This window comes from Amphibalanus amphitrite, unplaced genomic scaffold (assembly GCF_019059575.1).
Source record: "Amphibalanus amphitrite isolate SeventyFive unplaced genomic scaffold, NRLGWU_Aamphi_draft 001278F_arrow, whole genome shotgun sequence".
Taxonomy (NCBI): Eukaryota; Metazoa; Arthropoda; class Thecostraca; order Balanomorpha; family Balanidae; genus Amphibalanus; species Amphibalanus amphitrite.
The window spans coordinates 148713-202957 of NW_024882771.1; the positions used below are offsets into that span (position 1 = coordinate 148713).

At 50.4% G+C, this 54245-nt stretch overlaps 2 protein-coding genes, 1 long non-coding RNA gene and 1 other non-coding gene across 6 annotated transcripts; all 4 read left to right on the top strand.

Annotated features, from left to right (window-relative positions):
• The first annotated feature begins 4392 nt into the window (after positions 1-4392).
• Positions 4393-22470, top strand: LOC122371773 (symplekin-like). The gene is given in 16 exon segments (XM_043348446.1): positions 4393-4414; positions 7218-7284; positions 8806-8958; positions 8960-10165; positions 10514-10660; positions 15850-16036; positions 16350-16545; positions 16876-17071; positions 17717-17862; positions 18149-18253; positions 18882-19060; positions 19748-19908; positions 20359-20488; positions 20865-21052; positions 21318-21557; positions 21901-22470. Coding segments are annotated over 15 exon segments (3417 nt in total). The 5' UTR covers positions 4393-4414; positions 7218-7245; the 3' UTR covers positions 22045-22470.
• On the top strand, positions 17410-17493 carry Trnal-cag. The gene has a single exon. It is a non-coding gene; the product is annotated as a tRNA-Leu (tRNA).
• Positions 22471-22834: 364 nt separating the features above from the next.
• On the top strand, positions 22835-27062 carry LOC122371774 (gephyrin-like). 3 transcript variants are annotated; one of them, XM_043348448.1, is made up of 5 exons: positions 22835-23036; positions 23339-23408; positions 23587-23723; positions 24051-25899; positions 26295-27062. In XM_043348448.1, coding segments are annotated over exons 2-5 (2019 nt in total). In that variant the 5' UTR covers positions 22835-23036; positions 23339-23377; the 3' UTR covers positions 26297-27062. The 3 variants fall into 3 exon arrangements, with proteins under 3 accessions (XP_043204383.1, XP_043204382.1, XP_043204385.1); XM_043348447.1 differs by having other exon boundaries at positions 22836-23036; positions 23317-23408; XM_043348450.1 differs by lacking the exon at positions 22835-23036 and having other exon boundaries at positions 23301-23408.
• Positions 27063-30949: 3887 nt separating this feature from the next.
• Positions 30950-34580, top strand: LOC122371776. Its single transcript, XR_006254781.1, has 3 exons — positions 30950-31174; positions 32886-33007; positions 33737-34580. It is a non-coding gene; the product is annotated as an uncharacterized LOC122371776 (long non-coding RNA).
• The last annotated feature ends 19665 nt before the right edge of the window (positions 34581-54245 follow it).

Consider the following 54245-nt stretch of genomic DNA (forward strand, 5'->3'; position numbering starts at 1 on the left):
CCACCACACAAAATTCGCCCAATCAATGGTCAGTTATTACTGCTGGGCTGAACCGTCATACGCTATATAGCCTATTATATAGCCTAGTCAATATTTTCAGAACGATACTGACTGACGAAACACAACGTATTCGCGGATTCGCACATACGTTGGCACCCAGGTGGCCTGTCAGCAGCCGCACAAATCCGCACAGCGCAGCCGGGATTTGACATTGAGATGGTACACCGTAAAGCATGCCTTTCCACACAGGCACAAGCACAGGGACACAAATTCTCAAAATCCAAACTTATTCCAATACTGGTCAATTACGAATAGGCATAAAGTTTTGAGGTTTTCTCATGTTCATTCTTCTTTCAACACACGCGGCAGACTGCAGCAGCTGCAGAACATCTCACAGAGCTGCGCTGGATGCAGTCATGAGCTGGGACACGGTTTGTGACCAATGACCGATCGGGGGTGCCAGCCTCCTCCCGGCACGCGATGCACTGGCCGCCGCGCAGTCGATGTCGGGGCACCGCCGGCATTCGCCGACAGGGTTCCATCCGATTCGGTGTATTGGTGGCAGCCCGAACAGTGACCCACGCGAAGCTGGCGGACGTCGATGGCCGATGAGCGATGCCCTTCCGCGACCGGCGGTGGCAGTCGGTCCCACATCAAGAACAGATACCAGTCATGCGGTCAGTCGGCGACGGCGCTGTCGCGAGCCGATCTGATGGTCGCGCGGTGGGCGTTGCCGACGTCCACCGGGACCGTCGACTGGGGGAGCGCGGCCGCCTCTTGGCCGCCGCCTCTGGTCGGCGAGCTCGTTGCGCTGTGGGACGGCATCCACTGCAAGTCGTTCACTGTGAAGCGGTCGTTTGACCGGACCTGGCAGGCGGGGAAAGGGGGCCTCAGATGAAGTAAAACCATCCCTCAGGCCAGCTTGAACTGGCTCTCCACCTCACCATGTTAGATAAGCGGACACCCTCGTGATCATCGCAGCGATGATTGCCAATTGGTGTGTCATTATGGGAGAGGATGCCAGCCTCCTTTGCAAGATAGTCTGCCTTTAACATAGTGCAGCCCGACCCATTGCCTGTGGCGCAGACTGGGCTTGATAATGCAGTGCAGGACACACCAAACGTAAGCGGCCATCTGTACCCCCTGTGCAGTAGGGCTGACTCAAGAGCCCAGAGTTGCCCTCCCCCCCACCATTCTGTGCACGTGATAACTGGATGGGACATGCCATGGTCAGCATCTGTTCAAAAGCTGCCCTAAGCATGTAAAGCTCCACTGGCATGCTCAAGCATGGTCACAGTCAGTTCTCACTTCTCAGTTGAACCTCCAATGGAAACCCATCACAAAGTAGAGATCAGGGCGCCTCTCACACTGCAGCACACTCAACGACTGAGGCACCATCTCATCACTTGCAGGTGGTTCTTGCCAGGAGCAATGCCAGCCACGCACATCAGGTGATAACAGCAGTGTACAACTGCAATCTACAAGCATCCATGTTCTTTCTGGTTTTCTCCTGTTGAGATCCACTGCCATGCATGAACTTGATGGGCTTTTGTTGCGCTCCTCCCATGTGCAGACAGGTTTCTGCTGAAACAAAGCAAAGCAAATGTGATTAATAATGGCCCTGTTTCACCATCCAGACACTGTGTGCACTGGTAGCTACGGCATACCATAGCATCACTCAAATGACGTTGCATGTGACCTCTTAGTTTATGATCAATCGCGTTTGGAACAGAGTGAGAGGTTCTGAAAAACCGTACCAAGAACAGAGGTTTGAGTTCAAATACTGCTAGCATGCTGCTGGTGCTGGTACCGCAGCGTGCTAGCGTTCTGGGATGCTGTCATAGCTTAGCGTCACAGTGAAGTTTGTTGACACTGCCATGGAAACCCAATGCTCTGACACACGCAGCGCACTGCAGTGCTGAGCACTGCAGTGCGTGCTCTGCCGTGAAACACCACCCATGAACGTTGGTTGCATGACCAGGATGGAGCAGTGTGGCAGACAGTGATTTCAATTTTAATTGCACTTCCTAGAGATTAAAATGTTGTTGGTGAAATTGCTATTCATTATTCCTATTACCATTGTCTAAATTTCACATTTTGATTTCAAGACAGCATCAGCATTGACATGTTATATAAAATAAGGTTTAGACTTCAGGTGGTCCCGGGTTCAGCTATTAAGTAAAACAAGGGCAAAAAATTGTCAAAAAAATATTTTTAAAAAATACCTGCCTTCATCAACACCTCATCTAATCTAACCTCATCCTCATCTAACAAGGCCCTAATAGCAAAAACCGTTTGAATAACAATGTAATATTTTGCAACCGCTGCACCATTACTGTCACGTACGCTATCCCTAGATTGGTTGCTGGTAAGTAGTGGTTGTCGTCATCAACTCGTCATGCAGCAGCTGATTGGGATGGGCGGGGCCTATTTTTATCCAGGCGATAGAGAGAGCCTCGTCCCCTATCTCCCTGTGTGTCCGACCCCCACCGGACACGATTTGGTAGCCGAGGTCTGTGACGTCAGCCGGGCGTGAAGTTTTCCCTTCACCATAGGCTTCACACACAAACCGGCCGAAGTTCATGCCAGGATAGCCCGGCTTGAAAGTGCAAAAATGATTAAATTTTGCCCTCAATAGATTCATTGCTTCATTTTATAACTAAAAACGTCCGTAATTAGGACTCAATGAAGGTAAAAAGTACTCAAAATCGAAGTTCAAGAAGATGCTGTCCGAGCACAATCTGGTAACATCACGTGACCTCTTTTAAGCAGAATGTATATAATTCAAGGATGTTATTACACGATTGCTGCCTAAAACATCATAAATAATACGCTTGTAACATTTATTGCTTCTGTTTAAGTCATAACATTGCAAAACGCAAAGTTTGTCATGGAAGTCACGTGACCAAAGGTATAGCAGGGGTTGGGACAAGCACTCAAAGGATTTCAAGTTTTTTAATTAAATTATATAAGTTTCATGATGAAATTGATAGAATGTATTTTTTCCGAATGAAATACAAATTTTCGTATGTAAAATATTTTTCTTATGGGCGAAATTCTCCATATAAGAAATGTCAGTGACGTCACCAGGGCTTTACGTGGGCTTTACTCAAAACATCGGACCTACCTGTTTCTTATAGGTATCTTGTGTGTGTCCAAGTGCACAGATGACGTCACACGGAGGGGCGGAGTCGGGGGCGGAGCCTGGCGCAACGGCCGCCATATTTGAATTTGTTTTATTAGAATGTATTGTATATTTTGGGTTTCAGTCAATTGTTATCGATAGTTTTATGAACGGTTAGCTGTAATATAAGTGATTTATCAAGAAAAAACACATATTCTGCTTGCAATTTCGATTTAAGTACGACCCGCGCCTAGATTCGAACACACGATCTTTGGATTACGGCGCAAGCATCCTAACCACTACACTACCGCGGCGGCGTGGCGGCCGGCGGAAGGGAGGCTGCGGAGGCATGGGGGCTTTTTTACGCATTTTTGGAAAAACTAATGGGTTTAGTGAAAAACGCTTCCTAGATAATTCGAAGAAAAATGTCTCGGCTTTCCGATGATGCACTTAGTTTTGTGCTACCTTTAGCAGAGTTTGTTCTACAGCGCTTCAAAAATCGCCCATTTGCATAGGACTTAAACGGGACTTCAAGACTTGCCCCCAGATGACGTCACGAGCTGACGTCACGATCAGGTAGAATCGCCGGACGACCCTACCTGGTATATAGGGCCTTGCAAGCGATCCCAGGCATTACGCTACACGCTGTTATTTCATTCATTTTTGTCATTTCTCATCATAAAACGCCTCCAGTCGAATTTCGAAACTTTCTTGCCACTTCTAATTTTTCCATTTTACGATGCAGTTTGCAATAAATTATCACATCATTCCTTCCATTATTTCAATGACGTCATATGATTCTCAGTAGCGGTTGGCCGGTTGGCGGTTAGCCACTTCTCATAAATTAACTGGAAATATATTTTTAAGTGTTATTTATTCTTAACGTTTAGTAAGGTTCGATAATATTTGTGTCAAAATGAACAATTAATTTAATGCTTTTTTGTCCTTTTTTTCTCTAATATGTCCTGTTCGCGTAACTTTTCACCTAAGGAGACCAATGACGTATTTTTCTATTGCAAAATATTGGTCATCAGAAAAACTGCATGCTATCTACGGATTTTTGGCAGTCTTGGCAGTAGTTTTTGGAATTATTAGGTTAGGAATGAGAATGATTGAGGAAGATAAATAGTTCAAGACTCTTTGGTATTTATTTTTCTTAATTTAGCTGGATGATGTACGTCATTTACAATCTGTTATCTATCGATCTGGGATAGCTGTACATATAGGCTATAGCCGATAGGAAACAACAGCATCAGTATTTCAGTTGATAGGCATCAATGTAACTATACTGTAGGTATTCATCTCAATCTGAGATTCTTGGCTGCTTTCGTAGTTTCTCTATTGGGTCAGCCTGAGCCAATCTAACCTGAACTGTAATGCTTTTGCATCTTTCGTTTTGCATGTATTTACGATCATGGGCAGTAATCGCCACGCCATGTGTGGATCGCCCATGATCGTAAACACAATACAACACAATACAATATACAATACATCAGAGCAGAGAGTGAACACTCACAAGAAGCAACAATTTTCATGAATCATGTTAGATGACAAAATTGTATTGGTTCCTGAAAATGCAACTTCAAAGCACATTGATCATGATGTGCATGCCCGAAGTATGCCTGCCGCTGAGTTTGATGGGAATGCATGTCTGGCAAGTTCAATCAGTCCAGACGTATTGATCTGAATGGATGAGAAAATGGATCTGGGATTTGATCCCATGGATCCCAATCTTGGATCTGAAGGGATCATGGATCCATCTCTTTCATGTATCAAGGGGTCCATTAGGATCATACATCTGAGCCTTTTTCACTTGAGATCAAGTTAGATGATAGATTCTCATTTGTTTTCTTCACACAGAAATTCCAAAGATCCATATGTTGCAGCTGACAAAACTTCCATTTCAGTAATTCTATGTGACTGCACACCACAATTCATAGTTTTGTGACACTTATTGGCATAGAAACCCTTGGAAACAAGGTTTTTAATGCTGTTCATGTTGGGATCCACTTGTTTAATAGATCCATGTTCTTAGTTTATTGGCAGATCCTATGAGCTCATAGATCCCAATTCCCATGTACTTTTTCATGTGGTACCTGGTGGGATCATAGATCCTAATTGGCAGTTTTATTTGAGATCCACTGAGATCATAGAATAGATACATCACTTAGATCCATGCACATCTGCCTGAAAGCTGGCACAGTGTATTAAATTGAAGTTTACAGGCTCTGCACAAACAAAAGTGCTATTTGTCAGCCCAACCAGTTAAGGTGTCATGCTGGGTATTCGTGGTAGGTGTCAATCACCGCTTAGAGGTTTGTGACATGTTACAAGGTACCAAAACTACTTTGTGAATGCTCAAATGGAGTTGGTCCCGTAGCTCAGTCTTTAGAGCGTTGGTCTACACGTGGTGAGAGCACTCTTTCCCGGTGACAACTGTCCAGAGGGCAGTTCACAGGCCCTGTGTGCGGTCGGACCGTACACAGCCTCCAAGCTCCGCCCACTGCGTCCCTACGTCAGCCTTCCGTCACTGCAGACAGCGGCCGCTGTGGCCGGTCGGGACCGGCCACAGCGGACCGTCCACCGCACGCAGCCGTGACGTCAGAACTGCCTACCCATCCCCTACCCCCACGCCTGCTGCACACAGCGCACACACCGCACTCAGCAGTTTGCGGTGCCCGTGAACACCCCTCAGGTTCAAAGCGCGACAGGCGCTCGATGCTAATGAGCCTGCTGAGAGGTATGGTTGCGGTTGGTGGCAGGCCACAGCCAGTCAAAGTGAAGGGGACCGGCCATGCGTGGCTTTGTGCTATGTTAAGCTTCGGACTATAAATTCTGCCATAGACAAGGAATTGCGCGAGCAGAAGGTAGAGGGCAGGGCCAACACAACAAGCTCCACTTAGCGGGGGCTCTGTGCTTGAATTCTTCCATTCAAAAGGTTTGGACCAAATTTATATGAAAAAAGGTTGCTAAATTCGAAATCATCTCCAAAAACTACCACAGAGACATGTAAAACTCGAAAAAGTGAACCAAGGTCTTCAATGGTCAATGACCTTGACCTGACCTTCACGTGACCGTGACACCCACCTTACTGCATGGGATCAACATCATTTCACATGTTTGAACTTAAAAACCACAAAAAGACTGGAAACGCAGGGATAATGTGAGCCGACATACGCCGAATCGCGATTCAGGCCGAACATGGCCTCGAGAAATAGGTCACAGGTCAAAGGTCATTTGGGTCAGGATCATTACATTTTCAAGGTATGTGTAGATATGTACTTTGTAGAATTGATAAACTCGAGGGTACTGAAAGTTCGCGATCGGCCGCGTTTTGCGAAAATAATTTGCGAAAAACCAGAGGGCGCGTTCGACCCTCCCCCCTATAAGTGCAAGGGTTAAAAGAGTAGGTATGGTATTGGGGTCAGTAAGCAATGACAATTCTGCATGTTTTGCTCTCGTGGCATTAGCACCCTTTGAATGGGAGCTCTCTGAGGGTGAGCGTCCCGATTGGAATTGATGCCTGGACTGGGCTATGGATGAAGTATTCCTAATATAACTATTCTATTTTCCATACCTAATCTAATGGCTGGGCCTCGCATGCCTGAGACTTGTGAATGGAGGACTGAGTTAGGCTAGTGGGGCCCCGTGCACGCCCAAGATCTCGTCGAACTGTGCCATGTTCGACGAATTGTCTGGTGAAAGTGAACCTCGAACAAATATTTTTGGGATTTTTAACAGTATATTGTTTCAAGTGGTTCCCTCAGAAATCGAAAATTGCCTGTTCACAGGTTTACATCATTAACCTTCAGTGGAGTAACATGTCACAGATATTCTAATAACCATATCCTGTATGAGAGGGGATCAGTCTGGTCTATTGAGGTCGGTACCTGGCTGCTAGGCCCAGCTATCCATTGACCAGGGCAGGGTGCACTGCTCAGTCTCATGTGGTTCAAAGAGATGTACCAGCTAGCATTTAACAAATGTTGAATTACTGAAATGTGCTGAACAAATCTGCTGTTATGCATTTAACGTAAGGTATAGTCTGTAGCCTTCTAATTTTTAGGTATTTAACTTCAATCCTCCTTTCCAGCTTGCTGTTCTGAAGTGGTGAGGGCGAAATGGCTGCAATGGAAGTCGGCAATGATGTCCAGGAGCAGGTAAGGACACTTCAGGGAGATTGGCTAGCTGGCTAAGTAAATTGAAAGTGGCTGATTGTTTACCTAGTGCTGTCACGGTTCTGCGACGCTTATATCTCAGCAACCACTTGACCGATTTCCATGCGGTAATTTTTGTAGGGTAGCTTCATTCCTTCTACCAAGTATTGGACTATTCCCGATGCATGTGGGTGACCCCTTATGCACGTGCCACGTGCAAAACGAAGAGGTGTCACTTTTGTAATTGTTGCAATATCTCGGTAACTATTTGGCCGATTGCGCTGAAAGTTGGCATGAAGGTAGGCACCCACTAGGCACTGCATATCCATGTGCCAGAGTTGGGGTGCTGCTGCACGTGCGCACGTGCAGGGGTCGATTCCAAATCTCGAGAACGGCTGGACCGATAGCGCTCAAATTTGGTACATGGCTAAGGACCGGTTAGCAGGGTGCCGTGCAAAAGTCAATTGGGACCCATTTTGCACGTGCGCACGTGCAGGGTGCCGCTTCCAGATCTCGAGAACGTGCTCAAATTTGGCACATCGCTAGAGACCGGTTAGTAGGGTGCCGTGCACAAGTCAGCTGGAGGTACCCCGTCGAAATTTCGCACGTGCAAGGCTCACGGTCCTCTCGCTCGCTCCGTTACTCGCCCCAAAAGGCGTTATACTGGTTATTACGGAGCGAGCAAAGCGAGCGTAGTCTTTCCTTAGATTAACGGAAATTTTTGAGTATGAGCGTCCGGCTGTGGTCACGCTTTTGCGAGGCTTATATCTCAGCAACCACTTGACCGATTTACATACGGTAATTTTTGTAGCGTAGCTTCTTTCCTTCTACCAAGTATTGGACTATTCCCGATGCATGTGAGTGACCCCTTATGCACGTGCCACGTGCAAAACGGAGAGGTGTCACTTTTGTAATAGTTGCAATATCTCGCTAACTACTGGGCCGATTGCGCTGAAAGTTGGCATGTAGGTAGGCATCCACTAGGCAATGCATATCCATGTGCCAGAGTTGGGGTGCTGCTGCACGTGCGCACGTGCAGGGGTCGTTTCCAGATCTCGAGAACGGCTGGACCGATTGCGCTCAAATTTGGTACACGGTTACGGAGCAGTTAGTAGGGTGCCGTGCAAAAGTCAGTTGGGACCCATTTTGCACGTGCGCACGTGCAGGGTGCCGCTTCCAGATCTCGAGAACGGCTGGGCTGATTGTGCTCAAATTTGGCACATCGCTAGAGACCGGTTAGTAGGGTGCCGTGCACAAATCAGTTGGAGGTACCCCCTCGCAATTTCGCACGTGCAAGGCCCACCCTCTCGCTCGCTCCGTTAGTCGCCCCAAAAGGCGTTATACTGGTAATATGCTAGCCCTTCATTTTTTTCATGGAGCATACATTGTCAGTTGTCACAGTGTCATGGACGCATGATGTTTGTCAGTTCAACAACGATTTTTGTCTCCAGCATTTCTAGTACCGCTGTTAGGTATCTGTAAATGCTCAAGGCGAGGTTGACATTGTGTTCGCCTCGTTCTCAGTGTGTGGAGCTGCTCAACGAAGCCGCCCTGCTCACGGACGACGTCAAAAAGGTGGCCAACCTGAAGAAGGTGCAGGAGCTCATCATCCACCAGGACCCGGCGCTGCTGGACAACTTCCTGGACGAGGTGGTGGCCTTCCAGTCGGACACCAACTGCCGAGGTGCGCCGCGCAGTGCTCGGCTTTATCGAGGAGGCGTGCCGCAAAGACCACGAGATGGTGCCCAAGGTGGTGGCCAACCTGAGCCTGCTGCTGCAGGACAGCTTCTCGGTGGCCGTGGTGAAGCGGACCATCCAGGCGATCGGCAACATCTACAAGATCACGCTGCAGTGGCTGAGCCAGGCGCGCTCCGTCACCGACCTCATGGACTCGGCCTGGAGCATGCTCGGACAGATGAAGCGACAGATCATCAGCTACGTGGACCACGACAACGACGGCGTGCGCACGATGGCCGTCAAGTTCATGGAGATGGTGGTTCTTCTCCAGACCTACTCGGAGCCAGGCAGCCTGAAGCGCCAGGAGTTCTGTCTGGACGGGGTGCCGATGACGCTGAAGATCGCCCGGCCGAGGAAGCTGGAGGAGGAGGCCCGCACCGTGTTCGCCGAGATGATCAAGTTCCATGGCTCGCCGCACATCAGCAGCGTCAACCTGATGGCGTGTATGGGCTCTCTGACGCTGATCGCTCGCTGTCGGCCGTCGTTTATCGGCCAGGTGATCTCAGCCCTCGAATCGCTTCACGCCAATCTTCCTCCGACGCTGTCAAAGTCACAGGTCAACTCGGTACGCAAGCACATGAAGATGCAGCTGCTGAACCTGCTGAAGCACCCGGCCTCGTACGACAGCCACCGCAACATCTGCACGCTGCTGACGGACCTTGGCGCCTCTCAGAGCGAGGTGGCCCGCGCCATGCCGCCCGCCGAGGAGCTCCGAAAGCGGCAGCGGCGCACCGAGGAGCCGCCCGGCGCCGCGGACGACGACACTCCCGGCACCAAGCGGCAGAAGTTCGTCCCAGAGGACGACGACGATGACGACGAAGAGGTTCCCGCCGGCCGCGTCGCGTCGGGAGCCCGTCTGGCGCCCGTGGATAAGATGAAGCACAAGCTGAACGCGATCGACATCACAGAGACGTGGGCGGCGGAGCGTCTGACGCCGCAGCTGGCCGCCGACCTGGTGCTGGTCTCCATGCAGCACCTGCCGGACGCGCCGCCGGCCCTCTTCAGTAACACGTTCACGCCCATCTCTGCGGCTGGCACCCGGTCCCAGATCCAGCACGTGGCGCGCCTGCTGGCCGCCCAGCTGACCAAGGCCGGCCTGGGACCGGGCGTGGAGGCGACGCGTAACCAGGGCATCCAGATGACCGACGTGAGTACACAGCTGCACGGTGACGTGCCTGGGTCTGTCTGGACCGGTGGTGTTGTCAGAAAACTGGCTCGTTTCTTCATATAGGAGACAATGGAGACTAATTTATCAATCGATAGATTATATTTTATTTGTTAACATTATTGTTATTTTTTTTGTAATAAGTCCAGACACCCCTTTGAAGCATGCTTGTTTTGCGATTATGAATAATATAGGTACCTAGATTTTCCGTGTCCTACGCCTGACACTAATGCTGTTTCCGCGTATGTTCTGATGCAAGTTTCTGACGCGCTCAGAACCAAAATCATCATCACCGCCGCCAACATGACCATCATCACCATTGCTCGGCAGCACGACTGGGAGATGGAGGACGAGGAGGAGGCTCCGGCCGGCTCCCGGCGGCCCATCGCCACCGTCCTCTCCGGCACCGTCACCGGACGAGAGGCCAAGAAAAAGGTGGCACTACTCCCCTCCGGACAGATGCACAAAAAACACATGGTGAGTCGTGAGGTTTTGTGGCTAACGCCGTCGATGTGTCTCGAAAGCCCGCATGATTGACAAAATTTGCCTTAGCTCACACACCCGAATGGCATGCGACGAAAAACGCAGTTTCGTTTTTCGTCGATAACTGTTTCGACATTGATGGATTCACCCAGACTGGTTTTTGATTCACCTTTTTTGGATCGATTCAATCATTGATTCATTTGATTTTTGTTTGATTCAATCACCGTTTGATTCCTTCAAAAAATTTGGTGAATCGATTCCTTTTGATTCAGAGAATCAAAAAACAATAAAAGGAATGATTCACGTTTGATTCAGCCAATTTTTTTAATGATTCTTTTTTGATTCAATTAAAAAATAAAATATACAAAATATCAGGGATAGTATTGTATTTGTTGTGTTCTTTTTGTTGTCATGTAATGGCAGTAGTTTAAAGGTAGTGTGCCAGCTTTCTTGGACCGTATGGAGTTAATGGCCCAGATAAGGAGAACCGGATTTTTAGAACTTATCCATACCTTCAAAACTCATGGAAACGTCTTAAATTCTTCAAATTTTGAGTACCCCAGTGCGAAATTCGCCCCGACGGGTTGTCGGTCGTACCCCAACCACATTTCACACCACTATGAGCAATAAATGCACACACTGAAATCGCTATTACCGATATGCTCATCCAATCAAGTTTCGATAAACCCGTTCATCATCATCTCCTGCGGTTTCGAACACGCCTGTTAGGTGGCTTTCGATGCTCGTCGAGGTCGGAATTTCCAAATACGCGTGGTGCGTCGGGCCGCGCGCTCTGACTTCGGCCAAGAAAAATGCGTCAGCTGATCATTGTCATTTCAGTGCCACTTGCGTGTGGTGAAATGGGGTCATAACTTATAAGACGGCTTTTTCATATCAATTATTTTACATAAAATCATATTTCAAACCATAAATAATGTTCGACAGCCAAATAAAAGAAACAATACCAATACGGGCTTACAGTTTAAGGCTCGACATTGTGTTGTCTACGATTAGACAGCTGATAACTCATTCCCGTACGTCGTATGGTCGTAACACTATAATGACCTTTGCTTATTGTCACAAGTGCGCCGCATTCGCGATTGTTGCCCGACGCCTGTTTGCAGGTGAGCCCACTACAGTTGTTATACATATCTAAAAACCGATAAACTTTTAGGCGAAAAAGGCACTATTCCAGGCCCATTTTTGATTTTTTTTTGCGATATTAGGTAAAAACAGAAGCTTCTTATCCTAGGAAAAATAAAATGGGAAATCTTTCAAAGGTGGCACACTACCTTTAAGTTCATGAATCATTAATTTTTTTTTGATTCAATCAACCCTGATTCCCAATGCGTTTGATTCAATCATGGCTTGTGAATCAAACAATTCTGACGGTGAATCAAACCTTTTTGATTCAACAAATTTTGTTTGATTCAATCCAATCGATTCAATCACAGATGAATTAAACCAAGGCTATAGAACTCCAGGTAAGGACACCAGCCGTTTGACCTTGAACGCCGCCGGCCGGCCGATGACGTCATTGGAGGCAAGCCGGCTCGGCGGACGCATCGAGCGAGCGTATAACGGAGGAGCGTTGGACGTTGCGGGAGCCGGGGAGAGATTTTAAAGCGTTTGCATACCACTATTGTTATGTTGATTGATCTAGACTGCATTCTTATAAAGCTCGACGCATCTTAGGCCTGGATGGTGCGTACATTCGTAGAACGGTCCGACGTCCGTGGTCGAAGCTGTCTACTCTACATGTACAAAAGACGCTAAGACCGGTGCAATAACGGCGACCCGATCCCGTCCCTGGCGATTCTAGGACTCGACGACTCGTTAGGACCCAGGCCGAGTCTGACCCGTCTATTTTTAGGGAAACGGGGTGGGTGAATTGACAACCGAGTACCGATGGTTAGAATTGATCCCGTCGTCGAGCGATGGTTGATTGACAGACAACACATGTTGTAGTGGGCGGATAAGCATCAGGGATAATGCCTGAACGTAGGCAAGCAATAAGCATAATTGGTCAGCCAAATTGTTTAGGAATATAAAATCGTAACGGAGGTCCTTGAGGATATTATCTTTACATTACGAGGATTCACCACCAGTGACATTACTTACTACTGTTAAACCCTCGGTCCCGGGCAACTCCGGGGAGCTGCAGTATCCGGCGGCCACCTTGTCGACTTGCAGGTCCTGTGGGCTTCCGTGGTGCTTCAGTGCTTCACCCAGAGGCACGGGTAGAGCAGTAGGATGTGGGGTGAGGTGTCTGTACGCCTCTTCATTGTAGGTACAGTCTGTCTTAAAAGTACCGCGCAAAGTGACGGTGGATCCATCAAGCCTGACCGAGGAAGGGCCTGCTATAATTTGTAAGTCACCGAACCAATGGAGCTGGGGAATGGACGAGGATGTCCATTGCTTCGGTGACTCAAATTTGGCAGTCCTTCATCGGTCAGGCTTGATGGATCCACCGTCACTTTGCGCGGTACTTTTAAGACAGACTGTACGACGCATACAGCGCCCAGTCCCGCCGAAGCTCGATAATCGACCGTGACATATTCTTAATTGGCGGATCCAGGAAACGGTCTTGAACACATCGGGGGGCATATACCTACCCTAAAAAAGGTTTCTGTGAATTAAAAAAAAAAAAACATCGGATTTCGATTCCTTGCGCACTACTGTGCACTTCGATCAATACACTTTTCCTCATAAAAGTTGTAAAGTTTTCGTTTTATTCTCGAAAACGATTTCGGACGCTGCCCCGGATGTGGGCCTGTGGTGGATAACATTTGTCCCAAATGCCTTCCCTTGCATCCGCCAGCGGGTTGCCGCGCCTTGAGCTGAACTAAAAACGTCTTAAAGGAAAAGGGCCACCTTCGTGAAATATGAAGATATCGTTATTTTTCATTTTGACATTATTATTTTTCATTTTCTTTTTAAAACTGGTGCCAGAAGTGCACAATTCGCGAAAAAGTATTTAAAACTATTTAACATATTGGTACTATGTTGATACTCTCTACGGCACCTACTGTATGATGGCATAGCGATGACGTCACACTCAAGCCAATCAGCGTTCAGAAGACAGACTCGTCGGATTGTGTCAGATAAGCTGATTGGTTAAAGCTGAGCTGGTTGGAGCTGATTGGTAAAAAACCAAAGCCTCGCCGCGGGTGGCTGTATTGTGGGATAAGAACGCATTCCTTGGATAAGGACGCATTCCTGGCGTATTTTCTTTTAAAATTGCCGATAACTACGAATGGAGGCCGAAATCGGCCGTAAGGAGGTACACAGATAGGTTTTCGGACACGGGCTACAAGATGGCTATCTCAGTTTCAATCCCCATGTTAAAGGTGGCCCTTTTCCTTTAACCTTCCAGGCGGTGGGGGGGGGGGCATTTTTTTGCCCCCCTCCTTTAGTTTTTGCGATATATCTCGAGAACTGCTGCGCCGATCGTCACCAAACTTTCAGTACCCTCCCGGGAGCAGCTAGCGCACATGGTGACCAAAAATTTTCCCAAAGGCTATGATAGGTTGGCCGCTAATGACGTCAGAGTGACGTCATTTTTGCCATTTTCGACCCAAAAAAATGTTTCGCGGGAAGAGCTGTCAGGCCTACAGCTTTAGAGATACAGAAAAATGTATCAATATAAAAGGTGTGGAATTAAAAGGGCTACAAAACTGCTATTTCGGTTTTTCGAATTTTTGGGATTTTGACCCCAAAAAATCAAAAAAATATATTTTTTGAATATAATAGCCAAAAAATCCAAAAAGTTTTTTTGAATTTCGAAAAAAACCGGAATATATGTGATGGCCCCTACCGTCTTCTATCTACATACCAAATTTGAGATCGATACCTCTTTTTTTGGCCAAGTTATAGCGAAAAAAGTTCAAAATTGATGACGTCAAATTTTCAAACTCAATTTTTAGCCATTCTAGACCTCATAGCGCAAAACAAAGACCACCATTAGACTCCCCGTGACGAGCTGCATCGAATCGATACCCATTTTATGCAAAAATATCAACTTTGAAATTTGACCGTTTTGACCTGACCTTGACCTGACCTCCGCCAGAAAGTGACCTAAACCCTACCTGATGGTCTTATAACCAACACCATTGAGTTGGAAATGAAAAACTGGCCATAAAACATGCATCGCATAACCCTAGTAAAGTTGGGCTCATGTGGTGACCCTTGGTGACCTTTGGTGACCTGACCTGTGACCTGACCTGGTATGACCAGTGACCTCTAATAGCAACATATGTACTAGACAACTGACGCCTTATCCGCTGATTTTCGACAAAATGCGTTTTACTCGGTGTTATAGCCCTTTCCCTAGAAGCCCCGTGAACGGTGAAACATTTTATCTTTGACCTGACCTGTGACGTCATCGGTGACCCCGAGGTCAATGAAATTTGGTTTCCCTCCGACAAATTTGACAGGGCTATCGAACGCCGTTTGAATTCTCCGGATCCGTCCAGTAGTTTCGGAGATACGGGGGGGGGGCAAAAAAGTGCCCCCCCCCCCCCACCGCGCGGAAGGTGGCTGGTAGGCCCACCGCCTGCCGGGTTAAGATCCCACCAGAGGCTGCCGAATCCGATAACTCATCTCTGTCTGCCCGTCTAAATTACTACGCACCGTACGGCGCCCAGCCCCGTCGGAGCACTGAACCGACCGTGATATTTTTGGTTTTCCCCCATCCCCAGCTCCATTAGAAACGTTCTCTCTCCCCATCCAATTGCTCATGATGTCACTTCAAATTCAATACCTACCTCATCTCTGTCTGCCCGCCCATTCATTGCAGACCTTACGGCGCCCGGCCCCGCCAGAAGGATCCTAGCGCGCTGAGTGGTTGCCTCCAGCCGCGTCATCGCGAGGCCCCGCGGGGCCCGCAAATGAATACATTGCGTGAATAGCCGTGTCGCCCCCCTGAATTAAACACCAGTCTGGATTCACCAGCTGGTTGCCGGGAGTTGTGATGACGTTCGTGTGCTCGCTCACCAGAGTACGTTAGTCAACGATTATATTAGATATAAGAGAACCGAAAACCGAAAAAAAAATAATGGCAGAACGCTGCGAGCCTCTTCACTCAATCACCCTACCTTCATCTGCCAAAAGCTGCTACCGTCACCGCTTTCTCACATTACTACCAAATCCACCCCTTCTCATACATCCCTCGCCGTCCCCAGGCGAAGCCGCTGCGTCTGACGGAGATCACCAGGCCGCTGCCCAAGGACGAGCTCGAGAAGTCCATGACGGCGGCGCTCGACCGGCTGCTGGCCGCCGAGAAGCCGGCCCGCGTCGGGGGACTGTTCTCCGTCCGAGCCAAACTGCTGGCCATGATGTCGGCCCACTTCACACCGCAGCTGTTGGACAGTGAGTCGGTGGGCGAAGGGAAGGGTTGATTATTTGTTTGAAGAGATGTTGTCAGATTAGGCAGCGAGATGGAGCGCTGTCGTAGGGCTCTGAGGGTCCGGGATGAAGAGGAAGAGAATGATGGGTTTGCTAGGGCTACAGGGTGTGTTTTGTTAGACCTCAAGATTATAGTCAAGTGATTAATTGGTGAGCTCTACGGTATGACTATTAGCTAGCTGCTTGGTCTCACTTGATGCTTTATCCTTACCCTAGACCTTACCTTCCCCAGATATTCCATTTCGCTGCGTCTTTTCTAACCCCCTCATCTCCACAGAGATGCTGGTTCACATTCTGGAGGACATGCGCGGCCGGGCCGACCTGGTGTTCAGCTGGCTGTACGAGGAGTACTGCAACTCGGTGGGCTTCAGCAACTTTGGCCAGGTGATGCGCAGCACAGCCAACTACGAGCAGATCTTCTGCATGCTCATCTCGGCGCTGATGGTGCGGCCAGACTTCAAGGACGGAGAAATGTGAGTGTCGGGGCGGGAGGATGGGTGGCGGTGGCGGCGAGGGTCTGGTCTGGATTCAGGGAGGGATTATGTGAGAAGGGAAGGCTGGACTTTGGAAGTGAGAGGGAATTCGTAAGAAAAGGAATTGCAAGAAATTATGCAGGGCACCGCTGGAGGACCGTAACTTTGCCGTTGGCGTTTGCGATTCCTGTTATTTTCCCGTTATCTTCCCGTAATAATTTCCGTTGGCGATTCTAGTCTGTGCCCGCATTCAGGCATTCTAAAGATACTAGGCTGCTGACTTTCCCCCGCTCTCTGTACAGTCTGCTGACTCTCCCCTGCTCCCTGCAGCCTGCTGACTCGTCTGTTCCTGGAGGCGCCGGTGGTTCCCGCCTCGGCCGTGGACATCCTGAAGGGGTTCAGCTCGGACCCGGCCACCTACCAGCTGGGCCTGCAGCTGTTTGGGCAGCTGCTGAGCGGCCGGCCCGGCCGGCAGGCCAGCTACGTGCCGGCGCTGCTGCAGCTGGCCACGGGAGCCGCCCAGGAGGTGAGCGGCCCCGCCGGGCGTCGTGGCAGGCGGGTGGGCTTGATGGAGCTCGGGATTAAATTAGCTGCGGGAGGGGGGTAATGACGGTTGCTAATGTTTGCTATGTTTGAAGAATTGAGGGATGCTAACTGTGCCATCGATTTAACTTTTTATCTTTCTCAGTACCTAGTTAGGAGAAATGGCTCTTGTGAGTTGGGACGTTTTTACTGAATTGGTAAAACAGTTGAGGCTACTACCCTTACCCCTTAGCTTATTCTTGTTCGTGAGACTTGCAGATTCTCTCATGAACATGGGATGCCTACGCCCCGTTTCATTTTTCAATGCGCCGTCGTCCATCAGTCAGGATGGCCGAGCGGTCTAAGGCGCTGCGTTCAGGTCGCAGTCTGGTTCTCCAGGCGTGGGTTCGAATCCCACTTCTGACAAATGGTTTTGGTTTTCTGCTAAAACCAAACCTCTCTAATTCAAGGGCATCGCTGTTTGATGTATTGGGGCGACCATTGCGCACAATTCGTATCTCCGTAACTGCTCACCCGTTTTTTTTTATATTCATGCAGATGAAATGTAAACAATTCAAATGAGCTGACGTTTGGCGGCAGTCTAATTTCTCCTAGTCCATTGGTCTGACGCCCCCAATCTCCGCTACAGATCCGCGACCGGGCGCTGGAGCTGGTGCTGCAGCTGCACCAGAGCAGCGCCACGCTGGCCACGCTGGTCGAACAGCACGCCGTGGAGCGGCTCAAGTGGCTCGGCGAGGAGACGCCGCCGGCGCAGCTGGTCACCGATCAGCAGAGGTAAGAGAGGTTCCGGCCGGGGAGGGTGACGGTTGGGGGGGGGGGGAGGAGACGCCGCCGCCGCCGCCGCCGCTCGTCACCGATCAGCAGAGGTGAGAGAGAACACTCAGACTCTCCTCCTAAAAGTACTCTCCTCCCCCTGCCTATGAGTCTATGCAAGAAGGCCCAACGATATTGAAGGAAACTTTCAGAGGTTTGCCGACTCCGTAATGTTCCATCCAACAGTTTCCACATCTGTCGGTCGGTTAGTGATGTAATTGACTGACGATATCGCACCCCGTTCCAGCACCGTCCCGGAGGGGGTGACTCGCGAGTGGACGGACGAGCTGGCCAAGCTGTGTCTGCACCTGTACCTGGCGCTACTGCCGCGACGAGAGAGCCTCATACACGAGTGAGTGGGATTATATGGAGAGCCTCATACACGAGTGAGTGGGATATATGGAGAGCCTCATAACACGAGTGAGTGGGACGGGGAGAGCCTCATACACGAGTGAGTTAGACGGAAGAGCCTCATACACGAGTGAGTGAGATTATATAGAGAGCCTCCATACACGAGTGAGTGAGATTATATAGAGAGCCTCATACACGAGTGAGTGAGATTATATAGAGAGCCTTATACACGAGTGAGTGGGATTATATGGAGAGCCTCATACACGAGTGAGTGGGATTTATGGAATCAAACACGAGTGAGTGGGAGACCGAACTGACTCTCAGTGACTGAGTGACGTGGGTCTTAACGAGAGTTCTGTTGTTAAAACATAAATTGTGCTGAGTGTAAAATAGATTATACGGGTGCGATTAGTTGAAAGACAAGTTCCACCGCTTTCTTTTTGTTTTTATATTTTTACTTGATTACTGAAAGGCTGCTATAATATAATCGTCCCGTACTTTATTTGAGGAATATCATCTAGGCTCAACACCCATGCTCGGGTGCTCCAACCAATCACACTACATATATGTGCGACCTCACCTCGCACCAGTGCGACCTGACGCATCCCCCGTCCACCCACCGGCCGCAGACTGGCGCACGTGTACGTGCTGACCACGGCCGACGTGAAGCGGACCATCCTGCGCGTGCTGGAGGCGCCCATCCGCGGCATGGGCATGGAGTCGCCCGAGCTGCTCACACTGGTCGAGACGTGTCCCAAGGGCGCCGAGACGCTCATCACGCGCGTCATACACATACTCACCGATAAAAGTAAGTGGCGGGTCCTGGTTCATACACATACTCACCGACCAAAGTGAGTGGCGGGCCGTACTCATACTCACCGATAAAAGTGAGTGAATTATCATACACATACCGATAAAAGTATGGACGATTTGTGATATGCATACAGATAAGGGCACGCAGTCGATACCTTGCTCATTGCAAATACCTACAAAAGTACGTAATCAAAGTGTGTAATCGGTGTTAGATATCAGATATCGATTACGATATCTGATATACGTACTCGATATCTGAAGAGGGTGTCTGACCTCCTCCCTTTCAGCACCTCCGTCAGTTGAGCTGGTGGACCGGGTGCGGGACCTGTACCAGAAGAGGGTGTCTGACCCCCCCCCCCTTTCAGCCCCTCCGTCAGTTGAACTGGTGGACCGGGTGCGGGACCTGTACCAGAAGAGGGTGTCTGACCTCCTCCCCCCCTCTCAGCACCCCCTTCAGTTGAACTGGTGGACCGGGTGCGGGACCTGTACCAGAAGAGGGTGTCTGACCCCCCCCCCCCCTCTCAGCCCCTCCGTCAGTGGAGCTGGTGGACCGGGTGCGGGACCTGTACCAGAAGAGGGTGTCTGACCTCCTCCCCCCTCTCAGCACCCCCTTCAGTTGAGCTGGTGGACCGGGTGCGGGACCTGTACCAGAAGAGGGTGTCTGACCCCCCCCCCCTTTCAGCCCCTCCGTCAGTTGAACTGGTGGACCGGGTGCGGGACCTGTACCAGAAGAGGGTGTCCGACGTGCGCTTCCTAATCCCGGTGCTGAACGGGCTGAACAAGAGCGAGGTGATCGCCGCGCTGCCCAAACTCATCAGACTCAACCCCGTCGTCGTCAAAGAGGTAGGCCGGGCGGTGGAGCGGCGATGGGTGTCAGATTATGGTGGGTGGTCTTGTAGGCGTATGTTGGCGCCTGGTTGTAGGGCAATGGATAGGGCGGCGATAAAGTGTTTACCGATAACGGAATACAGATGGTGGATTAACTAGGGCGTGGATGTACGACGTTTGGCGGCCTAGATTTGACGTAAGGTGACGCTTGTCGACGATATCTTGGGGATGGTTATGGTGACAATATTTGAAGACGAGGCGTCGATTCTCACACTATTGTATATCATCCTATATCCAAATGTCTTCTACTTTTGTCTAAATAGCGAAATAACGAATTTTGATTGGAAGCACAGTCACTCCTTTGGATGTTTCCGCTGTTTCGAAATGCCGGTCAGGGCGCACTGCGGTGTATATTCGGGCCTGTGTTATCGTTCGTTACATGACTCTGGGTCTCTCCGTGTGCAGGTGTTTAACCGGCTGCTGGGCATCCACGCGGACACGGGCAACTTCAGCTCGCCTCTGACACCCGTGGAGCTGCTGGTGGCGCTGCACAACATCGACCCGGCCAAGTGTGACATGAAGACAATCATCAAAGGTGAGCGCCAGCCGCCAGACGAATCGCGGGTCTGACCGCGGTACTGACACTGGCGGGGTGCGGTGTCGATCTGAGGAGGTTGACGATAGGCGTGTCGTTGTTCATGCTCGTTATTGCTTGAGCGCTATGCAGTATGCAATAATCAGTTTGGATGACATTGTACTCCTGAATTTTCTTACCACTTAACGACCAACACATTCGAATAAGTCGACCTTCTGCACGACTTTTCCGGATGATGTTCAATTAATTCACTATCTGTTTGCTTACAATAGTGTGGCTTTCATGCTCCTGTTTAGCGGCATGCTATTCGACACCATCGTAGCGGGTTTATGATATACCCACCCGTCTCCCCTCTCTCCCTCCCTCTCGTTTTCAGCGACGTCGCTGTGTTTCGCCGAGAAGCAGGTGTACACGCAGGAGGTGCTGGCCGTGGTGCTGCAGCAGCTGATGGAACAGGACCCGCTGCCCGTGCTGCTCATGAGAACCGTCATCCAGTCGCTGGCCCTCTACAACCGGCTCATCGGCCTGGTCATGAACATACTCACCCGGCTGGCCAGCAGACAGGTAGGGGGCGTCGGGAAGTCCGGCGAACGTGGGACCGGGGAGGGGAGGCTGCTTCGCTCGGTATGTGAAGCGAGTGATACGACACCGGTGATTTCGAATACGGGACGGGTAGATGTGTGAAGGGCCGCTGTGGATAGAAAGGTTTTAATGTCGGACCCGAAACGAAGTTCTTTTTTACTTTTTTTTGTAGCTCCGCCAACTTACCATCGATCTCCTGAATTCAAACCGCTTCTAATCCGTCGCCCATGATTCGCTTTTGTCCCAGGTGTGGACCGAGAAGAAGGTATGGGAGGGCTTCATCAAGTGCTGCCAGCGCACCAAGCCGAGCAGCTACCAGGTGCTGCTGCAGCTGCCCGTTGACCCGCTGCGAGAGGTGTTTGACACGGCGCCCGAGCTGCGCGCGCAGCTGCGCGACTACGTCAACGGCTTCACGGCCTCTCAGCGGGAGCACCTGCCGGCCGACGTTTTCGAGCTCATCACGGGCAGGAAGCCGGGCGAAGAGCCGGTGAGTGACTGGTGGAGGGGAATGGGAGGGCGGGAGGAGAGCTGGTGGGGAGGCAGCGGATGGGGGAGGGAGAAGGAGCTTGGGAGGAAGCTGATAGAGCGAGCGGGAGGAGCTGGGGTGAAAATGAGGGACGTTGGAGGGGGGGGGGGGGTGAGGTGGTGCGAGGAACGCATGATGAAAGCTGAAATGAGTATTTGAAGGAGATTACACATGCGGTTTGGTGATGGCAGGAATGTATTGTCAAACGGTTGAGATCACATGGTTTTGGTGAGTTTGTCACCCTGCTCCCGCCCCGGGACGTGTGTTTCGAACCCGCGGTGACCTCCCTCCCTCCCTCCCTCAGCAGCGGGTGTCGCCGCCGCCGGCACCGGAGCCGGCCGCCGAGCCGCCGCCGCGACTGCCTCGCGCTCGGAATCGGAAGCGCTCCAAGCGACACCCGCCCTCCTCGGGCGCCGCCGACGCGCCCATGAAGGCGATAGACTACTGACGGGCCGGCCGGAGCGATCCACTCTCTTCTACCGAGACGGGCGCGCGCCGGGTGCCGGGCGCAGTCAGGGCTGTGATGGAGCCACCAGCCGGGTCACCGGCTCACACACGGCGGTCGGTCAGAGTCGCCACGGATAGAACTCTCAGAATGGCCGGCGACCTCCGCCGCCGGAACACAGTGCCGGGGGACGGCCCGGGCGGCCGGCCGGTATCGCCATTCCAACGCGTCTGTCGTGTTCTACCGCGGACGTGTCTCCGCTACCACTAACTGAGGCGGCCCGGGCCGATCGCGGCGGGCGGGCGCCGATCGGCCCCGCAGCCGCTCACTCTATTGGACAAACTCGCTGGTTTTGTATGTGCTCTGTTGGTGTTGTTGACGTCATCGGTTACGCCCGTACGGGTGTGGCCAAATACACGCAAATGAGAGTTGTCTGTGTTGATAGGTGGGGTCCGGAAGGCGGAACTCAGGATACTGAGTGACTGGCTGGGTGCCACATGCTGCTGGAAAACGAGTGTGGCTGGTCCTGGTTGGTCCTGGGGTTCTTCAAACATGGGGACATGCGTGTGCATGGGTCGGGCGGAGCGAGTGGAAGTTTGCACATGGGCCACGTCGGAATAGCGCCAAGTCACGGTGACTGGCGGTCTGATGCGTGCTACACGGTTCGCCGGGCGCCGTTCACTTCAGTGCATGGGTTCGTGCGGAGCAGAAAGGAGTTCGTTGCTTGAGATTCAGTTGATTGGGAAGACAGAGTTATAAACGGGACGGGGCCGCAGTGCCGCGGCGCACGTGCCGCAGTGCAATGTAAGGTGTAAACTGTAAAGCAAGTGTAAAGTTCAATGGTAGATAAATTTTTAACCTCGGCAGATTTTGTTGTGCTACCAAATCTTCATTTCTGGCGCAAGAGTTCCGTTTGCAGCGCGATCCCGACCGTAAAATAAACATCGAAACGGTGCAGTTCGCGTTGAATTTACCAATAATTTACGCAATTTACGGTGAGTTTTACAGGAAAAGTTTATCCATAAACTTGAAATGTTTTGATAGAATCTGTTAGAAGTGTCAAATGTTGTGGTCTATACTCGCACTATCAATTAATCACCTTATGAAAAATGTTTGCCATTTTTCATTTTTCAGCCAATGCATTGCCAAGCATTTTCAAGGCATCTTGCATCAAAAGTTTTTGTTTCAAGGATTTCAATCATGATCTTGCCTTTTCTAATATGGTCAAGTCAAACAGCCATCCTAATGTTATTCTTAATTCTCACCTCATTTCAGTTCTAACACCAGATCTCAACAGGAGGATATCTGAAGATAACGGCCACTGTGCAGTTGCACAATGGACCCTATAACTGTCGGGATCATTACAGGTATGTTCAAGCTCTTTTCTTGTTTTTTACATATTGACATGCCACTTTTGATTTTATGATGATAAATGGTAATGATTTACTGTTTTACGAGCTACACCGCACAATCAATCTTCCTGAAATCACTTTGATTGATCTATCATGTCCCTATCTTCATGATAACATTCATCTTTTTCCACAGTGAGTGACCGTGTCTCAGCCGGGAAGGCTGAAGACCGCTCTGGCCCAGCCCTAGTGACGCTTCTGGAGAGTGGGGAGCTGTTCCCTGCAGAAACCCGTGAGATCAAAGTGGTGCCAGATGAAAAGGAGGATATCCAGGTCAGTGATTATGTCAGCTTGGCCTTGTGTTGTATGATTTGTGATTCTCTGAGGCTGATTTGCCAATCAGCCTAATTTGCTGACAAAAAATTTTCTGACTGCTCATTTTTGACTCTGACTCTGTTGTGGTCTGTACTTAACACCCTGAAAGCTTAGGTATCAAAGCTGACCTTCTGTGAGCTAGTAATAAACTTGCTCTGTGTGCTCCCCTCAGGCAGCAGCTGTGGCAGGAGCATTCTGCATGCTGTGACCTGATGCTGACCTCCATTTCTCTGTCAGCTACGGCAGTGTGGTCTGGTACTGACCTCTGTGACCCCTCCCCCTCAGGCAGCAGTTGCGGAGCTCGCCCCACGCTGTGACCTGGTGCTCACCTCCGGCGGCACGGGGTTTGCCGCGCGGGACGTCACCCCGGAGGCAGTATCTCCACTGCTGGAGCGCCCGGCGCCCGGCCTGGTGGCCGCCATGCTGAACGGCTCGCTCGCTATCACCCCGATGGCGATGCTGTCGCGGCCAGTGGCGGGCGTGCGCGGCCGCTGCGTGGTGGTCACTCTGCCTGGCAGCACCAAGGGCGCGGTGGAGAACCTGCGGCTGCTGGCGCCCGGGCTGCCGCACGCGGTGGACCTGGTCCGACACCGCCTGACCCAGGTCCAGGACGTCCACCGACAGATGCAGGGCGGGGACGAGACCGGCGGCGAGAAGACAGCCTCCAGGGAAACAACGACGGACTCCACGACATTGTCGGTGGACGCAGGCTCTCGTAAAACGTCTCTAACATCGGACTCTGCTAAGACTTCTCCGCCGGCAGCGGCGGGACACCAACACCAGTGTCCCCACCAGCTCCAGTACACTGCCGCCGGTGACTCCACAGTGGACCTCTCCCAGGTGTCGGCTCGGGACCGGCGCTCGCCCTACCCCGCCATCTCCCTCTCGGAGGCACAGAAGATCACCATTGACGCCGTGTCGGCGCACCAGCCGACTATCGAGACGGTGAACATCACTGCTGCGCTGGGCCGCGTGCTGGCGGAGGATGTGTCGGCGCGTGTCCCGCTGCCGCCGTTCCCTGCCTCGGTGAAGGACGGGTACGCCGTGCTGGCCGCCGACGGTGTGGGGATCCGGCGCGTGCTGGGCGCCTCCAATGCCGGTGTGGACGACGGCGGCGCCTCGGAGACGGTGCTGGCCGGCACGTGTGTACGGATCAGTACCGGCGCGCCGCTGCCGGCCGGCGCCGACGCCGTGGTCATGGTGGAAAACACCCGCCTCGTGGAGGCGTCTCCGGACGGCCGGCGCGAGCTGCGCGTGGAGATCCTGGCGGCGCCGGCCGAGGGGCAGGACATCCGTCCGATCGGTAGCGACATGGCCGTGGACACGCCGGTGGCCGGCCGCGGCACCCGGCTGGGGGCGTTCGAGCTGGCGGCGCTGGCCGCTGCCGGGGTGTGTGAGCTCCAGGTGTACTCCCGGCCGACGGTGGCCGTCCTCTCCACCGGCAACGAGGTCCAGGAGCCCGGCCAGCCGCTCGCCGCCGGACGCATCTACGACACCAACCGGCTCACCCTGCTCTCCGCCCTGCCGGCCGCCGGAGCCGAGGTCATCGACGCCGGTATCGCCATCGACGAGCCAGGCGTGCAGCTGGCGGCCATGCGGTCGGCGCTGCGCCGCGCCGACGTTCTCGTCACCACCGGGGGCGTCTCGATGGGCGAGAGGGACATCATCAAGCGGCTGCTGACGCAGGATCTGGGCGCGACCATCCACTTCGGCCGCTGCTTCATGAAGCCGGGCATGCCGACCACGTTCGCCTCGCTGACGATGGACGGCCGGCCCAAGTTCGTGTTCGGCCTGCCCGGTAACCCGGTGTCGGCGGCCGTGTGTAGCGTTCTGCACGTACTGCCGACGCTGCGCAGGATGGCCGGCCTGACCGACTACCGCTACAGCACGCTGTCGGTGCGGCTGGAGCGCGAGGTGCGCCTCGACCCGCGGCCCGAGTTTGTACGCGCCACTCTGACACCGTCGGCGGGCGGCGGACGGCCCACCGCGCGCGCCACCGGCAGCCAGCAGAGCAGCAACGTGCGCAGCCTGTGCGGCGCCACCGTGCTGCTGCAGCTGCCGGCCTCCTCCCAGCGGTGCGCCCAGCTGCCGGCCGGGGCAGAGGTGGACGCCATCCTCCTGCACGGACACCTCTGTGAGTGGACTGGGGTGGGACTGGGAGGATGCATGCGGGAAGTTGCCTCACGCGAGGGATATGTTTTGCCGATTTTTACGCCTACCATATATGAAATTGTATCTTGTTTATTTCAGTTATATTACGTATGTTTGCTTGATGAGCAGAATTTTGTGGATGCCACGATATGATAGTCATTTTACCTTTTCGTATTATTTGTGCAGCCTCAGCCATTTTTCTTTGTAGCTGCTTATGCCACGAAAATGTGATATAAGCACTGTCCACATGTCTAAGTAATTACCCATATGCACGTATAGCCGGCCGTGGTGCTTACCCCCGTACGGTTATTCACTTTTCCCGGTTCCCTCCATATTCAGCTGTATCGACATGTGTGACAGTGGCTCCTCTTTTCACAGAATCGTGCCTGTTTGACAAACGCCGGACTATATTCTGCCACTGGTGCGGGTAATGCTCCGGTCCAGGCATCTCCAATCGGTGGTGCCCCGATCACTGCAGCAGCGAGCAGGCTACCATCGAAAGGTCCTGCCAACGCAAGTAATTCGTGCTTGTCTTCCAGTTCAGGGTATAGTGATTATCGTGCTTTTATGAATGCGAGGTAGTTTGAGACGTCCTTATGCAATATGAATTTTTACTCAATGCATAATGTTTCATGGAGAATCGAACTTTTGCCGTGAGAGGGATGGTGGAATACAGAGGTCTATGGTGGAATCTTTAGATGTGGGTGGCTTTGCAATCACCAGTTGTTTATTTTTGCTATCAACTTTTGATTGTGCCAAAAGTTAACTTGTTCCCATGATTGTGAAGTAATTGTCACTAATCTTGTGAGTTGGAAGGCCCGGGTCACTGTGATAGCTGCGTCCTTGTTGGACTAATTTTGTGGATGGTTTTGCAATTTATTATAGCAATGCATTGGTCTGTATCGAAAAGCCTTGGTGAGTAACCAACAGGGGCTTCGCCCACGTAGTATAGAAATTACGCATAAGGTTACACTGGGAACTAACGTAGCTTACCTTTTCGTTCTTTCTCTTATCTGGCCAGCGCCTAGTGTCATCTTTGCTAGATTACATGATGCCCTTAAAAGTTTGTTAAAACTGTTTCTTGGCCAGTGCGGAAAAGGTCACGTCGTGTCGTGTCATCAAGCTAATATATTGATTTGACTTTAACGATGGAGTTTTGTACAAAATAAATCGATACAGAAGCTCGTAGGTAATTATTTGCCTCAATCTGACTGAAACGGTATTTCATGCTAGTTGTTCTCGAATCTGTATAAATCCATATTCAAGAGCCACCATTGTTTCCATGCATCAAAAATAATCGTTTCCATACGTCCACTTACGTCCTTATCACCTATGGTCACAACTCGGAATGCGGCGAAGCTACGGAATAGCTGCATATCGTCTTGCAGGGTGTTGAACGAGCTCCGAAGGGCGGCAACGTGTTTTGAAAATATGCAGTTGAATTCTAACAAAGGGATCCCTGATGTTTTACCAACAAGATTCCATGCTTATCATTTAGTACATTTTCATTCACATTCAGTAATCATGTAACGGCAAACCATTTACGGGGGCGTGTTATGCACCGACGTCAGTTTTATTCAGCGAATCGTGCCACAGTTGTGCCGTGTTTGCTTTCCTGATAGTGTTTCGTGGTTAGCCTCGGTCACGGTTTGTACCGTCCTAGCGGAAGTGCCACATAGCTGACCATGGCTATCCCACGTTGGAGTTTTGTACACCGCCAATTAAATTCAAGTCACAGTAATCTTCTTCCGTACAATGACACAGATACTCTCGCCTTATAGGACGGTCGTGCGAGACCAGCACGAGAGCAGAGAGGTGGTTGTATTCCATAGATAGACGGCGACCATGTACCGGTAGAGTCACAGACTCCAGGAATGTTAGTGGCCCATATACGACACAAGGTTAACCCTTACCGGGCGACCGGTGAGGACGCCTGTCACTGAAAAAGGAAGGGAATTCAGGAGAGCCGCTAAATTTCAGTCCTGCGTTAGATGTAAGAGGGATCTTTGATTATCATGGCTGATAAGGGTGACCGTTGGTTACTGAGCAATGAGCCTTTTCGTAGCACACCTCTCCTGGCTTCCAACTATCCTCTTCCCTAAATGAACGTTTGGCGGTATTTGACACTGCCCCATATTGCTCTCGGCCGTCCGATGAGTGCCTCGTCAGTCCGTCCCCCACAGTCCGCCCTTTGATTCGGGTCACGTCCCCAGACACTACCCGTCCTGGAAACCCCTGTACTCTACAGACGGTGCCGCGTTAATTTCTAATTAACACCCCGCCATAGGGCCTCCATGGGACCGCAACGGAGCCCCGCTTAGAGCGTATCCATGTCCCGGCCGGTGTACCCATCAATATTGCGGCGCGACGCGCTCGGGTCGAACCGGGATTACACGGGACGGAATCCTCAGCGGCCGTCAAATCAATCGGCGGCGCCAGCGGTGGACACTAAGTACCGGCGTGAGACGGTCGGCGACATCCCGACCCATCTTTATTCATGCCGTCGATGCGATGCGACCGGGGGCTGAAGGAATGCTGCGTAGTGATACTGAGAGCTGGAGCGGTGGGACTTTCCGGGGGTGAAGGCTGGGAAGTGAGAACTCAGAACTGACTCGTTTTTTTTTAGCAAGTCACTCGCCCCTTTGTAAATCATACAGAGCCTTCGATGGTCAGTCTGACTTTTAGAATACCCGGACCGTAATGGTACAGGGTGCCTTTAGCCGTCAGCGATGGTGTAAAGCTCGATAGTTTCTCATCTCTGGCTCGTGATCGGTGAGCTGCAATGTAAGTTGTTCAAGTCAGACACCTTAAGACCTATAAGAATTGCTATCCAGCCCCTCGACTTCCGGCTATCGACCCTTCCCTCCGAAAAGGCCAGCCTAGTCACGGCTGATACATTACCAGTCAATGAACACAATACAAACTACCTCCGGCCTGTTTCACCGTAATCCCGCCTAATACGCCGTCTCCTTAGTTTGTCCGCTGGGGCTCAGCGTTGTTCTCGGCTCGCCGCGTTCGTCCCCGGTGCGTCACCGCTCGCCGGCCGGTGTGATCGCGCTGACGGCTACACGCGTGTAATGGAGCGCTACGGCGACAAGTGTGGCGCGGGCCATCGGTTTGCGGCGCGGCGCCGGGTATGCCGGGCACGCCGCGCCGCCCGACGTCCCCCGCCGCGCCGCTACACGCTGATCAAAGCCGGCCGATGCGGCGCGCCGAACGCCGATTAATGGCAGCCGGCGGTGACGCGCCCATTTGTGGCGGACTTTGGCGGCGAGCTGCAGCTGCGGCCGTGGGGCTGGGCTGTCCCAGCTCAGACTATGGCCGTGCCAGCTTCAACTCTGGTTCCAGCGCCTGCTGTGGCTGTCTCAGCTCTCAGCTCTGGCTGTAACTGTCTCAGCTCCTACTATGGCCGTCTCAACTCCGGCTGTGGCTGTTTCAGTTCGGGTTATGGATGCCTGCTCGGGTTATGGCTGTCTCAGGTCTCTCTCCCAGCCTCAGCTGTGACTAGGATTCTACATAGACTTTACCTCAGGCTTTGGCTCTTAGAAATCCAGCACGGGCTGTGACTGGTTCTAACAATTCTCAGCTCAAACGTCACGGACGAATTATTGCTCCCTGTTTGCAGCCTCGCCGTCTCATCCTGCACGTCCTGACACCTGCTGATGCACATCATAACTTCCATCCATTCTCACCCCCGCTAAAAATACACCTGTATACCAACGAGCCTCTGGAGCATCTAGTAAACACCACAGCGCCGAAATCAGCCAACAAAACACGGCTAGCGACTCCCTCCTAACTGGCGGTCATCATTTGTGGCGACTGGTTCCCAAAAATAATATACATATCGCGCGAGCTTTGACGGACGACACGGGACGGCGTGGCCGGTCTCTGGAGCCTCTGCCGACCTCAGCGCAATGGTGACGGACGGTGGACCGGGCGGCACATCCATAACGTGTCTGCAGGTGGCTCCTTGAGGGCTCCAGCGCTGTGGTAACCAGTAACCACGGCTTGGATTCCACAGGAGACGGAACCAGTGAGAATGGGCATCCAGCTGGAAGGTTGCGGGCGATGCCAGAAAACTACGATATGCCGCGTGACCGTTACAGAGGAAATCCGGATGCTACAGCTGTGGCGACTGATGTTGACGGGCTAGCGTACTCGTATGTTTATACCCTTGGAATATACTGAATGTGGTTAAGGATAGCCTGCCAGCATTTTGTGTCAGAATGAATTACAGATAAGTGTAATATAGTGACTTCCTTGTTTTAAAGCCAAAATCAACGCTGTCATATGTGCAGTTTCATGTTTATTGAAACATTAAATCATAGTGTTGCTTGTGATACATTAAAATATCTCATCAACCATATTGTAGCTCGTGACCACTCATAACGTCGATGATCGAAGGTAGTTTCACACTTGTAGCCTCTTAAGCCTAAGCTACACTAGCATGAATTCCGACGTTTTTTCGGTTTCTGCGGGATTTCGGTTCGCGTCGTCAAGTTCGCCTCATAGCGAATGCATTGCGCAAGCTACACTGCCAGTCTGGCGTCCCGTGGAACGAAAACCCGCAAAAACCGACGAGTCGGAACCGAAAAAAAGTTCAGAGCTGTGAACTTTTTTTCGGTTTCTGCGGGATTTCGTTTTAGTGATGAATGATTAGAAGTGATTGTTGCTAATAATAGTGTGACGATGGAACAGTTTCAAGTGTAAATAATGAAAATGGTGTAATTCATGATTAAAGAAGACAAGATGTGTTTCAAAACTCATCATTCTACTTCAAATATGATAATTGTAATTAAGCTGACAAATGATTATGATCGAAAATATATTCTTGTTAGTTGTAAAACATTTAAAACAATTATTTAATTATGATTTTGTTAAAACACGATAACATTTAACATGAATAATTAATTAATTTGATCACTTATCCACCACTATGCTATAAACAACACCGTCCTGTCGGCCAAATGTCACGTGACATTTGACCTTGACTCGGCACCAAAATTTGATGACAAATACTGCGCGGTTGATACATTTGATGGCGTCAACAAACTGCTTGCTCCAAATCTTATACAATTTTAAGCTTGTATCAGATTTTCAATCTTTTCTCTTGTATTTTGCTGTGACCTGCCTAGTATTTTATTGCAGATTGCAGAGCTCTTACTCTGATTCAGTTTTGTGTTGCTGCAAGATGTAGGTACATTTAGGAGGTTTCCAAGAGAGGAGAAGATGAGGGTCGCTTGGGTGAGGGCTGTCAGGTAAGATCCAGATGTGTCCTTGGTAAGATCCAGATGTGTCCTTGTTAGCTGTATTGATAAATGCAATACATTATGTAGTAATGATAAATGTAATAAATGTTATGTAATGACAAGCACAAACCAGGAGCTTTTACAGCCCAATGATCACCATAGGCAAAGATTCCATTTCTCGTCCTGAAAAGTGCCTTCTTGAGGAATTTGCTGAGGAATGCAGCCATGTCATCGTCAGCTAATCAGCATTGGCATGCTGCTAACAGCCAATGGGTTTGAATTTTACAACATGATTAATCAATGCAAGCTTCCGCGTCAAACAATATTTTCTATAGAATATTGGGTAGTTGTAAAGCAGGCGTCACACTACTTTTTGCAATGAAGGAGAGGTGCTATACCCAGAGATGCTTTCTAATTGAACCAAGCCAAAACAAACCTAACTAAACCTGACCTAGCCATACCTACAACCTAAACTCTACAACCTAGGTACCTACAACTTAGAACCTACAACCTAACCTACAGCACCTCTCCTTGGTTGCAAAAAGAAGTGTGACGCCTGCTTTACTACTACCAAATATAGTTCTTCTTTTATTAAAATACAGAAAATATTATTTATATAAAGGTTTTATTTTTGTGCTGATCATAATGAGCATAACAAATCAAATCCATTGCATAAAACTAATTACAGGAAAGAGAACATGAAATCCATTAAAAGCTTATCATGTTTACCACAAGTTACCTAATGAAGGTAATGCTTTGACCTGGTAATCCGTTGAGTGTAATGCCGCAGGCAGCTCTAAGGGATGTGTTGGGATGGGTAAGGAAAATATTTTTGGTTGAAGAGGTGTGTTATAGGCTACAGGCCAAATGCATACCTCTTTAACAAAAAAAAAGAGAAAAGATGTAGGTACTCTTACCTAGCATATATTCCAGTTACTATGTACAAAAAAGACGTGCTACGAATGTTGCTATAGTTCGTTTTTCTTAAGTTTGCCCCTCACTGTAAACGTCTTTTTGAACATAGCACGAGAATTTCTAGCTGAATTACTGAGAAAACTGGTTGGCGCACATTGATTTGACCAGATTTAACAGACGATCAATTTCACCAAATTTACTTATTATTTCACAGACTCTTAGCTCGTATTTGCCAATACCTACAGCCCCACAGGGATAGACGACTTCTCAGGAATTATGTCTGAACTAATAAATAATTTGCACGGCGCTTAACATAACGTTAAATCGTCCGTGTTCAAAACTTATTTTTGAAAATATTATTCATATCTACAATACAATGTGCGCTAACCAGTTTTCTCAGTAATTCAGCTAGCCATTCTCGTGCTATGTTCAAAAAGACGTTTACAGTGAGGGGCAAACTTAAGAAAAACGAACTATAGCGAACCACTGTAGGTTGGGTTAGTTAAGGTTTGACCATGTTCTGAAGCATTGTAAATAATCATAATTGTTCACTCTTAGCACCTCACATTGATATAAAGCCAATTAACTACATTTTGATTGCTAGGTGAGGATGTCAACCTTCTGATTCTGGATTCTGGAGCCAAAATAACATGATACAGTGTCAGTGATACCATCTTGTTTAGAAGCTGTGGCTGTGCTGTCTGAGTCAATATCTTACCTCTAAACACAAGGCATTTTGTATGTAAAAGTCCACATGCAAGAACAGTATGCCAGTTGTTACATTTGTTGCATCTGTCATTTACAGACGTGCAGATGCAGTTCCCAGGAGCACTTCCCAGCTCTGTTCCTGTCATTTTGAGGAGGGCAGCTGCATCCCAACACTCTTCCAGTACAACGGGACATCGGGTACCAGATTGCTCATTTCCGGTAAGCACTAGCCACTTAACTTCATTGTTTGAGTCCAACTCATATGCCAGGTTGCTTACCATACCAGTATATGCATAGTAATGATGCAAGTCTTGAGCCTACGGGCCCGGGCGGTGTTTCACGGGACGCTGCTACCACGCTGCTATCAAATTGCGCGAGCTGACGTCACACTTGTGGTAGTGTTGGAGCAATGGGCCTGTTCATGTCTCCATGGAAACCCAATTTGACACGTGTAAAAGCATCGTGCTGCTATCACCGGTGAAACAGGGCCCCGGTGTCGGGCTTAAAATCGGACCCGCCGGACTTTTGCCGGGCCTAAGCTCGAGGAGGCCGGGCATATGCCGGGCTCGGCAAGGGCTTGCCTGTGTTAAAGGGACAATGCCACCTTCCAAAAAGTTAATAAATTGGCATAAAAGTGATGTGCCATAAATCAGAAAGAGCGAAATTTTTAGGTTTACATTTTGCACGAAGCCATCAAAGCGATGCAGCAGGCTAGTCATATGTATTACTTGTTGCACACTCATATCTTGGGCAAAATGTATTGATGACAAGTGGAAGAAGTGGAAAAACGGTTTTAGCCTTTATTTGTGTATTATGTGTATACCTGTCAGCGCAGTGTGGAAGTTGAAATTGTTGGTTTGGTAAATCTTCATAAAAAAACATAATAGTTGTGGTTCAGTTCAAAGTTGATTCAAATTCACAAACTCAGTTTTTGTGATGTGGTTGCAGGTCGCCTGTGCTACACCAAGCTCAGAAAGGGAAAGCGGATCACACAGCCACCATCAGCGCGCTAGAACTCCAAGGAGGATCTGCGAGCGGCGCGCCAGGCGCCGTCGGAGCAGCCCCTGGTAGCGACAGCCGCCGCGCCGTCGGAGCAGTCCCTGGGAGCCACGGCCAGCCGCTGTCGGAGCAGCCTCTGGGAGCCGGCCGGCCGCCGTCGGAGAGGCCTCTGGGAACTTACCTGTAACTGACTGCGGCTGACGTGTGTGTCCGTGTGCGCGCGTGTGTGTGTGCGTTTCCACTGGCAGTGATAGTGACAGGTGAACGGTGTTCATGACCGATGGCCGGCGGTCTTTGTTGTTATTCTGATAATACGTATGAGACATTGTTTTAATATGTTTTGTTCTGAAACGTTTCCAAAAACTGAATCACTTCATTATCATTCTACTTAATTAAAGCATGTTTACCAGATAAAAGGATTTGCAAATCAAAGGAAGTAAAATTGTGTGAAAATTTACTCAGTTGCGCAGCTAGCCAACACACATTTGCTACTGTCAGGCCGCTATGGAACATGTTCAAAGTAGCTCAACGTATTGAATGACTCACTGCTCCCCCCCCCCCCCGCCAACGTTGGCGCGCATTGGGCGCAGGCACAAGAGTGGTATCAACGACCGCCGTCTTGAGCTGCACCAGGGTCTGCTGGCTCTTCGTCATGTATGGTGCATTGTTCAGATATCCCCGCTGCACGCTGTACGCTGTACGCCACTGTTTCGTTATAATATTTTCTGCTCGATTTGTTTGAAATATGGAAATATGTATAGACACTGGATGTGCAAAGCGTCCGTGTAGGACATCTACTTGTTTCAAACTGTCCCGGAGCATCCATGTTTCGGAAGTGCACGGCGTCGATGATGGCGAAAACGAGAGGTGCAATAATGTTGTAGCGGAACACCGGGACTGCACACAACTCACTGCAGTTGTCGACGTTTACACCGAATTATCTTGCTCAGCTCAGGTTGGCTTTGAAAACGGCAGGGTCATCGGGCGGGCTTAAAGGCGGTTAATACAGAGGACGGGATGGAGTGAAGGTTCCCGTTCAGGCGGTAAAGGGGGGGGGGGGGCGTCAAAATACCGGACTGTGACCCCTCAACGTGCGGCCGCCTCCCCCCTCCCCCAACTTTCATGACAACCATGTTAAGGACGGGCGTACAACTGTAAGCACACGTTGCATTTCGGATGTTGTGCCTGTAACAAATGCAAAGTTTTGCATTTTTTGACAATCAAAGCTCATTTCCTCCCAGCGAAGTAGATATTGAAACAATTTTTGAAGAGTTGATCTACCATTTGCCTATTCCGGCGACCGCCATAAAAGCCTCAAAAGCGTGTGAAATTCAATGGGCCTGAGCTGGGCTGGGTTCGGCGCCCATGGGCCCCGCTTGGGATGGGCTGTGTTCTGTGGGTTGGCTGGCCCGTGACGAACACTGCACCCTCGAGCCCGGCATAAACTAAACATGGCCGGTTCATAGTATAAAAGTCCGGCTGAGCCTTCTTTCAGCTTAGCAGCAGCATTCTAGTATTTGCAGATACCGTGCATGTTTCATACAAGACACAATTATACCTACAGATTCGCCCATGACAACCCCGATTCGTTGTTTGCCCGCATCAATAGAACGGAACACCTATCAACTACTAGCTCCAGCATAAACGTATCAACATGGATGCTCGTATAGTCCTATTTACCTTCGTATCCATATTTGATCTAACTGCTCTTTCTGGCACAGTTCAACACAAAACCTTAGTTTGTTGTCTGGAATAGATCAGAACAATACCTATGGGTGTTGTTGGTAGGTAGTTAAAAAGTAATACCTAACGGTAACGGGTGACCTAATACACCGATCACTTCCACTCATCGGTTGCAGTGACTGAAAATGGCTTTAATGTAATTCAAAACTGCATTTATACTCCGGTTTTCAACACTTGTTCGTTGTATTTATAATTAGTGGTGGCTTCTCTTCCGTCATAAGCGCGAATCGAACCTAAAATGGGCCTGTACTTATTCAATTTTGCCGATAAAAATATATTTTTGGTACCGTTAGAAAGCTTACACACGACTGCATGTGGTGCTAGTTGTATCTTTGAAAAATTCGTCCTAGTTTAGTCAGGAGAGCTAATCAAAAAGTAGGTCCCATTGTATCCCTATGGGGGCCGAGAGCGAGTCGGCACCACAGTTACCGGGTGGTGCCCCCGCCACAACCGCACGTGCGGATCCCTCGAAAAACAGCGAGTCCGCCGGTCACGTGACCAGGCTCATTTGCCGACACTGTATTTATATACACTGTGGTCCACGCGGCGGCCGCCCGGAACGAAAAAACGCAGAAACCGTAAAAACGCGGAAACCGAAATCACGCAGAAACCGAAAAAACGCTGATAGTGTAGCCTGAGCTTTAGGCAGCATGACATCGGGATGCGTTTTGTAGCTTCAGTTAAGACTTCGTGTGCTTGGAACTTGATGACGCCGTACTGTAGGTAGACGATTCTGATGTCGTATTTTTTCCCCGAAGTTCGGCGGCAGTGATGAAGACAAACAAGGGACTTAGACTTTACTGCATGCACGATAAATTAATTGATATGACGAACGTCGGGCACTTTGTCGACCATACGCTATTTGAACAAGAATAGGATTATTCCACGCAAATACTGACAAACAATTCAGAAAATATCAATCGTCTTTTTGACAACAAGAACAGCTACACAAATCAGATTCCATGTCGCCTGCTTCGTAGTTGTCCGCTTCGACACTTTCCATTTCCTCATCGGAAATTTTTCGGCGGAATCGCACCCTGTTCTTATTTTGGTAGTCATCTGGAAACAGTCCAGGTAAAAGGTGAGAATCACTATTGCTTGTGTGCTCCCTGACACAAAACAATGTAGTACAACGTCTTAAATGTACAATAAGATTTAAAGTGGTGCATTATTTTTATAAATTAGTTTGTTCATATGTTACAGGATGGGTTTACTAGGAATTTACAAAAGGTATAGGTAATTAGGCAGGTAGATAGGCAGGTAAGTATGCATGCATCGGTATACACAGGTAAATAGGGTAAATAAAAAACGATAAAATATTTGACGGACTGTAGTATCTGACAGCTCGGTAGTGCATAAAAATAAAAAGGTGACTTACATTTGCGAAGGTCGTCTATGAGGGACTGTATTGATAGAATAATCAATGTAACAGAGAGCAATCTTTCGTAAGTCTTATCTTCGTGTGTCTCGTATGCTGTCGCTGATTGGTAATCCATCTTGTCGATTTGCGGTATCGCTTAATTGCCTGTTGTTATAGATGGTGCAAGAAGTGGAAGTTTTTTGTTTAAATCGAAAAACTGTAGGTACTGGAAATTTAAAAGGAAAGGTATTACGAAAGAAATAACAAATCAAAAAGCGACTCCGGCAACTCGATGTACGATTTTGGAATCTGAGCCCGGCAAAGCACGTTTAATAATTAGGAACCACCGATTTAGGAAACCGTTTTTCTTCATTGATTTAAAATTAAAGGAAGAACTTACGGCATTTTCCAGCTTTCTGCGCCAAGGAGCTGAGCGAGCGCGGAACGGGTCTTGTCTATACACCGGAAATATTAGTCCTGCTACTCATCTAACTACCTAATGAGCAGCCTAGTCTTTCTCAACCCAAACTGTGGGCAAATGCCTTTGAGCTGTTATTTCTTCGCAAATCTCCGTTTGGCAAACGGTCTTCTCGGTTTGGAGGTACGATTGTCATCCTTTGAACCTCTAAATGGTCTACTGTTGATGTGTTTTGGTGACCGTCATACGTACCGCCCACATGCTTTGCTACGTTTGTCAAACTGGTCAAAGCTTGAGTACATTGTATTTTGCCAATGACTGAGCGTGTACTACGCTGAGTCTTAGCCCCATCGGTGGGCACCCACCGGACGATGTATTTTCATGTGTCGCCATTGAGTTTCTTCTCTTTCATCTGTAGAACATCTTGAACGATTGGTTCAAAGCGGGCACACTACATATACCCGATACCGGCTATGTTGACGTGGTTCATCACGCAGAACTCACAGGCCTTGGTATGCGAGTACGCATGTGCTTGTGCATAGCCCACTAACTACGCACTCTCACGATGGTAGTTCCAGAGACGAAATTCTTAAAAACTTGCCTTTCCCTGGTAGAAGCATTCGGCTTGCTTCAGGATGTTTGTTAAAAAAGTTATAAGGCATTGATAATTATCATTTAAATTTTATGATCAGCTTCCTAAGTAGGTACTTTTGATCGATGGCAGTGAAATATTATGTGAGATCAAGTGAACATTCAGTTATCTACTTCATGTGACTCAATGTAGGAAACTATAGGTTTACCGACTGTATTCACATTATTACAAGCGGTCAGAAAGAATGTAGATGGCAAATTATGTTTCTTGCCTATAATCAAACCGCACTGATTTGTTGATCAGCAATCGTAATTAATCAGGATTATTTTAGGATCTTTATGACCCGGGTCTTCACCGATTTAACCACTAACAAGCAGTAGGTTCGCATACATAGCGGCTCGGAACAATTTTTCCTATCGTTAACTGCAAACATGGCAGACCATCACTTTTTTACATTCCGCGTCCTTGTCGCCAAACTAATCCCGGCTGTTTTCCTGACTGCGGTCAATCGAACACGTTTTGGGGACGGGCCTGGCGCTCTATTGGCGGAGCGCCGAGGGGGGCGGAGTCTGCGATGCCACGAGTGTGGCGGCTTAGGGCGCAGATAAGGCGACTCCCGTTTAATACGACACGGGCCGAGTGATAGGGCCATCACTCAAATCCCACCGGGCGCGCCGGCGCCGAGCGGCGGGCCTCGGCTGCGGTCGCTGAGACTGACAGCTGAATCGGCGGCGGCCGCCCGCACCGGCCGGATAATACCCCCCCCCTACCAGACCCCCCCTGCACCACGGCTCGGACAGATCCATCACATGGAGCCGCGGCCGGGCCGCTAGCGTCGGCTCTTTTCGCCGGCAGCCCGTCGGCTTTTCGCCCCCAGCCGGCGCAATTTGTCAGCGCGCCGGATAATCGACCATTGATGCGTTGTCGCAGTGTCTCGGGTGCTTACAAGTGCCCTCGCCGCTACACAGATCGACGTCCAAACTAAGAATGAAGGTTTATTTTGCGCATGATGAAAGACAGAGGATATCTTTGGCTGTCCTCATAAGCATGCGTTGTTTGCTGCAGACCGATGTCATGAAAGACGTAATTTATTAGAATATTTTTGTTTTTGCAATGACTGCAGTCATTTATGTGGGCCCAGCCTATTGCAGCACCCTAAAAAAGTCCCTTTCCGACCTGAATGCCTCCGACTGTAGCGATATGTCCGTCATTATTTAGTCTTCTCTGCTGCACTTCTATTTCTCGTCTAACTTAGGTATGTACCGGCTCGGTGCACCCGGTACAGTCGTGTACAGGTTGATGGTCCCCTACTCTTTATCCACCGGGTTCCTATGGCTCAGCATTGGCAGCAGCCGCCTGGTACCGGTAGGCTGTGCCGCATGACCCGAGAGTGAAGCGGCACAGTCTACCCACGCTGTTTGACATCGGCTCGGGTCGCCGGGTGGAGCGCTTTGTAGACCAGCTGTCGCGTCAGACCAGCGCGGGGGGAGGGGCTCGTCTCGGTGGTTGGTGTGGGCTGGCGAGTGGTGTGGGGCGTGTTGGTGGACCATGGGGGCTGGGCGGGTGTGTGTGGTCACTTGCTGCATTGCACATTTTGCGTCGCTTAACAATTGCATTCCTGTTTTTGCTAAGCACAATGCACGGAAGACCCAGCTAATATAATTTACTTGTGCATTGTGCAAAACGTGATTTGGAACGGTATCAAGGCAACCATAGGTCTTGTGCCACATGCATGATATTTAGGCAATACGCTTATGAAAATGGTAGATTGATCGGATTGATCCTGGATGTCAATTCGTATGCTAAATGTCGACATGTATTAAATGAACGAATGAATGAATCAATCAATCAATCGACAATCGACATGTAGATATAACACCGTATAAATGGCTCGCAACCACTAAAATCAAACCAGATCCTAACTCGGAAAAGTAGCCGGAGCCCCGATGAGGCTCGAACCGGGACTCCACGTTGAAAGTTTTGCCAATGATCCATCATCATTCCACCAAGCTAGAGCGACCGGCACCCGAAACCACAAAAAAAACATTCATTGACTTTGCTGCCGACCTCCCGGCCCCGCCGCCCGCCCGGCCAGACTTTGCCCCGGCCGTGGCCACCATCCGGTGTAGCTCAGCGTAGGAGTGCTAGACTGGCAAACTGACTGGTAGTGAGAGGCCCGGTTCGAGACGCTTCGCATGCTGGATGTTTATTTCTGTGTCCGAGGCTATGCGATTAGTCCACTTTTCAGAAAGATTATCTGCTGACAGGTCTGTTTTCTTTCTTTGCTGCAATTCATGAGGAGACCGTATGGACCCTTACCTGTCCTTCCGCACCCCACTTGGGAGATGGGTGTTTGAACCCCCCCCCCCTGGGTTTTGTGAATATCTCTAAAGCGAATTTTTGGAGGGTGGATTACGATCGGTTCTACGCGACAAGTGACCACTCACACCCAGCCCCAGGTCCGCTCACTCCCTCCCCACATCACCCCCGCCCCACACCACACTCCAGCCCGCCTCATCCACCGAGCCGAGCCAAATAGACAGGCCTGACCCTTACCCCCCCCCCCCCCTCCCCCAGCCGGTGTAACGCAGCGTCCGGTCAAATCGCTCTACCAGGCGACCCGAGCCGGTGTCATACAGTGTGGGTAGGCTGTGCCGCTTCACTCTCGGGTCATGCGGCACAGCCTACCGGTACCAGGCGGCTGCTGCCAATGCTGAGCCATAGGAACCCGGTGGATAAAGAGTAGGGGACCATCAACCTGTACACGACTGTACCCGGTCAGATAGTGCACTAGCAGACCGGGTGCGCCGAGCCACAATGACCCAACTATAGTGCCGTTGGGGAGCCTTATAGCCCCCAAGGTCAAATGGATTCGTGTACTTAGGACTGTCTTCTGTCTTCTGCCTTCAATTGTCTTCTTCTGAATGAAAACGAGGAACTCTGTCGGGAATACACGCTTGCAATCACAGCAAACCCGAAACTGTGGCCGAAGACTGTTACGGTGGCGGAGAAGAGCGGAGCACTGGGGATACTGCCTAGGACATCTTGCCTAGGACGACTCGTCAGGACCGCGACCTGTATGTGCCCTGGTCACGTGCCGAAAGGGGTAAAGCGTCCCTTGTTATTCCTAAGAATAAAAATGTTAATGGCCGTTTAACGATTCCCTGGAAACTGTGATTCAGGGGGTTCAGGGGGTGCCGAAGAGAAACCTTTAGTTGGTCCTGATTGCATTTGCTAAGATAATGGATGTTTGCATGATATTTATTTAAATAATGATGCATGCACTATGCATTGAATGAGCGAAACCGCCCTAATATACCAGCGTTCAGCCGGTTAGGGTGGGCCCCGCCCAACATGATAGGTAGTGCTTCCAATTCCATCAGATAACTGAAGCAGACATGACTTGTGACAGAGCAGGCGTTTTATTGATAAGCAGACTCGCAAAAACAAGCCATGACAGGATAAGAGAGACGGCTAACAAAAAGCGCTAATTAAACAGAGGCTGGCGCGACGCGTCTTATCAGCTGATGGCACCGGTTATGCCTCAGTGGTGACGGGCAGTCGACCGGCAACGGTGACCTTGCCTGAAAGGTGACCTCCCCCAGTTGGATGGTGGTGAGTAATAGGTGGAAATGTCCGCCGATCGAGGTGAAAAAATTATTCAACGCAAACGTCAAACGAAATCAAACTTAAAACAATTTTGATTTGTATGCCATCAGAACCGCTTTTTGCTGCAGAACACAGCGACCACAGGGAAGTCGTCAGCCAGAGCTGGGAATGTTGAACGACAGTTAGGCAATGAGATTTCAAGCTTTACATAGTGTTTCACACATACATTCGCGCTGTCTTTCTCCCTGTCTAGTCTTTCCCTTTTTCTATTTTTGTCTGGCTTCCTCTGGGTCACCAAATTATTAGCTTAGCTGTTAGCTCAGCTGCTCCATAAGTCGTCTTTTTATCTAACGGTGAACACTGAATGCCTCGGAAACCGTGGATGGTGAGTAAAACCATCCACAACAGTCTGCCTTTGTGACACACTCATAGAAGAACACGCTCTCAGTCGTGCCATTTCGCCATTTTTCCATCCGCTCGGCAGCCTGTTTACATCCAATCCGACAGGGCTCTCGGCACCGGTCAACATTCTTATGCTAATCAAATTATGCATATTTCCGATTAACTACGTCCGTATAGGCAGTGGATGTGCACATGTGCCTGCTAAGGGCGCGTTTACGCCTATGGACGGGGTAGTTGGTCAGCCGTACGTCGTCCGGCACTGCAGTCGGGCTTTCTTCAGGTTTACTTAATGACGTCATTGGCCCATTAGTTACGGGCGTCGCCTTCTGAACGAGATGGAGAATGGGTCCTTTGGGCTTTTCAATTACCTGGCTCCTACCGGCGTAAATTGTCGATATGGTCCCCGGCACACACTCTGCTTAATTATGATGCCCTCCAACGGAGCGGTCCCGCTGCACATGCATGGATATCTAGCCAGGCTGCCGCTGCCGCCGCCGCCGCCGCTGCTGGTGAGCTGCTGCTGCTGCTGCTGCTGGTGCTGCTGCTGGTGCTGGTGCTGCTGCTGGTGCTGGTGCTGCTGCTGCCAGGGCATATTTTAACAAATTTTTACTGCGTCCCAAAGTTGAGCAGAGTGCAGGTGCTACGACTAAGGGCACAGGGCAAGGAACAGAGTAGGGCACTGAGGAGGGCAGAAAGTAGGGTACGGCAGGTTACAGGGCATGGCACAGGACATTTTAGAGGGAAGGGTACAGGTCAGGGCACACAGCAGGGCACAGGTCAGGGAACCGGATAGGGCACTGGGCAGGGATGCAGTGGGTCAGATCAGCAGGGGGTTACGTCCCAAGGCGAGGGGGCTGTGTCCCAGAATGGGACGCAGTAAGTGCCTTAAAATATGCCCTGGCTGCTGCTGCTGGTGCTGGTGCTGCTGGAGTTTCCGTTGGTGGATATCAAACGTATCACTGTTGAATACAGATCAACTTTTGAGCTCTGAAAAAGTATATAAGAAGTCTGCTTTAGACTAAGCAAAGTTTTCAAATAATTGCGAATGAAGCATATAGGCTCAATTAACATGCTTAAACCTTAATCATACGCAGGCACCGCATACCAATGCTGCTTAATTTTAATGGTATCCCAGGCACACAGGATCTGTGGCTAAGCATTATTTGTGTATGAGACTATTTATTTCCCACGCTGCCATTCAACATCATAAGGTATCCACTACCCAGTACCCACACTGTCAACTGACCTAAGCTATGGCTAAACCATACTATACTTTCACCGAATCCAGCACTACATACATTCATACTCGCAAAGTGCAGCTGGGGTGCTAGTGTCTTGTGCGGGAACGCAGTCACCGGTATCCGCCTGCGGTGGTATGTTGTACCGCCGTACACGAGACTGCGTGAAAAGCACGGGAGACTGCATTACAGCGTAGGACACTATCCCTTCTTTACCGCCCTTGATCCCAAACTGGTGATATACGTACAGGAAGTTCGACGTTATTTGTCATCATGGGAGGAGGATGAAAGGTGAATTTGTAAAACCATGCCCAAAGTAAACCTTATTCTTAGGCGTTTTTACGGTTCAGATAGCACATTTGTCGAGGCACGGCAACATATCTGGAAGTGGAGACGAATCTTTGCCCGTATTTATGTGGCTCTGGTGTCCACTTATCAGACTTGGATGGCCAGTTCATTACTTCCATGTGCCCTGGGAGGCTAAGTAATCGCAAGTACTGTGTCTAACAAGGTACTCAGTGAGGTACTACCAGCAACTGCGGGCGACATCGACACTGGCCGTGTAATGTTCTCCCACGAACACCAACAGCACACCCTATCTCCCATATCCGATGAACCTCGCCAGAGCTATGCACGTTTGCGGTGCATAATTAATTGCGATCTCTCACAAAACACGGTGACGTCATCGCCTTTGGGATGCGGACCATGCGGACAATGAAGCCATCAGGCGGTCGGATGGTGCACTCTGGTACACTCGCTGACAAAGTGCCCCGTGATCGGGACGGCGCATTTTGTTGTAACCCGGTACGCTCTTCTATGTCAGAGGTTGTACCTTATCATCAGTGTTATTGGCTACCAAACGTCTGGTGATAGCTTCTGTTGCACTGCAAGCCCGGATGAGTCGGTATATTCAATGGAAAATATCATGGAGCTTGACCGGACGTTATGCTTAGGCCCTGCCATGCACAACGTAATTCGCCTGCATCGCTGCTGTCCATAAGGCGGCTTGCTAAAAGACGAACATTTGTCACCAGAATAAAAGGCAGACACGAGTGTCGAGTCGTGAAGGAGCTTCGTTTTACGATCGCGACTTCATATGCCACGAATATCCTTCCCTCGCCTGATCTCTGAAGCATCATTTGTCACTTATTTAAAGCCGGCTATCGCTGCGACTTCTGAGCACTCGTCCTGTCTGCTGGCGCCGGCAATGGAGCCACCGTTTGATCATAGTGTTTAATGGCCGCGGCCTCTGGGTGCATATAGGGACCAGTGTGGCGACGGCAGTCGCAGCGGGGTGTCACCGCATCGGGGTTTTATGACACGGTGATTTTTGCCTCCTTATGCCGTTTGATGGCACGCGATGAATAGGATTCCTGTTAAAGATAGTCATAACATAAAATTCACTCAAAGTTTACTGTTGCAATAAATTGAAATCAAAGAAGTGCACATAACCCAACAATAAAACGCATCGGAGCTTGTCACGGAGTTCATTTTAGCCTGCAATTTGACAAGAGCCGGTCGGCCGGTTAACAAACAATCATACGTGAATGAGATTAAAGGTGTGATGTGGCATGCGGCACTGTCCACCCAGGCATCAACAACTCTTTGGTCGAAGGCAGCGTCAGTCGCAGGACAGTCGACAGTGCCGACAGTGCCGACAGTGCAGTGGTAGTCGACAATGCGACAGTGCCGGTCCTGGCAAACCTGGCTGTCCCAAATCCAAACACCAGATGCAGACGTCAGATAGTGAAGCTGGTACTTAAAATATTTCCTAGGACAGTTTCATCCATCCAGGGAAATAATAGAAGGCGAAACCATTCCGATCAAGAGATGTTTGAAAATATTTTTGTTGTTCGTGTTGTTACTGATGTTCGTCACTAATGTGTAACTGTAAACAGTACATTTTCCCACTATTGTTTAGCGTCAAAGTACACATATTTATTTGATGGTGTAACGAGGCGCCAGGAAAAAATGACTCTGTGCGCTCTTTTGCCATGTGTTACATTAAGGATAACAGTTTCATGCAAATATTAAAGCACACATTATCGCCCATGCAAGAGTTTTGAAAAGTGGCAAGCTCATAACTGTGCAGCGTGCACCAATCACAACAGACAATTTGCTAGTTGACAGGATAGAAAAAAGTTGGAGGAGTAACTTTCCGGTGTTTTTTTCAGTTTCGTAAAGCACATATTACTACTGTACATTACTGAACCATGCGCTGCTTTAAATGCATTATTAAATTTTCCAGCTCTTTTCAATTTCCATATAATGCCTTAGTTTATTAAATTTATCGCGTGCAAACTTCATACAACAAGCTAGAGTGTTGGTACCAAATTGAATAAAGTCGGTATTAAAAATGGAAGTGTCTAAACGTTGCTTATATTCCTTCCGATACTGGAGCACTATTCTAACAATCTGTTAAATGCCTTATGTTACCTTTAGTGGAATTTTGTCCTTCCCTCACGACACCTGACACATACCTAGATAGTCCATAACCGTCTGACAAATTGTGATTATTGTAAACGTATGTCAGCATGATAAGGAATCTACCAAATTAACGTTGCACCACCATCAGCACGCGAACGTGCTGATACAAATGCCAAGCAAACATATCAGGCCTGTAACAGTTAGATGCTAATGTGTCCTGGTGTGCTGTTGATGCATCGCTCAAACATTTCAACATCTTTCGTTGAATTAGCCAGAAACAAGTGTACCGATAGCTGTCCCTGGCACCAAATGTCTAGCCATCGACCCATCTGAGACCCTTTTTTTAGGGATCTCGCTTACTGCCGCCCCCATCTCCTCACGCTATATGAACGGATGTGTCCCCACCTCGGACACCGATACGCCAACTGTGGACGGCCGGCCGTTGAATCATTCATACTAGCCTATCGCCGTTTCATTAGGCGCCAACAGGTGCTCACGCCGGGGCCGGACAGGTAGGCTCCTGTCGCGTCCGTCGCGTGAGACCGGCGCGACGATAGGCTCATTTACACGGTCCCGCTCCGCGCCGGCGACCGGCCGAAAAACGCCTGTCGCCGCGCGGCGTCAGCGGTTATGTCGGATGGCGCGGCCATTGTGGCTGGCGTGCTGTCTTTCCTGGTGTGCATGCATGCTGAATAGGTGTTCTTACCTGTGTCAGATCTCGACCTTGGGATGCATTAGGGGTGGCGTCTGATCGACGACACGCAACTGCTTCGAACACGGTCCGGCCATAGCGTGGACATTGACGATTAATGTCGGCTGAAATTTTGAAGAGGTGACTACATAATAATCGTTTGTCAAACTTGCGTGAGACAAATCTGTTCACGGTCTTGTTTTCTGTTCTCGTGCATGTGAGTTCTATTGGTTCCATGTAGTTGCAGACCTTGATAACATTGTCTTTAGTTCAGAAAGGGTGTTGGCAGCCGGGCAATGAAGTGTCGCTGTGCTGATCGTTCAAGCGACGTTGTTGAGCTTGCAGCCTAACTACCTGCTACCCTGTGTATCAATGAGGTAGTGACTAATGCCCACCAATCTAATAAACACTTTAAAAACATGGTATACCGGCATGGAAGTCATGCAATTTGATTTTAAAATGATCTGTAATGCTGTGCTGTTATTCACTTTTGAATAAAAACCTAGCTATTGGCGCCTTTATTTATCAGGATCGGGTTATCGTAGCCCGTGTTTGCGCTTGATCCGTCTTCACGCCTATAAAATATAATTTGATCAATGAATTGCGCCCGGGAATATCTTTTAACCCTCACGTCAGCAGTTCTATGGATTTATTCAATTTTTGCAGAACATTATACCTATGCATCTTGGTGATCAATGATATTGATCACCAATTGATCAATGTCATTGATCTCACCCCAGTCATCCCAGATGATGACTTCAGGTATATAAGGAGAGAGAGAGAGAGAGAGAGAGAGAGAGAGAGAGAGAGAGAGAGAGAGAGAGAGAGAGAGAGAGAGAGAGAGAGAGAGAGAGAGAGAGAGAGAGAGAGAGAGAGAGAGAGAGAGAGAAATGTTTTTTTTTAATTAACATTCGCATTGGTAGGTACAGCATAACACACACGCAATGACGTAAAAGCGCGTTGAGTGCTTAACATGCGCCGTGCTGGTGGCAAAAATTGACCTCAGGTCCGGCAAGGTTCATGCTGCATATCAGTCGATCCGTATCGTCGAGCTGAATACATCTGACATGTTTTCGCCGCTCTAGCACGTCTCTATCAAAAGTTATAGTAACAAAAACTGCTGGTGACCTTTCATGACCTGAGATGACCTCAGGGGCACACAGAGGAGTCACAGATGATATTTTATGATTCAGTGTGTCATATTTACCCATGAACCGACGTTTGAGAGGGTTTAGAACGACATTTGTCCAAAAGAGGTGGATTTCAATTTTCACACATTGATTTGGAGAGGTCGCAAATATGACCTGACCTTAGGTCACAGATATCAAAAATGTGAGGTAAACATTTTATGCATACTCTTACCAATCGCTGAAAGTTTCAAAGTGATCATTCAGTCGGTGTAGCTACAGCCAGCCTTTGAACTTTTTCTGAGGTAAAGTTACCTGACATGATTTGGTGACCTGACCTTGAACGACCCGGGTCTGATATTACGACATGTGCGGAAAAAATGCATAAACAGGTAACCAAAACGGTGGTGCTGCGCTCCGCCGTTTTTTCCCCCCAGCACGGCGCGGGCGAATATAAGACGCCGTTTGCTACCCTATAGGCAGAGGCACACATTATAACACAAACTATAAACTACGCTTCACACACCAAAAGACGCACCACCGTGACATAGGTGTCAAACAAAGTTAATCGGACTCTCACCTCTTACCACTTGAAGACATTTTTAAGAAGGAATCGAAATTTATGAAGCTTCGACATAAGCACGACTGCAACATACCAATCAACATAGCTATAAGGAAGTTTCCAAAATTTCCAAAATTAAATGTTTGATGTCAGAAGCAGCAAGCCGCATAATTTGTCACGATAACCACTAACCAGGCATCATTCCGGCATGCAGATCATGTCATAAACATTTGGTAAATGACTCGCTGTTACACCATTCCTGCACATTCGTTTCCTTCGTGACATGAACCACGAGCATTCTTCCACTGTCCGTGCGGTTTGACATTTACTGCTGAGCTTGTGTTTGTGCTAATGCTGGTTCATCAATGTCGCTTAAAATGCTCTCGGAGCAGGAACATTTTCCTTTACAAAACGTTTTTACGGCTGTAAGTTCGCTTAAGCATAGGCACTCCATAGTCTCCTAAAGTATGCATGCTTGGAAAGCAGCAATAAATTATGGGAAGACCACGACTTTGCCGGATGAGTGTTTCGTTGGTACCTACAGTTACCATGAATAGCAAAGGATACCTACTCGTTATATAACACAATATACTGAACTAATTGCTTTAATTAACTGTTTATGATTTCGACAAAAACAGAGCATACTCGTATGCCCGTCTAGACAGCCTCTACTCCATACTAACTCAATTTCGAAAGTAAATACATCAAATGGATACGCCTCGGGTTTGGTAACTGATGACTGCTAGCAACTTGTTTGCTCGATACCGTATTTCTCCGCTACCGTGCGCACCAATGCTACGAATACGCCCCATACCACAGACACCGTTAACGGCGCTCCCTGTCGGCCATCTTCACCGACTATCAAATCTCCAGCATCTCAACCCATTCCTAAATCCGTGCGTGCCGCCGACGGCCGTCCCACCGTCCCTGTTGGCTCACACCGGAGCGACTGGGGAGCGGGTTTTGCAGGGACTACCCGGCTCGGAATGTCAGTCGGCCCGCCGTCTGCCGGGGATCCGCCGACGGACGAGCCGTCGCCTCCGCCGCGCGGCGGCCGGTGACTTTTTACCTGCCTGGCGGTGCTGCCACCTGTAGACCGCCGCCGCCGCCGAGCCGGGCCGGTCGGCAGTGGGGCGGCGGGACCTGCAGTCTGCCGGCGATCAGCGGTGGGGAGGTGCAGGTGTGCAGTGACCGGCAGTAGCGTGGAGTGACCGACCCGGTGACTGAGAGAGCGAGACAGGGCCGCGGGGAGGGGAGTGAGGTGACAGTGGGAGCCGACATGCGAAGGCTGCGGCTGTGATGCGTTCATCACGGAGACACAGGATCCTGGCAATGGTGAGTGACCGTACGAGCTGACCCGTCGAGCGCGGCAGGGGGTGGGCGGGCGGCAGCGGCACGAAAGGCCGGCGCATCGGGACTAGCGGCCACCGGCCGGGCCGTGGCCGGGCGCCCTGTTGCTCGCTCTATTGGGGGTCAGATTTGTTCGCGTGCCGTGTCAACTTTAAACAATCATAATTTTCACTTGTTTATTTGTTTTTAGTTTTTGTCCGAAAAGTCAAATTGTTACACAAATAGTATGAGTGACTATCAGGAGTCAACTTCTTATAGCTTCTGACTGACTTGGAAAAGGCAATAGCGAAATTTCTCAGTGAAATTCGCGACTTGTCTAGTGAAGAAGCGCGGAGGCGACACGGATACCTCGCCGACTGTGCTCTTACCCCATAGCCGTTATCGAATGCTCGGCACGAAGGAAGGGATTAAAAATGCATTAATTTGAAACATAAAACCCAACTTTCAGAGTCCCACTATGTCGGAACCCGGATGTCGTTAAATGCCGCGATCATTTGCTTGTCCATAACGGTATGTAAATGCAACATCACCGGCTTGTTTTTGCTGAAGCGTTGTTGGACCTGCGATACGCAAGGTCAGCTACATTCACAACGATATACCTACCCCGGCTGAGTATGTTAATGGGCATAGTACTTTCCCACGGATGCTTGAAGACAAATTAAGTAAACCGTTCATAATACGCGTAAAAATTTCAAGCAGTGCGACTAATGAGAATATCTACAATATACATTCAAGAAAAATATCAATCTTATTCAAGGAGGCATGTAACGACTTTCTCTGGTAATGGGAGGAAATCAGAACAAATTATTCAGCTTTTTATGCAATCAACAGCATGACTAGAGAGCCGACAAATGGCGATGGCCGGCATGTCACCGCGCACCATAACCGCATCCAAACTCTGGCTTGCTGACAGGTTGCAATTATATTTCGCTACATTACCGGTGTTTCTTAGTAAGTAAACATGCCATGCAAACAAAAGAATACAGCCTCCTTGAAAATAGGTGGAAACTCTGACACATTGGACAGCTGAATACTGCTATGGATGTTGCAATATGTTACACCTCTCTTGTTTGTCAGCAGCGATAGAAGTACACCCGCCATGGGAGTATTTTCTGCTGCAGTATATCCGGGACACTGGCGGTCGCTCGGGCCGGACCGGCTGTCTGTCCGTGAGACGTCAGACGGCTGTAATTATTTATCGCCACGGCATGACTGCAGCCGGCACCGGTGGAGGGAGCACGACCCTCGTCGGCCGAGAGGCGGCCGGTCGAGACACGGTCCCGATACGGGGCGGGGGGCTAGCAGACCACAGCGGCCGATCGGTGGATCAGAGCGGCCGATCAGAGGATCACAGCAGCGGATCAGAGCGAACGATTAACGGATCAGCGGATCACAACGGCTGATCAGTGGATCGAAGCGGCTAATCAGAGGCTCACAGCGGCCGATTAGCAAATCGGTGGATCTCAGCTGTAGCGCAGGGCGCAGCGTGCAATACGGCATATCCCAGCTGCCGGGTTCGGTTGAGCTGACAGTGCTCGCCCGGGCATATAGGGCCTTGCTCGCCTGGGTGGGTGGCTCGGCAGTTCGGCTCGGATGACCGAATAGATGGTTGGTATCATCACATTAGTTAACAGCCCACTGCATCAGGCCTAAGATGGAAAGTTGGGAAGGTCGGCCGAAGTTTGTCTCTTACATGGTGATTGTTGGTGCTATAAAAAGCTGCCGCGACGAACAGAGTGGCTGTTCCTGACCAGCTGATGTGAGCCCACCATCCGCAGACCGCCCCCTGCCGATCCATGTTGTCAGGGACGGCTCGGCAGAGCGTCCGCACGACCTTCACAGCCTGCAGAGGCGGCAGATCTCCGCGGCCGGGGATGGAGGGGAACGTCAGCCGGTATCGGCTCCGTCTGAGCCGAGAATAGCATCTCTGGGCACTACCGATATGGTCACTGAATGACAGAAAAGCTTGGTAGTGGGTACGAAGAACTAAAAAGCTTGATTTGGGGCTCGAATAGAGTGAGCGGAGGATGGCCAGCACGAGGAGGGAGGGAGGGGCAGAGGGGTGGGAGGAGACCCGAGTCGTGGCGCGCGGTTTGACGGCCCGGGTCCAGGGACGGGGAGGGGACCGGGCCGCGGCCGAGGCGAGATAAGGCACACACAGTGGTACACACGGGGAGGGAGGGATCTGCCGCAAAACAGGTCAGGCAGTCAAAGACGCGAGCTCAGAGGCGGCGGACAGTGCAGAAGGGTGGAAACCAAGCGACAGGCTGTGGAAAATGGTCGTGGTCTCGGAGGCAACGGGCAGTCGAGAGAGTGGAAATCGAGCGAATGACTGTGTGATATGAGCGAGCAGTGGGCGAGGACGGGAGACAGGTTTGTGGCACGACAAAGTAGCTGGTGCTCAGCAGAGGGAGCACAAGGGAAACATACATGGCCGGTAAGTCAGGCTAGCGTGCTAGCGAGACTAGTGATAAGGGACCTGCATGGTTGACCCGCTCAAGAGTCAAACGAATGGAATATGCCGTGAACGAACCCAGACCATTGTGCAGAGACGCACTTGGCAAGTGAGTGTACGTATGTATGTATATGTTAACAGGAAAGCCGCAAGGCACATACGAGACTCTAGGCATCAGGAAAATAACGAATCGGCTCGGCTGATATGACATGTGCAGCGATGATACGCACTCTGGCTGGCAGAGTGCGCCGGGTAGAGCGAGCTCAGCTGGCTATGTGTGCCGAGTTGATCGTATTTTAAGTGTCGAGAGAGAGAGAGAGAGAGAGAGAGAGAGAGAGAGAGAGAGAGAGAGAGAGAGAAGAGAGAGAGAGAGAAGAGAGAGGGAGAGAGAGAGAAAACATAGTGGCCCTCGGCTGGGTGTGTTCGCCGGGGTAGGATCGCGATCGGCTGGCTAGGTGAGCCGAGTAGATTGACATGGTATCCCGGCTAGCTGTGTTCGCCGGGTGGTCCCGCTCGGCTGGATGTGTTCGCCGAGTGGTTAGATTTCGTGGGTTTCCCGGCTTGCTGTGTGCGCCGGGTGGTCCCGCTCGGCTGGATGTGTTCGCTGAGTGGTTATTTCTCGTGGGTCTCCCGGCTAGCTGTGTGCGCCGGGTGATCCCGCTCGGCTGGATGTGTTCGCCGAGTAGTTAGATCTCGTGAGTACCCAGGCTGGCTGTGTGCGCCGGGTGGTCCCGCTCGGCTGGATGTGTTCGCTGAGTGGTTAGATTTCGTGGGTTTCCCGGCTTGCTGTGTGCGCCGGGTGGTCCCGCTCGGCTGGATGTGTTCGCCGAGTGGTTAGATTTCGTGGGTTTCCCGGCTAGCTGTGTGCGCCGGGTGGTCCCGCTCGGCTGGATGTGTTCGCTGAGTGGTTAGTTCTCGTGGGTCTCCCGGCTGGATGTGTTCGCCGGGTGGTCCCGCTCGGCTGGATGTGTTCGCCGAGTGGTTAGATTTCGTGGGTTTCCCGGCTTGCTGTGTGCGCCGGGTGGTCCCGCTCGGCTGGATGTGTTCGCTGAGTGGTAAGTTTTCGTGGGTTTCCCGGCTAGCTGTGTGCGCCGGGTGATCCCGCTCGGCTGGATGTGTTCGCCGAGTAGTTAGACCTCGTGAGTACCCAGGCTGGCTGTGTGCGCCGGGTGGTCCCGCTCGGCTGGATGTGTTCGCCGAATGGTTAGATTTCGTGGGTTTCCCGGCTTGCTGTGTGCGCCGGGTGGTCCCGCTCGGCTGGATGTGTTCGCTGAGTGGTAAGTTTTCGTGGGTTTCCCGGCTTGCTGTGTGCGCCGGGTGGTCCGGCTCGGCTGGATGTGTTCGCTGAGTGGTAAGTTTTCGTGGGTTTCCCGGCTAGCTGTGTGCGCCGGGTGGTCCCGCTCGGCTGGATGTGTTCGCTGAGTGGTAAGTTTTCGTGGGTTTCCCGGCTTGCTGTGTGCGCCGGGTGGTCCCGCTCGGCTGGATGTGTTCGCTGAGTGGTAAGTTTTCGTGGGTTTCCCGGCTAGCTGTGTGCGCCGGGTCCCGCTCGGCTGGATGTGTTCGCCGAGTAGTTAGATCGCGTGAGTACCCAGGCTGGCTGTGTGCGCCGGGTGGTCCCGCTCGGCTGGATGTGTTCGCCGAGTGGTTAGATTTCGTGGGTTTCCGGCTTGCTGTGTGCGCCGGGTGGTCCGCTCGGCTGGATGTGTTCGCTGAGTGGTTATTTCTCGTGGGTTTCCCGGCTAGCTGTGTGCGCCGGGTGGTCCCGCTCGGCTGGATGTGTTCGCCGAGTAGTTAGATCGCGTGAGTACCCAGGCTGGCTGTGTGCGCCGGGTGGTCCCGCTCGGTTGGATGTGTTCGCCGAGTGGTTAGATTTCGTGGGTTTTCCGGCTTGCCGTGTGCGCCGAATTCCGGTCGGCTGAATGTGTTCGCTGAGTGGTTATTTCTCGTGGGTCTCCCGGCTAGCTGTGTGCGCCGGGTGATCCCGCTCGGCTGGATGTGTTCGCCGAGTAGTTAGATCTCGTGAGTACCCAGGCTGGCTGTGTGCGCCAGGTGGTCCCGCTCGGCTGGATGTGTTCGCTGAGTGGTTAGATTTCGTGGGTTTCCCGGCTTGCTGTGTGCGCCGGGTGGTCCCGCTCGGCTGGATGTGTTCGCTGAGTGGTAAGTATTCGTGGGTTTCCCGGCTAGCTGTGTGCGCCGGGTGGTCCCGCTCGGCTGGCTGTGGGCGCCGAGTAGATAGATCTCGTGGGTATCCCGGCCGGTTGTGTGCGCCGGCCGGGTGGTTCCGCTCGGCTGGATGTGTTCGCCGAGTGGTTAGATCTCGTGGGTCTCCCGGCTAGCTGTGTGCGCCAGGTGGTCCCGCTCGGCTGGATGTGTTAGCCGAGTGATTAGTTCTCGTGGGTACCTCGGCCGGCTGTGTGGTTCAGGTAGTCCCGCTCGGCTGGATGTGTTCGCCGAGTGGTTAGACCTCGTGGATCACCCCTAGCT

Excerpts from the sequence above, each read along its gene's own strand:
- LOC122371774 (XM_043348448.1), top strand. The coding sequence starts at position 23,378 with ATGGACCCTATAACTGTCGGGATCATTACAG. Across the intron at positions 23,409-23,586 it reads AACTGTCGGGATCATTACAG|TGAGTGACCGTGTCTCAGCC; the intron begins GTATGTTCAAGC and ends CTTTTTCCACAG. Across the intron at positions 23,724-24,050 it reads ATGAAAAGGAGGATATCCAG|GCAGCAGTTGCGGAGCTCGC; the intron begins GTCAGTGATTAT and ends CCTCCCCCTCAG.